Raw genomic sequence first — 72089 nt, 5'->3', positions numbered from 1 at the left:
TCCACTTGTCTCTAGTTACCCTTTCCTGCAGGATTGTAATTCCCTCATCTTTAGACAACAAAATTGAAATTTGGAACCCTGTGTTCCTACAACAGATTGCTTGAAACTAGACTTGAAACTAGAACTTACTGCTGTCTCCAACGTTCTTCTGAGTTTCCCTTTACATGGGTGAGATCTTAGTCCAGAATCCTGACTTTTTAAAAGGCCTAGAAAAGGCATCCCCATGTCTCCTCAGAGGACGGGAAGCAGCTGCAGAGGAAGAAGGCAAGAACGTGTTTAAAGTCTATCATCCCGTCGCCTCAAAGTTCCCAGACGGGCCACATTCCATTGCTTTCCAGCATTTATTTTACATTCCTGCATTTGACCCTCCGTTGAAATCAGTCTGTGTCCTGCTCAGTCACTCCACATTGTTCTTCAGATTTTTCCCTTTCCCCAAGGGACTCCATTTTTTTAAAACTCATTTTTCTTTTTAACCCCTTTAAAATCATTTTTGTCAAAATTTTTTTCATTTATTTACTTTATATTACACCTTTCCCTCCCTCATCTCCTCCCATATATGCTGTGGGCAGGAAAAGTGGTGGGTTGACAGTTTTGTCGGATGAGCTAGAAACCGAGGACAATAGAAACTCCCAGGAATCTAAGAGGGTAACCCTAGTAAGATACCTAGCAATGGAGGATAGGGAAACTGAAACACCCCCCTCTTATAACCAGGCAAGACTTTCCATGGAGAGATGGAACCCCAGCCCAGGACTCCATTTTATAAGCGACATTTGAATCATTATAAGTACAGACACAGGTTGACTCTGCATGTTGTGGATATAAACAATACTGTCTGTTCAGCACCATCCAAGAGGTACAGACCAATAAATAAATTATCCCTAAAACTACAAATGTATACCACCCCATCAACTTAAACAGAGCGACTGGGGCCATATGAACACACAAGCACACTAAAATCATATTAGGGAAAGCAGGTCCAAGAGCTTATCAAACACACCAAACCAAGGAAAAGATGAAGCCCACCTCGCTTGGAAGCCATAAGGAAGAGGACACCCAGCATTGTGATGGAGAAAGACTGCTGCTCTGTCACCTGACCATCCAGTGTGTATATCAAGGGACTCAATGGCAAAAACACTCAGGACAGTCAGCCTTACTGAAGCTCTGCTTCATCTGCACTGCCGATTCTGGGTCCTCAAATGACTGTGTGTCAATCCCTTCATCTGTCTGGACCTGATTATGCACTTAAATTTATGCCCTCCACAGTCTCCCACCTCATATCTGTTTCTGCTGCTACTCTATGGATGTTAGAGCTTTGCTCAAATCTACGATCCTTGACATCTCCAATGACTCTCCAGTAGGACTAGTTATCTAATCTCCCAGAGACTCTTGGCATATATATCAGCCCTTCTAGTTCTGCCCCCAGTGAGGCCTTTTTGTATGTCGTGAACTCAATAAATATGTCTGTCTCCATGTCTGACACAGTGTGCTCCTGACACCCTCCCAGCCTCGGGTTCCTAGTCCAGTCACTTTTCTCCTGAAGTTGCATTTTTCTCTTCTCTGGTTAATCAGAACTACCGTTAAGCTACTCATTCTAAAGGTCCATTTCCCATGGCACATCCATGTCACAGAAACTCTTAGTCTTAATCCTTTCTTTCTTCAAATTCTCAAGTTCTTTGTTGGTTACCACAGGATGTTGCAGGATATAGGCCAGGCATGTTTCAGACATGTTCCACAGCCCTATTCTTCTGATGCTTACTAATGACAGCCTGGAAAACACTCTCTACGAGGTTCAGGATCTTCTATTACAAGGTAGAGAGCAGAGTCTCTATTTCATTAATACCTACCTTGCAGAGCTGTTAAAAGTCGCTGTATCATTCTTCAGTCAGTGGTAACATATAAACAGACAATGATGTATTATTTCAAATTATTAAAAAAAATGCTCATGGGCCTATGACTTTTTAATTTATTCTTTGATGATCTTGTGACCATGAGCAATCCAGTCTATTCTAGTAATGACAAAGCTAGAGTCCACTTTAATAAAGAAAACAATATCCAGTCCCATAGGAAGTACCATTATTTTCCTTACTGTCTATATGGAAGACCAAGGTCAAATGAGGTAGGGTCATGGCTGGCTTGTTGAATAGTCTCGCTCTGCTTCTTTCTGTACTGCAGACACCTGAGTTCAGGTCTCCCCAGTGTCTTGCCTCTCTGATAATTGTGTCTGTTCTCTAGAGCCGCAGGCACACTCTGACCCTTTAGTGTGTTGATTGTGTTGGTTTGGAAGCTTCTCTCTTGAAGACCAAGGCCGTGCATCTGCTCTTGCCCAAGCATTCTCTGGTTGCCTCCATTCTAAGCGTCTGGCAATCTTCCATGGCTTCATGTATCATAGCTCCCTTTTGGAAAAGATCCACTCTTAAGATCATGCCAGATAAACTGATTTATGGCAGAGCATGGAGTTTTAGGTTCATATTTTGCCTCCAGGAGCCAATGTAAGAAATAGAAATCCCATTTAAGCGCTTTTCTTTCTATCGTTTGACTCTGGGTTTCTCAGACTGAACTGGATCTGGCATTTCCTATCTGGCAGTGGTTCTCAAACTTCCTAATGCTTCCTAACCTCTTAACATACCTCCTCATGTTGTGGTGATCTTCCACCATAGTTTTTTGGTTACTACTTCATTGCTGTAATTTTGCTAATGTTATGGATGTAACATATCATTATATAAATGTCTAATGTGCAAGATATCTGATATGTGATCCCCGTGAAGGGGGTCACAACCTACAGGTTAAGAACCTCTGCTTTAATATTTAATACACAGAAATAAAAAAAACTCATCATGGTACCCATTGGCTTGAGCTGGGGGTACAGCAAGGTGAGGAGATGCCAGATAAGTCGTATCCAAATCCCATGCAAAGAAGTCTCTCTACTCAGCAGCATCATCCTATTCCTCAAGCCGGGGCCCATGGGCATGCGAGCAGAAGCATTCTCTTGTCTCTTAGCAAGTCACACATGGCTAGTACCGTATCTCAGTTATCTTCTGAAACATTGTGTCAGAGAACTAAGTTTTCCTTAGGCATTGATACATTGTTCTTTAGCTCACGAATTCATTTTTAAAACCTTGCAACAGATAATGGGCCCCAGGAGCATCTAAAGGATGACCATATGTCATCATGGACCAAGGAACCAACCTTCCTTCCTTCCTTCCTTCCTTCCTTCCTTCCTTCCTTCCTTCCTTCCTTCCTTCCTTCCTTTCTTTCTTTNTTTTTTTTTTTTTTGCTGGGACCAAACACTTCCTTAACTTTTTCTCACAACCAAGTTCCCTGTCTTTTCTCTCCCAGGATTCTTCATTTTTCTATGAACACAAAAATTAAGACAACCAGACAGCTTTGAACGCCTACAACTTCACAGAAACTAGTTTGATTCCAGTTATACACACATACATGGATGTATGTTGCTCCCTACTTGGGTCACAGGAAGTTCTTTTCACCATGGGTGCTGATTAATGCAGTCTTCATAGCTACTCAATGTGCTGAGTGTACGTAACCATGAGGACTGGGCTGCAGATGAGTATCCACAGCAACCTTGCTCATCTAAGGTCAAGAGAACATTGTAGAAGAGGAGTCAGAAAGAATGGAAGGGCTGGCAGCTGAAGAATGGGTAGAGCCATGAAATTCTGTCTTCTGGAAATGGCTTGGCTCTGATGCACAGCATAGCAGCTTTGGCCCCTGTCATAGGGCCTAACGAATCCAGTCAGAAATCCAGCTTTGGCAGGGAGGGCCTCCTAAGACTTCCTTTGGGGAAGTGGCTATTGTTAGTTGATGTATGCAGAGGGAGGGTCACTGTCCTTTGAGGACATGGCCCCTAGTTAAGTTATCCATACCCCTAGTAGAAGGTCCCACTGTACATGTGGACAGCACCAGTTATACTCAGGGGAAATTATTACCTTCAGCAATGCCACTCTTCTTCTTGTTCTTTGCTTAGAATTTCTAACTTCCCCATGGCTAGCCATAAGCAGTTGCTTTAGATCACCTACATTTTGTCTGTTCATTTTATTTGAGACAGGGTCTTACTAGGCAATCCAGACTGACTTTGAACTTGCCCTTGTTTTACCTCAGGCCCATATACCCTAGGTCTGTGATCTTAGACAAGTATTTAACTTAAATTATGGAGATCACAGTTTTTTTCTTCCATCTCCTTGAAGATTACCTAGACAAAGGTGGTCTACCTACCTGAGACCATTCTTCAGAGTCCATGCTTTGAGAAAGCAGTTTACATGAATGAGATAATGGAATCCCACCAGGGAAGCCTCAGCTGCATCATGCCCAGTTTCCCAGAAGCTCTGTGGTAAAGAGATGGCCACTCTCAGGGGATGGGGCATTAGCATCTCATATATCCTTCAAAAGATGAGACCAGAATTGAATCCCATGGAGCTCAGAAACCCAGTTGTCCCTGTGGCTAAAGAATCACAACATCTTAAGTCTGAAGTAAGGAGGTGTCAGCCAAGGCTCTTGTCTCCCTACTGAAATAAAGAAAATATTAAGGAATTAAGCACAAAATGATATAAAAACCATTATCTTCCATGGGCCATTAGGGATAAAAGCCTGACTGACATTCCCTTGGTTTCACCATAAAAATGAGGACAAATAAAATTCCATAGAGATTCCACCTTTACTCATCACGAGGTCCTACGTGAACTACTAGAATAAAATAGTATATTTTTCTGCAAGAAAATAACTTAAGACCCCAAAGAAATGACTGCCTATGGAGACCCAGAAGAAATCCACCTGTACAGAGCTCACACGGAGATGCTCGCCCTCAGTCACGATCCCCATACATGTCCTTCTGTAGCTCGGGAGCACAAACACGGAAGGCTCATTCATTTATAGGTTTACATAAACAAGGCTGACAGAGAAAAAGACGGGCTGCTGATAGTTTTCCACTTCATCTTGTGGACACTTCACTCTGGAAATTATCACCCAGGCCCAGGTCTTTGGGATTGCCATAACAAAACTGTTTTACAAGGAATGCAGATCAGCTGGTACCGTGTGAGTTCCTTTAGACACTTCAGATGCACACCGCACTAGAAAAGGAATACTTCACCAAGAGCCTCCGACAATCCCAAATATGTAGCCGCTTGCAGCAGTTTCTACCCTCCACATGCCAAATGTAGAGGGAGGGAGTTCAGACCTACTTAGACTGCAATGCACCTCCTCCAGTGAAGTACAGTGGTGATCAGAAATCACACGGCATAACTGTCCATCACCATTCAACTCGGGTTCTGCCAAAATATAGCACATCTTAGCCACATTTGATAACATATTTACTTCCTACTTTATTTCCCAAATCCACGAACTAGTCTTCATTACAGATACGACCCTGCCATTTTCCTGTAAGAAGCTGTAGTGTTTCAAGCATTCTACATATTTTAAGACAATATAATCATCATGTTCACTTTAAAAAAAAAAAAAAGTGTGATAGGGAGTTCTAAGGCATGGGCTTAATTTTGAACCGTGGGGGATCCAGCGGCTTTGTCGTATTACGTCATTTCATCTGCCTTTGGGTCACACGTAGAACTTCAAGAATCTTTAGATTTCTCCTGTCTTGTTCGATAAGCAACACCATGAGACAAAAGCAGGGTCCCCAAAGCAGGCCCCCTCTTCTGGTTTCCTTTCATGATGCTGTGCGGGTCCTGGAGACTCTATTCTTTCACAGCAAGACCGTGGGTGGGCAGGGCTTTAAATGTCCTTATAGAAACTTTGCTGTTTGAAATGTTTTATGAGCCATTCCTTTTAGTCCTTCTGAGGTATTAACAAAAGAAGTTAATAACTCAACCTGGGATTCATCCTTTCCAGAGCTGTACTTTAAAAGTAATTCTAATGAGAAAAAAGGTATAGATGACACAGTTTTAAAGAAGATGCTTTCAGGTCCTATTTAGAGTAGTTTTGTTCATTTGAGTTTTTTTTTTTTAAGTTCATTTCTTGATCTTTATATTTCATTGAGAAAAAGAAAAGACAAGAAAAAGGGGAAAAGGCCCACTTTTCCTCTTTAAAAAAAAAATTGCTTCATTTGAGATTATCATTAATCCATTTTCTTCTTTCATTTTGTCTCTTCAAATGTTCCTATGTAACACTCCCTGTTCTCTTTCAAATTCATGGCTTGCCTTCCATTAATTAGTATTACATGAGTATATGCGCGCATGTATGAACACACACACACACACACACACACACACACATACACACACCTTTAAATACAACCATGTTGGTCTGTATAATGTTATTTGCATGCTTTGTTTTCAGGGGTGACCATTTGGTATCAGATAACCAATTGATGCTCTCTCCCCTGGAGAAGAAGATATCTCCTGTTCTCAGCATGTCTTAGTTGCCTGTACTTCTTGGTGCAGGCTTGAGGTCTTGTGGTCAGTCCCTGTCCACTTTGGCATGCCTGTGGTTGATGTACTTGATCAGGACAGTCATTTTGGTGAGACTTTATTGGTCTAGCTTCTGACATTATTAGGAGACACAGTCTTAGAGCAAACTCCCTGATCCTCTGGCCCTTAAAATCGTTCTGCCTCCTCTTTCAGAAATGTCCCCTAAACCTTTTAAGTGGATCTTGTTTTGTAGATGTATCAGTTAGGGTTGGGCTCCGCAACTCTGTTACTTTGATTGGTTTTGGATTTCTGCCATGGTCTCCATCTGCTGCAAAGCGAAGTTTCCTTGACAAAGGGTAAGCAATACACTTATATCAGACGATTTGGAGCAGGGGTCTTCTTTCTCAAATGAGAACGAACATCTGATGTTTGTCTTTCTGGGTTACCCCAATTAGTTTCTTTTCTAGCTGCTATGTTATCTACTTCACCCGACTTTGTACATTTCTTTGCTGCATTCATTATCACAGATGTTTATGAGGGAGGACTCCATGCTGTCACCAGAGGAGCCAGTCCTTACCTTCCTCTACCTTACAATGTCTTCCTCACTTTTCCATGAGCCTTCACTGAACCCGCCTTGAAGCCTTTCAGATTCCCACTAACTCTACATGAGGACTTTTGGTTTCCGCTAATGCCACCCCAAAGCTAATGCCACCCCAAAGCTAATGCCACCCCAAAGCTGATGCCAGTGCTTTTGGTTACAGCAGCATCTCACGTACAGGTACAAAATCCAACAAGAACATAAACTATCTCCAAGTGAGTACACTAAACAGTAACTAATGTTCATGTACCTACAATTTTGCCAATGTTTAGCAGGAACTAGTCTTATATTAATGCGATACTACCTCCCCCAAGTGGGATTGGACTTAACTGGAAGCTGGAAAGAACATTTAGTATAACTGGCTCCCAGAATCAGCAATTTGGTGCAGTCTACTGCACAGGAATATATCTAGAGCCAGAGGCCATAAGCTTCTGTTTTCCATGGCTCATTCTCCCAAGGCTCATCTTTCTCTTCCAGAACATTAGGTGAGATGCAGAGAACATGCATCCAATGAGAATAACATGAAATCACACGATATTATCTTGTCATAATTGAGACAGTAGCAGGCTCTTACCTCCACTTTTCCTGTCCCTCTGCAGCTATAGATACACAAACAGTTGCGGAGGGAAGACTTAAATTCCTTTAAAAATATATAGACTTATGTGAACTCACAAGTGTAGGTGCCTATAAAGGCAGAAGATGGCATCAGATCCCCTGGAACTAGAGTTACACTTGGTTGTGACCCATCCAGTGTGCATGGTAGAAAGTGACGCTGGGTCCTCTGGAAGGGTAGTGAGTGCTCTTAACCACTGAGCCATCTCTCCAACCCCAAACTCCAGGTCTGGATGAAAGAATAACTAAGTTTCAGAAGAGAAAATGAGTGTACTGTTGGACTCAAATGCAGAAAACACAGTTTGCTATAGAAAGAGAAAAAAGAACTGGATAAGGACATCGATTTTAGAGATATATTCCTTATTCCCGATGATCAAATTATAGAAAAAAAAATCTAAAACTCTGTATTATTTCATGTTCCTATGTGACTAAATATATGTCTAAATGCCGATATAACTATAATCTTTGTTTCTTACATATTTTTGCCAAAAACAAAACCATACTAAATTCAAGATTATAATAAATTCATGTACCTATTTCTACTCAAAGAGAAGCCAAGTTCATGTACCTCTTTCTACTCAAGGAGAACTTTATTTTCATAATAAAAGTAATCATCAAGCTGTAGGCTTTGTATGGATAAAGTTCTTTTTTGATTTTTCATTTCTAAAGTCATATATACATAAATATCATATATATTACAGCCTGCTATGTGATATTTCAAATGATGTGTATATTATTTAGTCAAGTTAAATGTAAATTTCCTATTGTTTACTTTGTTAAAATATTTAAAATTATTTTTATCATTTCTTTTTAAATATGCAGTGCATCGCCTAGTCACTCCAGTGTGTGCACTGTCTCACACTGCTATACTTGTAACTCAGGTCTCATCTGTGACCTGCTCCTTTTCCCTGAGCCTCCTGTCAGACATCTCACCTCCTCCCGCCTCTTTCCCTTTCCCAGCCTATAGTAGATACCAGTCTCAATTTCTACAGGACCAACATTTTTTTTTCTTTTTAAATTCCACATGACTTACTTATGCAAAAACTTCTGGTAGTCATTCTCACAACTCAAGATAAACAACCAGAAACTACTTAACTTTTTTGGCAATAAATATGAAATCTCAGATATGCAACTTTAAAACCCCACAGACAGGCCGTGAAGAACTTACTGTGTATAGGAGGTTTATCTAGTATTGTGCCAGGATATTTTGAAGATGCCTTAATGTTTCTTGTTTAAACAAGAAACAGGAAGTTGGCAGTTGGCACCACCTCTCAAAAGTGCTCTCTTTTTATTATAGGTAAGAGATATCATGTCAAGGTCATGAAATATAGATATCCACACTTCCTGATTCTGTCTCTTAAACAAGTCACAGTTAAATGTCACTCCGTTACTAATCTCTTGGCTGGAACTGCCCATTTCCTTCTACCAAAGATACTGCCTAGTCTAAAGTGTTTTCACAAATGACAGTCTAAAGTATTTCCAATATCTAGCAATTGAATATTTACACCATTCCAGATTTGATGCCTTTCAGAATTACATCAAGTTGAAAGTAAGTCAGCTACCACACATTAGAATCTAACGTTCTGAACATTTCACAAAGCAATTACAGTTTAGTTTGAATATATTTTGTTTGCGATATATATATGCTATAATAGTAAATCAATGCATTTAATTTAGAGTTCAGAGTAAGCTTTATATAAAATGGGGTTGGAGAGATGGCTTGGTTGGGAAAGCATTTGCTGCCAGGCATGGAGACCTACGTTTGATTCTCAACATCAATGTGGAGCCCTATGCATACAATCCTGGAGCTGGGGAGACAGGTATGTCCCTAGAATTCAGTAGCCAGCCAGGTTAGCTGAGACTGCAAGCTCCAGCTTCAGTGAGAAATATGGCCCCCAAAACAAGGTGGGCAATGACATAAGGAGACACTCAGTGACACACCTGTGGTCTCTAATGCACACACACATATGGACATACACACACACACACATATGCACACCACAAACAATAATTGTCTTAATTTGTTTCATTTGCAAGGACTATCTTCTTTAGAGGCTGAGCCTTACACTGTAGACCTGGCTAGCCTGGAACTTAACTATGTATTCCTTTACAGGTTCACCTTGAACTTGTGACACACTTCCTGCCTTAGCTTATCATGTGCTGAAATAACAGGCATGAGCCACCTCACTTAAATGAGGCTTTGAAAGTTTTCTCTAGTTTATATTTCATAAAAATATTTTTCTAAATATAAAATAATAAAGCCAGGTAGTGATGGCACATCACTTTAGTCCTAGCATTCAGGAGACAGAGGCAGAGAATCTCTAAGTTCGAGGCCAGCCTGGTTACAGAGAGAGTTCCAGGACAGCCAGGGATATACAGAGAGACCCTGTCTTAAAACAAAACAAAACAAAACAAAGCAAAAAAAACTATAAAACAAGTATCAGTGATACACTGATGTCTATCCTCTTCCAGCCGCAGTGGGCACCCTCAGCCTTGTGCCACAGCCTTACAGGTACAGACTCACACACAGAGATAACATTTTTAAAAATTAAAGAAATTTTATTATTGGTTCTTTTGATTCCTTTTTTTTAATCGAACAAGGAAGGATGGTTAAATAAGTATAACTGTGATGAGATTTTAGATGAGAAAATAATAAAAATATGAATGCTAAATATTCATCATTTGAATACTTTTCTGTTCTTAAATAAGGCAGGAAGCAAAGAACTCATGCCTGACACTGCATCCATTCTAAGGTTCAGCCCAGGAGGATCTGACTCCATTGATTTGAATGCGGATGTACAGCAGAGAACAGTAGAGGTACCTGCATGGATGGTTCATACCCATGGCTAACACATCCAAGGAGACGGAGCCAAGAGCAGAAGCGAGCAGGATTTCCCCAAGGATTTATAAAAGCAAGCTGGACAGTGAACAGCGCAGCTTTGCCACCAAGGTAGGCACTGATAGCAAGGGAAGGGCTGTCTTCCTCACGTCATGCCAGAATGTTATCTGCTGAGAAGCCGGTGGGGAAACAGGTTTGCCTTCATGTGGGAAAATGCAATGTTCCTCATTATTAATGCCATCTCAATTTGTCCTCACATGCGAGCTCTGAATAAATATTACTTCCATTTGAATGCCTATGTTTTATATATATTAATAAGTAATAATGGTATAATCTCTGGCCAAATATAAATCTAGATTTTGCAACTGAGGTTTAAATAATGACCCTAATTATTCTAACTGTGCCCACACATGCTGTTATATGCATGTGAGTCTAACTTAGAATCTGCTTTATAATACTTAAAGGTGTTTTTGTCTTTTTAAAAAATAATTATCTTTGGGCTGTAGAGATAATAGGAAGACTCATGAATCATGAATTCATGGACTTACTAAGCAATTACCTCACGAACAGTGTTTAGTGTGGATGGCCTTGTTTTTAATCACTTAATCGCTTCCTAAAAAGGAATGGTACAGCATGTACTTCAATCTGAGGAGCTGCCTGTTGTTGGTATATCAGTCAGTGAACAAACCTTCAAAAATAATCTCAGGCTTTCTTCTGTGCCTTCTTTGGGAAGTCTCTTGGCACAGCATCCTTGAGCTGTGAACAATGTGCATCTTTGAGAACATCACTCTCATCAGGCACATGGGAATTTAAAATCGCTTTCGGTGTTCTGGATAACATTTACTAATGTTCCTTATAACCTCATATGCTCTAGGTCTCCATTTTTAATTTAACAACTGTACCCAAAACAAAAGATGTGGGTGGACTTTTCTGACCGCAGTAGATGACACTCAAATTCTGACCGCAGAAACGGACACTGCTAAGCATACCTTACATTAAAAAAATGCATGCTTTTATCGGCCCCCTTCACTACTCAGTCTATATAGCATGGTGGCTTGAACATGGTAACTTCCCGATAAATCCAGGAGAGAGAAGGAATACCAGTGATGAGATTCCCTTTATCTATATGCTAAGTGATTGGTCTGTTGGCTCAGCCTAGTATGCCAGTTGTTAGACCAATGGTCTTGATATCAAACTTGAAATTCTTATTCTGTTAGAAATAACCAAAAATTGGCTTAAAACCTGAATAGTTAAGATTGTCAATGCTTGCATTAGTTCCTATTCATTTGGAATATCTGTCTTATATGTTTAACATCACCATCATAATCAACTTGCTAAACTGTTGAATAATTTGACTACCAATATTTTTCTTCAATTTTTTTATTCACTTACCAATCACAGCCCCCCTCCTTCTCCTTGCAACCTTACCCCTACAAATCCCTCCCCCCACCAATGTCTCCTCCCCTCCTCCTCCCTTGGGTACCACCCTACCTTGGGACATCCAGTCCCAGCAGGGCTAGGCACATCCTTTCCCACTGAGGGCCAACAAGGCAGTTCAGGTAGTGGGAAGGGGATCCAATGGCAGGGAAGAGACTGAGACAGAGAGAGACAGAGGCAGAGACTGAGACAGAGAGACAGAGACAAAGACAGAGACAGCCTCTGTTCCACTTGTCAGGGGAACCACATGAACACCAAGCTGCACATTTGCTACAAATGTGTAAGAGGTCTAGGTCCAGCTCCTGCCTGCTCCCTGATTGGTGGTCCAGTACTTGTGAGCCCCCCGTGGTCCCAGGTTAGTTGACTCAGGGTCCTTGACCCCTCTAGCTTGTTCAATTCTATCCCCCTCACTTTCACAAAACTCCTTGAGCTCCATCTGACATTTTGCTGTATGTCTCTGCATCTGCCTCCATCCACTGCAAGATGAAGCCGCTCAGGAGACAGTTATGCTAGGTTCCTGTCTGCAAGCATAGCAGAGTATCATTAATAATATCATGGGTTGGCTTTCTCCCATGGAATGGGTCTCAAGTTGAGCCAGCCAATGTTTGGCTCTTCACTCATTCTCTGCTTCATCTTTTTCCCTGCACATCTTGTAGGTAAGACAAAATTTAGGTTGAAGATTTTGTGGGTGGATTGATGCCCCATCCCTCCTCTAGAAGTCCTGCCTAGCTATAGGAGGTGGCCACTTCAGCCTCTATATCCCCCTGTGGAGGGAATCTCAGCTAGGGTCCCACCCATAGACTTTGCATATCCTCCCCCAGCCCAGGCCTCCAACTGGTCCCAGAGATGCTCTCCACCTATTTCCATTCTTACTCCGGCCCCTCCCATCTCCCCCACCCCATTTTACCTCAAGACCCAGCTATACCACTCCTGGGCATATACCCAAACAATGTCCCTTAGGGACACTGGACCCCAGCCAGAAACTGGAAACAACCTAGATTTTCCTCAACTGAAGAATGGATAAAGAAAATATGATACATCTGCTGGATGGAATACTATTTAACTATTAAAAACAAAGATATCATCCATTTTGCAGGCAAATGGATGGAACTTGAGACTATCATCCTGAGTGAGGTAACTCAAAGTCAGAAAGACAGGTATGGTATGTACTCACTTATATGTGGACATTAGCCATAAAGTGCAGAATAACCATGAAGAGTAATTCACAGACCCAAAGAAACTGGGTTAAAAAGGAGGTCCCAAGGGAGGATGTGTGAATCTTACCCAGAAAGGGAAACAAAATAGTCATCAGAGGTAGATGGAGAGGTGGGGTTGGGTGAAGAGAGGGTCTGGAGGGGGAGAACAGAGATAACAACCGTATTTTAATATCTGTTCTTTTTCATTTGTCTTTTGAGGCACAGTCACTTATAAGCCCTGGCTGGCTTCAAATTCCTGACACTCCTGCATCTGCTTGTCTAATAACAAGATTACAGGCATGCATGTGATACCTGGCTTCTTATCTGTTCTTCACAGTTTAACTGTACACTTTTTTGTAGAAGTTCAAACTGGCCTAACATGGGATCATAGCCCTGGATCTTTCTGAGCCCCAGAGTGATATACTGCTGTATCCTCTTGGTGGTGGAGACCGACTTTCCTAAAGCCCTGCCAAAGCCTCTCCAGGGAGGGAAAGCCCAACAAGCCTTTCAGACGTCACTGGTCAGTCCTCAAATGTAATCCAAATTCTTCATGTTACAGCTCAAAAAAACAATTGAACATTTTAGGCAAAATAAATACTTTATTGTTTTAATGGGAGTTTTGTTTTGTTTTGTTTTGTTTTAGAGAGCAACCTTTGTGTGATAGTTCAAATATTTATAAACTTTTTAGATACTCTTTCAAAGAATGCTAACCATTCCATTATTCCAAGCACTTCTGACTAAAAATTTTCACACAAAGTAACACAATAGGAGTTGAAAATTACAAATACTAAAAGACTAGTTTCTAATAACATTTGGTTGTTACTTTATACATTTATTTGACATATGTAATACCAGATAGGAAACCGTTTCTTTTTTTCTTTTAGAAAAACCATGAGTTTTCAATGGTTAAAACTGAATTAAAATCATTTAAGCATGAAAAAACAAATCTAAATCTCATTTGGAAAAACAAAAACCAGCTTATTCATGTCTATTCTATCCATTCAAGTCACAGGCCCCATTATCTTGACAATACTACCTAGTCTAAAAGACAGAAGAAACACCTTAAAGTAAGACATGTGGACAACGCAGAAAGTACATAGTGCTTATCACAAGGCACATAGCTATAATGAAATTATAGCGCAGAGAGTACATAGTGTCTACCATAAGGCTCATAGCTATAATAAAATTACAATTGTTGGAGTAAAGCAACAAGGCTTACAGTGTAAGAACATGAAGTAGCTGTAGGTAACCTCATGAGATCTACCCTACTGCTTCTCAGTAGCCTCCTCAAGAATTAAGAGCAATTTTTACAACAGAACCATTAGTCTCCTTGGAAGTGACCCCAATGAAGAGCAGTGGAGGGAAAAATCATCAGTTGCTTCAAGCTCTCAAAAGATGATCTGTTATTGCACAGTAAATACCTCATAGAGGTCAGTGTTGTAGAAGCTAGCCTGAAGAAATATGTTATTTATAAGTTGGTTATGTCTGGAATTCTTCAAGTTTTACAATTAACTCTACATAGGACATCAACTGGGAAAATATTGACATACAAATAAATACTAGGCTTTCAAATGGCCAGTCTGATAGTTCTGAAATGAGTCAGCAAAGTGCCCAAGTTTCTATGTATGTTTTTTTTAATTTTTATGCATAGAACCATAACCTGTACAGAAATGCACACTGTCCGTTGTGTACAGTAGCCCAGCTCAGTAGAAAATATCTTCCATAGGACAAACAACACCTCCACCAGCATAAATCACTGACAACGTCTGTTAGTTAATGGGATCCATCTAAATCCTAAAAGGAAGGAAAAATGAATATTAAACATTCTTCAAATACTATTTTGAAAGTTCTTTAAAATAAATGTGAAATTTATTCAAATAAGTCCATATATATGGCATAGATGTTTCTACATCTATCTATCTATCTATCTATCTATCTATCTATCTATCTATCTATCTATCATCTGTCCATCCACTTAACATATATATAAAGTTTTCTGGCTGTTATACATTTTTGAAAGTTAATAATTTTACCCTAGGTTTTGAAAAGAAATTGTATGATTTGCTAGGACATAATGTTTATAAAATATTTTCTTACTTTCCACAGCTGAAATTATATATCACATTCAGCTCTGAAAAGTATTATACACATTATTATTCCTTGGTGTGTTCACTAAACATTGCTATTAATATATATATATATATATATATATATATATATTATAAAATACAGTTATAGCTATTATTGTAGTAAGTCACATAAAACAATCTTTAATAAATTATGATTAGAAATGGATCTACAGGATATCTGTTCAAATGACAAACATAATATGGTAAGGCATTACCATTTTTTGACTAATTCTCAAATTCTTTCCCACACATTGTACATTTGAAATACAATGTAATTAATATTAAAGTAAGATTCTGGTCTACAGTCCAACTCCAGGATTTATTTACTATAATGACTTTCTATGTAGAACACACTGCAGGCAATTCTGTTTTTAAATTGAATTGTTTATACATATGGGTTGCATATGGTTTTCATACTGTAGGACAACTATGACATATATTTTAAAGATTAAGATTTAGCTAGTTATAACAACTTCACTAAGAAAACAAAGAATTATGAGTCAAGTGTCAATGTGTACTATCTCCAGCTCCATGAAGACATTAATCAACATTACCGAATATGTCCCACTCAGTGGCCGTCCTGCTTAGGAGCAGGTGCTTTACTTGAAGACACTGCTGCCAAAAGTCCACTTACAATTTCTCGTCTAATTTCCCCAACAATAGACTCTTTAATCTGTAATGGAAAAAGAAAAATATGCATTGAACAATATGACCAAGCTATTTTTTCCTGTTTTCAGATAAAATACATACCACTTAATTGTTGCAGTCAGCTAAATCACAGAAGGCCACAGTGTTCATGTGACAAGCACAAAAGAAGAACCTGGAGGGAAGCCCNCCCCCCCCCCCCGTGTCACATCAGAGTCCTGTGTAGCACAACCCAGCCAAAGGCATTATGAAAAATCACTTTACATCTTTTTTTTTTTTTTAATTATTTTGTTTTTTTGAGACTGGGGTTTCTCTGTGTAGCCCTGGCTGTTCTGGACCTTGCTCTGTAGACCAGGCTGGCCTCGAACTCACAAAGACCAGGCTGCCTCTGCCTCCTGAGTGCTGGGATTAAAGGCATGTGCCACCACTGCCTGGCTAACAGAATCACAATTCTTTGGGGAAAATATGATAGAGCTTCTCATAGGTTACTCCACACAACAGCCTGCAGGACTAAATGTGAGGTTGGCAATGCTGCTTTTTATGGAAGCCAGGAAGTCAGCAGGACTGGTGTTCTTAATGCTAAGAAAACCTGTAAGTGGCAAAGTGAGACTCAGGCAGAGATTCTCTGCCTGCTTCTACCAACTAAAAACAGAATATCTATGGAAGTTTAACCTACACACATTTTCAGTGGACAGAAGAAAATCTCATTTAGCGATACTTAAATTTTAAAGAGGACAGCAAAGACCAACAAAGTCAACTATCCTGGACCCTTGTGGGCTCCCACAGACTGAATCACCAACCAAAGTGCAAGCACAGGCTGTACCTAGGCCCCCTGCACCTATGTAGTAGATGAGCAGCTTGATCTTTATAAGAACCCCCCCCCCCAAACAACTGGAGCAGGGGCTGTCCCTGAGCCTGCTGCCTGCCTGCTGCCTGCCTGCTGCCTGCCTGTGAGCCTTGTCTGACCTCAGTGGGAGAGGATGTACCTAGTCCTGCAGCAACTTGATGTGGGGGGTGGATGGGATGGGGTGTTGAAAAAAATGTAAAATAGAGAAAAAGAATAAAACAAACAAACACAAAGCAAATAGACATGAGGCAATGATCATGTCCAGATGTCTAAATGCTACATAAATACTATATGCCTTCTTCCTCTCTTGCTTTCTAATGATATAGCTTCACCTCCAAATAGCTCTTTGTAAAGGCTAAACGTGCATTTCCTGGAGTAAATTGATAATGCATTCCCAAATTAGCACTGTGCTACTCTCAACCAGCTCTTAAAAATTCTACATTTCCACAGTTTCCTGTCAGCCTCCTCTACTTCCTAAAGCGTTCCTAAATACATCCTGAAAACACCTCGATTGGAGTTTTTCTCAAAATGGCTGTGCTATGGAAAAATGGTACATACCACAGAGAGTTCTATATGATTCTTCATAGAAGCAGAATAGGGCTGGAGAGATGGCTCCAAGGCAAAAGGCTAGGCTCACAACTAAAAAGGCAATAGAAACAAAACTGCCCTTTGCTATCGATCATCATCTGCCCTGATGCACATGTAAACAAATCTCAGATCTGAAGTTTATCTTCTACCACCATTCATGAACATTAAATAACAAAGGGCTTCAGATGTATTGTACTTTAGATCCATTTTAAGTAGGTATGAAATATGAAAATCAGAGTATTGTAGCCACAATACATAAGGCAAATTCAGTATATAGAAAAAGAGCCATTGAAATTCTGTATTATACAAGATGTTAAGCAGTCTCTAATAAGACAACTTTATTACATCTCTTTTGTGCTTATCGTTCAATTAAAAATGAATGCTAACCATTATGGTAACACAGATATTGCTAGTATAGAGTATAATAGAGTATCTAAGAGCCTGGTATGTGTAGTCCCAGGCATTTGGGAGGCTGAGACAGAAGGATTATTTGAGTCCTAGAACTTGAAACCATCTTGAACAAAACCCTGTCTCAATAAAAAAGATAAGAAACAAATGAACATGAATCTCTACTGTCAAGTATAGTTTACTATAGATGATCACATGCTAACACCTCAAAAATAAAAGAAAGCTGGGGGTGCAGGTATATGCCTTTAATCCTAGAACTTGGGCAGCAGAAGAAAATGGATCTCTGAGTTTGAGGCCAGCCTAGTCTACAGATAGAGTTCTAGGACAGACAGGCTACATACTGAGACCCTGTCTCAAACACCAAAACCCAATCTAACCAACCAACCAACCAACCAACCAACCAAAAACAGCAGCAGTAAGAACAAGAACAAAAAAAAAAAAAGAAAAAGAAAAAGAAAAAGAGAAAGAAAATGAAAGTAGCTACATTGAAACTAGCACTGAAAATAGCACAATGCCTGTAATAAACCATTTCACAACAGAATTGTGAACAAATAAATTAGTTCTAAAGTTCCCCATGCTTTAGAGAAGACATGGGGGTCAGAGTAAGAAAATTCTAGACTGGCTAGTAAAAGGACTTCTTTGAGCACAATTTCCAAAGGTTGTGTAGACAGACTACTAGACACTTTAAAAAAGACTGTTTATTGCAACACACAATGACTTGCTGATATAACATATGAAGCTGCATCAACAAAGTGCCTAGAGCCCCAAAGCCAGGACCCTTAGATGGTCTCTAAAACATTCCAAAGGAATACACGAGAAGCTGTGTTTTTACCAAAACACATGTTTAAACATGTCAGATCTACTGACAGTTGTAAACCAAGCCTAGAAGCTAAAATAAACAAAGAAAACTTTTATGGAAAGCATGCCAATCTATGCTATTTATTCTTGACTGAATTTCCTCTGAAAATGGCACATTTTCACGTATCCTATAAACCATCTATTTATTCCTACACATATGTACATTCTAAAGTATCTGTAAATGGTTTTCGGCCATGATCACACATATCACAAATGACTCAGACAAATTCTAATACAGTACTGTTCCCAACTGGGATGTGGACACAATCTGGAAGGAGAAGACGCATGCGTCCTTGGTTTGACAAAAGTTTAAGTTGAGACTGTGTATGGTCTGAAAGGACTCTGTGTGGATGTTCTCCTTCCAAGGGGGAGTCGGCTGATGACTCTTTACACCACCCAGGGCACAGTGATGGAAACAGAGGCCTGACAGATGGCATTGTTTTCATGCACCCAGGAGTGGAGTAAGGAAAAAAAAAAAAAGGTCTCTGAGAGTGCCTGCCAAACATACTTAATCCTCACCTGCAGAGCTGTTCTATCCAAGATCAGATCTTGCCTTCCTGAATGCTGGCTTTGTTAATGGGGTTAAGGGCCACAAATTTACTGGGAAGATAGAATCAAATTTTATTTTCTTGGTAACAAATACAATAAGCTTAGCAACTTGAAATTTAGTACCATGGACATTTAAGGTTAAAAGATTACCAGCTGGAAATAAATGGAGCAAAAAAAAAAAAAAATCAGTATTTGAAATATTTTATAAACAAACTTTTAAACATAAAACCACCTTGCTGAGTTAGGATAACAATATGAACTGGTTTTTGAATTTGAGCTAGCAATAAACCAAGGTATCTATTCAAGTGTGTTCTCAAAATACTTCAGAAAGTTTGATTTGCTATGCACATCAACATCCTTGTGCAGGGTAAGCCCTCCTTTGCAAGGGTAAATGTTATAGCAGATCTCCTTCACACGCTGCCACATTCTGAGCTGAATGGCTTCTCTGAAGGGTTTAGTAACACATTCTGAAAAGTTTGTCAAACATTTGCCTTCCATGCCAATTTAAACGCTGACAAAGTATAACATCTTTCATATTTAATAGGAGATTCCTATAAATGATTAAGTAATTCCCTAGGACCAAGGCAGCAAAATGCAAACGAACGGCTTCTTCTATAGTCTGTGCTCCTGGCCAAAGGATCAATATTCTAGTCTAAGGCAAACACTTTCTTCCTAGGCAATTATTTGCAACATGGATCAGGCCAATAAACTTTTTAAAATGAAAACTCAGGCATGCTTTAAAGGAGTAACTATGCCAAATAAGCAATGGGAAGCCAAGTTTTCAGGAGAACTTCAAAGCAAAGCAAATTAAGAGGAAGGAAAGTATCAGAATTTAGTAGAAGAAAGGGGTTAGCAAACGCAGCTCAGGCTGAGTAATTATTTCATCGAACCCAAGTACAGACAAGTCCTAGGAACAGGTCCCTGCTCATGTTCCTACTCAGGCATACCTGACTGAGGAAACTGAATGCACACTTTTTGAAATGTTAGTCACTCACAATCAACTTACAGAAATAACTCCATTTTCAGAACAAATAACTATAGACTTGAAGTCTTCCACAACTCTGCAGTCAAGTCTGGAGAAGAAATAAAAACCATGCACCCTGCACCTATACTGATTTTGAAAATGGGCATTTGTGTCAACATATCAGAAATCCTGGGTAACAATTTGCATGTAACACAAATGTCACATTTGTTTATTTGAATTCCATCTTCAAGATACATGGGTGGCCACAGAAGCAGCTTTCAGCTGAATCTAGGAACTTAGAACACAAAATATAAGCAACTTAAAAATCTCATAGAGGCAGGGGGAGGGGGAATGGGATAGGGGGCTTCTGAAGGGGATACCTGGAAAGGGGAAAGCATTTAAAATGTAAATAAAGAAAATATCCAATAAAAAAATGCAGTGATATATTGAAAAAGATGTCTAGCAGCAATGTCATTCCTGAGCACAAGGCACTCCTACTCAGCCCTGGCACTGCAGCTGTGTCAGACTCTAGACCATTCTTTCACCCATCTCAGGAACCGACAAGCTCCAGCCCTCCCAAGCCTGATTCCACAAGCACAAGTCAAATGTTCCATTTCTTTATTGTCGTATTATGTTTCCTGACTATGTTAACTATGTATAAACCATGCTACTGCTTTGATTAGTTTTATATTTTTTGTCCTTTTCTGTGTCGGTGAAGTTTGGGATGTCATCCTTCCAATCCTATCCTTCCCCAACAAGTCGTATAGGTTTTAGTGCATGTTTTCCCAGCACAGACACATTCAGGAAGATATTATCATCTGTGTGTTCACAGCAGAGCCCAGTGCTGATTTTAATGTACTTTCCACGCTATTACTATGCAATAAATGATGGCACCATATGTGTAGGCACTAATCTTAGGCCCCAGAGGATCAATGGCCCTTTTGACTATGCCAAGAATTGATTCTAAAAGTGCATCAGAATCACATTTACAATTACATTGGTAATACAGTCTGAAAATGGACAGGCCTAATTTCTCTGGCTTAGTTTGACTTACTTGGCATTAGTTCTAATGCATTAGTTCTTCAATCACTAATAATATTTAGAAATCTGCATTTATGAGATAAGAAATGTTACATGCTCTCTCTCTGTGTGTGTGTGTGTGTGTGTGTGTGTGTGTGTGTGTGTGTGTAAAATGCTTTCATAGACATTAAGAACCCCAAGTATTCAAAATAAAAAGGCCCAAAAACCTGAAAACTTTTTCAGGGCCATTGTGCAAGTTTTCAATTTTTCTTGAATTTTTTGGGTCTTGTTTACCTCACTGTAATTTAAGGATTTCTTAGCTCACAGGTATTTTTCTTCTACCTTTCATACTTTATAAGCTTTCAAAGATTATAAAGCTTTGCGAGTTTCTTTGGTTTTCCTTTTGGTTGGGCAGTGCTGGGTGGGGGGATTCACATTCATGGCTCACACATACTGCTGAGTGTCACCTCTGCTGGGGAGTCACACTCAGGGACCCATGCGTGCTCAGTGCCACCTTAGCTGGATTCACATTCAAGGCCTTACACATTGTCACTAAGATACAGTTCAACGCCTAATGTGACTTTTAAAATATATATGTTATACGTTTTAATTAATAACATAAAATAAAGGGTGTTTATCATCAGGAGCTTTAGGAGTGGCTGGAACGAAAAGTACACTTCCTCTTTGGAGACAAAACAGCAAACTATCCAACTTATATAACCTATAGAGAGAGCATTCAGTGTATATAGCCACAGAGAGCACAGGTCCAAGCCAATAGTCAAGGTATATAACTTATGAGAGAGCAAGTCCAAGCCACTCTGGAGTTTATTCATGGTGCTTTTCTTTTTAAAGGGGATACACCAGTGTATAGAAATGGAACTCAATAGTAAAAAAACATTATAATTTAAGTCTGTAATTGTCCCAGAGGCTCAGATGCTGAAGGTTTGGTCCTCTATATAATGATACTCAGAGGTGCAGCTTTCAAGAAGTCAGTAAATTAGTCCCCAGAAGGGCCAGAGAAACATAGAAGGCAGGGCCAGGCAGAAAGCGGACAGGTCCTTGGGCTCAGGATGGTGGAGGCTCTGTCTTAACCTGACCCTCTGGTCCCACCAATCTGTGCCCTGTTCTAGCCCAGCTGTCTCCCATGTTCTCCGTTTCACTATAGGCCCATGAACAACAGAACCAAGTGCTTTCAGGCTGAAACCTCGAGAGCACCAACAGAAACAAACACCCCCCCCCCCTTTTTTGCTCTTCTCAGGCATTTTCTCTCAGTAGTAGAAAGTTCACAGTCATTCTATACATTTTCTCAATTAACTTTGAGCCTGAGTGGTAACTCTCATACATGCTGGTGGCCCCTTGGGGACCCAGAACTCTGGTTAACACTTTAGGTTCTCATGCTCTCCTCATCCAGGGTAAACCCCACTTTACACTGCATTTCAGTCTATGAACAAATCACAATTTCTATGCTTCTTCAGCCATCAAAGGAAAAGAGAACAAATTCCTTACCATTATCAACCTCCTCCTTTACCTCATGCCAATTGGAATTTTATCAAATGACAGCTTCTAATTCTGGAAGAGGTCTAAATTGTAATTCTTTATTTTATGCGTGTGGCAATGAGAGGTCTAAGGGCTTTCCCTCCTTTAAACTTTATGAACACTATTTTGGCTACAGTGGACAAAGTGGTGAGATGTCTGGCAGTCTCAAATCTGCAGAAATGTACAGTCAATGGCTAAAGCTTTCTACAAATTACTGTACACAGTGAAATCAAAGTCTAGCAACGCAGCAGCTCCTGAATAAACTCCACCATGGCACACATCTGCAACTGACACAGGCTCAGCCTGGACCCACCTCTCGGATGACTTGCTGCAATTCATCTTGCTCCACATTCCGGTGCATTTCCTCAGCTGCTGGCATCAGTGAGAGATCCTCTGGCTCTTCCTCCATGTGAGATGTAAGTCCCACTACCTGGGAGGCTTCCTCAGCTCCTCCAGCTTCCTCAGAACTCTCAAGATCTGGAGGTGTTTGCACAGAGCCTGTTCTAGAGGGGGCAGTTGGTGTCAGGGCCACAGAGGCTCGGAATATCTTCTTTCTTGCCACTAAGCGGGCTCTGGGTTTGCTCCCAGATAGCCCTCTAGATCGTCTATTGGTGTGGGAGGGGCTGGAGCAGACAGAAGATGACTCTGATGTTGCTTGAGAGAAAACGGACTCTGAGCTCTCTCCAGGAGGAATTTCATATGCCATGTCTCCAAGGCCCAAGCCCAGCTCAGACTTCAGGTATGATTGCTCTCGCATTAGCTCTGTGACCTGGAAGCCAAAACATTATTCTTCTCTCTCACTATTACCACTGGCAATTAAGAAGGTTACATTCCCAGCTATCCTACTGTCCCAAATCACAAGGAATTTTAAAGGCATAATTATATTTCATTAACTTATTAACTGATCAGTTTTATTCACACACAAAATTAAATTCATAGTAATCTCAAGCCATACCTTGGAAATCTCAGATAGACAGTGAAGTGAAATTATACTAGTGAACATAGAGATGGCTGGATTATCTCATGGAAGGGAAATTAGTGAAAACTAAAACAGCTACTCAGGATGCCTTGCCAATGAGTCTAAAATGCAATGACTACTACTCATTTTGTAGGCCCTGTAAGGAGACAGCATCTGACAGGAAAGGCCTCCTTGGAGTAGAGATGAGATGTTTCCATGATGCACTATGTTCTTGTGGTTATAAAGACAAATCACCACTACATTGAAGCTAGCTTTCTAGAGGTCCAAACTGGCACTGCACTTCAAGTGGCAAACTCACTTCCAATTCATGTAACTTCTTCAAAGTCTGCACTTCAGCCAGCCATGAGCTATTACAACACCCCTTCCCTGGGGACTTGACGGAGAGGCTTACCGGCTCCATGACGTTCAGCGGAGATGGGCATGATAAGTTATCCACGCTCCTGCTGCCACACATCCCCTGAAAGGTAAGCACAGCACAGGCTCACACACAGACACATTTCCTCAAACTGAAAGTGCTCCTAATAAAGACTTGACTACATATTCCTTTGAAATACATCTTTATGTCACAAACACTGTCGTCAGTTACTGTGTAGTCCTAGGAGAGGCTAAGGTTCAATCTTCAGCATCAAAACAAAACAACAAAAACGAACCCCTCCCCCAAACCCAAGTCAGGGAAAAGAAGTAAATAGAAAACAAAGGAAAACTTCAAAGGGGTCAGTTATTTACTTAAACAAAGGGCACTGGGAGATAAAAGGAATAATTTTTTCTTTGGAGTTACAAGCAGGGACACAAGTTTAAAGTAGTCATCTTTTAGTTCACTAAAATTTTTCCTTCAAAAATGAAACTTTTGTGTTGATTTTTGTTTTTTGATTACTGAAAATTATCATTAAAATTTTCAATGTATTTCTAAATGTACTAAATGTGAAATTTATCACACTGTACATAAAACTAATGTGCATAAAAGTTACTTGAACAGTATTCATGATCCTAAAGCATTAAAACAAATGGGTAGAATGAGGTACCCGGTCCTAAGTCCCACATTATGAATAACCCTAGTGCAGACTCTGGACCCCAACAGCATACCGGAAGCGCAGAGGAGCGGAAAGGGGACGGCACCCGCACTGCACGGAGTTGCTCATCCAGGCCCAGCAAGCGCTCCTCCAGCTGCATCTCCAGGTCCTGCAGTTCCATTCGGACAGAGTTCCGCAAACCCTGCAGCTGATCAACTTCATACCTGTCAGATTGGGACAAGCATAACTTTGGAAAAGTAGTAGCTGAATGATTTCTAGTCACCACACTCTTGAAAAGTATGAATTAAGGAAAGGTACTGCAATCTTGTAAGTTCAGACAGCAACCCTGAAGTACTGACTGGGTACTTGGCCCCTGCACGCTCACCTCTCTGAAAAGCAGACTACTCCATGTGGAGTCAGTGAGCTTCGCATGCCTGTTTCTTACCTGCACTGCTTCACTACACACAGTTCTGAGTGTGGACAGAGCTGGGCTCTGAAGAAGCTATGCTTAAGGCCTGCTTCTCTGAAGAAAAGGCTCTGATTGAACTAACCTGTCCTCCTCTGTCATATGAGGGTACACCACGGTTTGCTGCCGCAGCATGGCCAGCTCCAAGTCCATCATCTGCGTTCTGAACAGATTCAGGCTCCGCCTCACGACTTGAAGCTCCTGAAAGGTATTCTGAAATGCAATGTATCCATCAGGATTACACTTCTAAGTCACACACAGTATTGCAATTCAAAGATTTAAGGGGGAACTTACTTCATAAAGAGGTAGAACAGACGACTTCTGAGTACTGTATGGAGCAGCAGCAAGATCAGGACCTCTCGTCATAGGATACTTCAAACAGATAAAACAGGATTAAAACCCAGGTCAAAGTGACTACTGCCAAGTTCTCTAAGGTGTTAAAGTTAATGTAAGGCATGCATTATCATTTCTTTTTAAGCTAAGTCAAACCCACAATGATGTATATTATAATCAACAACAAAAGAAATTGGTTTCTACTGCTGATTATTGATTCTATGTCCAAATTACTGTTTGGGAGAAGATGTAAAGGAAAACATATCCATATATGTGTGTGTGTATCTGTGTATGTGTATGTCTGTGTGTGTGTGTGTGTGTGTGTGTCCATGTACAAGGAAGTGTGTGTTTACAGTACTTCCTTCTTGCCTTGAAAAGGTAAGTAGAGAAGCCAAACTGAGACCCTGAGATCTGTCAGCAAAAGCAAGGGGAGACTGCATCACACTGCAGTGGCTGGAGAAAGCAGCAAGTGGCCCCATCCACACTCAGTGAGACACACTCTATTGTTATAGGCAGGGAAGACAAAAGCCCACAAAGCCCTCATCTCAGTGTAAATGTATGTATGAGTGTGTATGTATATGTGCGTGTTGGTGAATGAGCATATGTTGTGAGCTGAGTGAGTGTGTAAGTGTGAGTATGCATTTGTGTGTGAATGTGAATGAGTGTACACATATGAGAGTGTGAACGTGAGTGTGTGTGTGTGTGTGTGTGTGTTTGGAGAGAGGGGGGCTGTATCATGAGGCTGTATCATGAAAGCAAACAAAATTTCAGTAGGTAAATATGCCTATAGTGGCAACACCTGACCTGAGCTTTAGATACTTATCGGAACTTTGCAGTTCATGAAACAAAAGGCAAGGACAGAGCCCCCCATTTGGAAAACTGCAACAACAACAGCAACAACAACAACCAGCCAACCAACAACCAACCAACCATGGGATACGTGCAGACCTCCCAAAGTTCACGGATCCTGAGAACCCTGAATGCCCCGCTGCCCAGTAGCCCTGGGGCACACCGAAGCAGAGACCGTAGAGTTATCTGTCTACTGGGGTGAGGTGGGAAGTGGGGAGATTTACCAACTGAGTTACTGATAGGATATTCATGGTCAACAAACCACAGCTGGAATAGCTGGCCTGGAAAGGCACACTGTAGATGCACAGATCACACTATAGATGTACAGACAGAGACGGCTGTGAAATCCCCCAGCCTCAAGGAAGTATAATCACAGCCAGAACTATGCTTGATAAGGAGAAATGGGGATGCTCGGGGCAGGAGGACAAAGAGGTATTTGAAAGGTCTATCTTTTCATAACTGAAAATTTGATTTTTTTTTTTTTTAACCTAAGTGGCTTCTTGCCCACTGTTTCACTCTCACAGGTGGCATGCATTCGGAGTTCACACTTTACCTGATTCCCTTTGGAGTGGTTCCAGCTTTGAGCCCATGGAAAGAGACTAACCCTGTGCCAGGAAGCCAGCATCAGAGGTGAGCAGGAAAGCTTAGTCAGAGGGCTGCAAAGCCCAGGAGAGCAGGGAGCCACCGCAGTCAGCGAGAAGTCTTAGAAAGTTAGGGGAGATCTGCACCTCCAAATGGCAGAGAAAAGGACAAAAAGGATTGAGAAGGAAGATGCTTTTAACAGGACCCTCTAAGGTTCAGACAGAGAGAATGAAGGGAAGGCCGAGAGGAGGCAGCCATGGAACAATGCCACCTCTACAGAGAGGAGATTCTCAGGTGAACTTGGTTCAGGATGAGTGACAGCCTTCCCCTACAAAACCGAGAGAGACACAGCTAGGAGAGCATACAGGAAAAGAAGGTGAGGAGATTGTCCATCCTAACTTGCTGAGGAACTAGGTGGAATTCAGAAAAATAAAACAGATCTTTTTCTCTTACCTGTGAAAGATTCTGTAGTGAGCTTCTAATATCATGCAGCACTCTCCGCAACTGCATCTCTATGGCGGAAGGAGGATTCACAGAGCATGCCCTGTACGGGTGGGCAGCATGTCTATGTGAATAGGGACACCCAAAAGGAGAGAAGGCACTACATGAGGCACCTGATATGTTGGGGACACTGTGGGCACTCAGAGTCCTCATGTGTTCACACAGGGGCCTGTCCTGCCACTCAGAGTGGACAGAGTGAAGGGAGCAGGTGGACTGGGATATTGGAGCGAACTGTGGGCAGGGGGCAAGCCTTCCATGGTGGCATTCCTCCAGTCGTGTCCCCTCACTCTGAGGGGCTTCTTCTTTCTTCACAGAGGGTGGCGGGATGAAGATGGTAGATTTAACCAAAGACTGACCATCATGTTCAGTTACTTGCTTTTCCAGTTCTTGTTCCTCTTCGGGTGTGTACTTGTAGGTGAAGGACGGTGGGCTGCACCTGGTCTCTTTTCCTGGAGACAACCGCACATTGACAGAGGACACCACCCTCACTGGGCTCAGTAAAGTGGTGGGCAAAGACTGAGACCTTCTCAGAGGATAGCCAGCTTTTGCGAGCAAGTACCTTTGTTTCAACAGATCCTTTGATTTTATTAGGCTACGCCCTACTCTCTGCCCAGACGTACTGCAAACCTTCATTTGAGCTCTCTGCAGGGCAGTGTTCACTCTGTCCACAGAAGAGGGAAACCCAGTTTTCTTTTCAGAGCTCATACTGCTGCCCTGAGCTTCAAAGGAAGCCAAGGGTCTGAGAATATGGTGTGTGGTGTACTGGGCAAATTCACATTCACTGCCTTTCTCTAGGTCACTCTCGCCACTCTCTTCCCTCGGGAGCTCTCCAGTGGCTGCCAGAGGTGGCTGCTCCTGTGCTTCTGTGACCTGAGGACCAGGCTCACATGGGCCCTGCATGGACTCACTGTTCCCAGCATTCTCTGCGGTCACACACTGAGGGAAATCTTGGTTATCTGGTTTCCTTTTCTCAGCAACTATTTCCACCTTTGTTCTTCCTTTCTGCAGAGAGGCCAGGGACTCCTCCTCTGACTCATTAAAGTAAGGCTGGTCTTGTGCTATAGGAGTCATGTGGTCCTCACCAAGGGATGTGACAGTGGTTTCACTGTCACAGCTGTCAGCACTGCTCCCCATGGCTTGCAGGGACTCCTGAACCTGTGAAGGAAAGCATTTGAGAGGCTGAGGATGAAGTCAGAGTCCCCATTGACAAGACCACAGATGGAATTTGTAGCTGTTCTGGTTTTTACCACCCTGCCCCCCACTTACTTATCAAGATTATCTCAGATAGATTTTTCTTACATTTACTTTCCAACACATGAAACCGATTCTCAGAGTTGGACAGAGATGCCTTCCTGTTCTTCCCCAGCACACACACTTTCCCTAGTCCTCACCATCTTCTCTTCACTCTGAGAAGAATTGTGTCTCCTTTCCACAGCTAACCTGGATCACCTTGCTCCAGGACCAGGGGTCTCTCAACAGTTTCATCCCAGATTCTTCTGGATCAAACTCTTCTTACACTATGGCCCCTTCCCTAATTTGACCAACGTATCTCCCATGTTGAGACATAGAGACCATTGCAAGCAGTCGAACTTACTTCAAAACCTAGCCAGGGACCTCTCTCTCCTTCCTCATCACTGACCTAGCCAGGGACCTCTCTCCTTCCTCATCATGGACACATGCCTCAGGCTGCCTTTAACTTGCTTATTTCATCACAACTCCATGCACTCTTCTCATTGCCCAATTTTTTTGTGTACTGCATTATTCTTTATTTTAAATGCATGTAATATACATACCCTGTCAAGTAACATATATTGGCTCATTCTATCTTAAGTATTCTCAGACCACTTATATAAACTTACAAGCAAGCAAAATCATCTAAAATAAATCTTACTTTTTAATAAAATATTAAGTATCATATACCTTATTGAATAATATAAATGGGAAACAACATTGTATAAGTACGAGAGAGATAGATGGCCACTCTATCTCTCTGAACATGGTGGAATGCAAAACCTCAGAACACAAAGCACAAAACACTGGACACATAGTATATGCAAAATACCGCCCATTCACTCCCAGAAACACACTGGCTTACATGCACTATTACTGTATGAGAGATACTGCATGAGAGGTACAACCAAACACTGAAATCCAAAGATGTCTGTGGAACAGATACCACAACTGCAGCACTATAAAGCTGCAACTTTTAGATCAGGGAATTCCAGCCTTTATCAATACATTTTACATTACCTTCATATTACTATCATGTTTCCATTTTAACTTGAATAATTCTCCTCAGTGTTTTCTTTAATAGTTTTTAATTTATTCTCTTGAGGATGTCCTGAACATCATACAATGAATTATGATCACAACTATATCCCATTTCTCCACTCTAACTCCCTCCTGATCCCCACATCATGTCTCCTTCCCAACTTCAGATCTTAATTTTTTCTTGGTAACACACTGAGTACCAATCTTATCCATATGTACATGAGTTTAGGGTTACCCACTGGAACATGGCAACCTACTAGTGGCTAGAACCCCCAAACAAAATGAGCCAACTACCAAAGGCTTTCCTAGGGCAGACTCTTGTGAGCCCCTCCTCCCATGTGATTCTTCCTGTGTCTCCTTGGCTATATTTCTTGCCTGTTTAGCCATGCTTCTAGAAAACTCTTTAACCTTTTTTGTTTTCCATATTTCAGTTTTCAGATTGTATTAATGACATTCTGAACCCCTTTCTTGTGCATTCTGTGACTCTATGTACCTACCAACCACCAGCTCAAGAGTGAGAAAGCACCTGATTTCTGGGTTACCTAGAACATCTTAATTTTCATAAAAGTTCACAGAACTAGCAGGAATGTGAGTTTTAAAATAAATAAAATCTATTATAAAATACTAGAGTATAATAACTATAAGCAAATAAGAAAAACATCAGACCAAGGAGTTTAAAACCAAAGTAATTTAGTCACTAGTAATAAAAAAACTAAGATTTATTTATTTTTAATACCCAGAGATCATGAATAAGTGAAACCTGAAATTTATAGTCAAATACATAGCCAAGATCTACATTTCAGACATTTTATTCCTATTCCTATTTGATAGCTAAGCTTACAATATGACACATGGACAGACCGACTGCCTTAAAGTGAGGGTAATGACTGTACTGACTACTGGAAACGGGAAGCTGTACCTGGAGGTGGTTGAGGGAGATGCAGTCTGTGGAGTCCTCAGCAAAGCCGCTGCTATCGGAATGCTGGCTTGCAGTTCTCAACAGATGGTCTGTCAGGAGAAACATACTATTAAACAAAACCAGTGCAGAGGCCTGCAATAGCAGTGACATCAGCACAGGTACGGTCCCCAATAGAGCAGCACAAATTACTTATGAAAAATTGCAGCTTCAAAGCACAGCAATAACTCAAGTTCAAATAAAAGCTGAATCAGGTTTTCTATCAGAAACTCTCAGCATTCATTCATTTGCTTAGTAAGCTCTAATGGCAAAGTATTTGATAATTCTGATTACCACAGATGTAAATTAGATGAAATAAAAATAAACAATTTACAAATTATGTCAATCTATAAAAATGGTTAAGAAGTGAAATTAGAAGTTAATATGCACAATTCGGTAAAACATTCTGTATTTGAAAGAATGAAAGTAAGGGCTATAAACTAAATCACTGCAAATAGGAGGGTATTCAAAGATCTCTAGTGTCTCTTATGATGCAAGTATCTGTGTTAGGAAATAATTTTTCATAACAATTAAAGAGAAGTCAAAGATTCAATTAACATATGACACTGTGTGGGAAGCGGGTGTGGCCGTGGCTGCGGCCTTGTGAGCCAAGACGGCACCCTGGTTCACTGCCAAGCCCCGTGATTCCCTGCTTGATTACCAAAAACCTGATTATGCGCACCTGAGTGATTACACGCTGCCCGCCTGACATATAGCGTCATACAGCATGATATTGAGTCACTGGCCTATCAACACCCACCCTGTCTGTGTGCATGGCTCACGTGTAGCGCGTGCTGAATGCTGATTGGATGAGGAGTGATGAGAGATGAGTGCAGAGGGTGGAAGGGGATAAATTGGGTGATCCCAGAATAAAGTGGGAGAAGCTGAGAAGCAGAGAGGAGAGAAGCTGTAGAGAGCTGGGGTGAGCTGCAGCGGGAAGCTGTGGAAGCTGCTCAAACCCTGCCTTGGCGTAAGTGTGGTCTTTGCCCCACCTCTGCGGAACGGAGGTCGGGGGTGTGCGGCAACACTGCTAATTTAGCAAAGACATGTTTATCATTATGTCTCAAAGTTCTAATTTCTAAATATATATACATAAATGTTCTTTTATGAATGACACTAGATATATAAATAAATATATGTTCTTTTACATACTGCAAGCAAGATGGCATTCTATCTACATTATGCTTACCACAAGAGGGGACTTTATATCTTGTACATTTACAAGGCTATGTGAAATTCTTGCAGAGTTTCAAAAGCAACAGGCTAAATACACTGTTTACCAAATAATCTAAACCAGATAATATGACTAAATAAAATCCAAAACTAAACTTCACTTGGGTTTAAAAACATCTTGCTGGAGTTTGAAGGTTCAAGAAATAGTGATTATATCCCAATTAAAAACTGAGAAAAAACTTCAACAGTGTTATGATATTAATACAGCTGTATAATGAGTTAAAGAGGTGTTCTATCTCCTTACCAAACCTAGAGATGTTGGAATCCTGATGGAACTGGACTGTAAAAGACTGTCCCCAGCAGTCTAACTGGGCATTACATTCCTTCAGAATGAACTAGCCGTCTAGCCAGAGCAGCTGCCACTGTCTCTCTCTGTGCTGTGTTTGCATGGTTCTGTTTTGTTTTGATTATAACTAGACTGTGAGCCCATGAAGACAGGAACTTTCCTTATTCTTAACGTTCTAGTATGGAGAACAACATGGCAATGTTTGCTTAATGACTCAGTGGTAACTCTCAACAATTAAACAGTTATAGAAATGATCGAGAAATTGAAGGGCCTACTGGTAGGGAAAAGGGAACTTCTCCGAGGTACAAAGAAGCCAGACTCAGTTTCTTCAAAGATCTGCTGACTGTGCAGCAGCATAAGGTCTGGGCAGGTTCCCCTCAAAGCTGAGTACCATGTGTTCCACAGTCTGATTGGCAGTGCAGACTGAGCAGGCTTCCAAGTGGGCATGGGGAACTGAGCAGCACCAAGAGCCTAAGTTCCTTCTCTGCTTCATGGTGCCAAGCAGTGACCTCTCTGCAGACTGGGGTCCCAGTTCTCCACTGCACAGCACTGCTTCAGGGGAAGGTAGCAACACATTCCCACAGGAAGTGCCATGATCATCTACAAACTCAGAGAGACTGGCAAGTGCAGCTTGAGTTTGAAGCCAGCCTGAACTAAAGAGAAAGGCTTTGGCAAAATATAAGAGAACATTCTAAAAGTATAACTATCACAATCTAAGGTCTTTAGGCAGATTTTTCTGTCCCATGAAATGCATAGTTCTCTTGGGCTAAAGAGATGACTCAGCAGTTAAGTTTTTGCACATGACCTGGGGTTCAATTCCCAGCACCCATATGGAGGTTCACACACAACTGTTAACTCTGGTTCCAGGGGATACAACACCTCCCTCTGGCCTCTGTGGCATCAGGCATACCCATAGTGCACAGACATATGTGCAAGCAACACAAGGAACAAAGCAAAAGTGTCAGTAAAGTACTTACTGATAAATAAATTTTATAAAATGAAACCACAGGTCTTTACTAGAGAAATTTAAACCTAAGGATTAATGCTCAGTTCTGAAGACATAGAATGTTACCTTAATTTAAAAATTAGATGAAACATTTAAGTATGAACCAAAACAAAATATGGAAACCATCTGTTTAGTATCAAAATCAGGATATTCTCTTCTAGGTTTTCATGAAAAACAGTTGTCTTCTATAAAGAGAGCAGAGTAGGACTCCTAGGAATAGGCGGCTGCCCAGTAAACACTAGGCCAGGACATGAGCTGAGCCTCTGAACGTCTCTCTCTGTGCAAGAACATGTCCCTGCACTGAGACTACAGGAGTGCACTTGCAGAGCCGACTAGGGAAGGCACGCCTTGTTTCTATTCTACTTGTGAAATGACTATGCTGCTAATTCTAACTATGAAGTTATGGCCAGTCTGTGATGTACCACGTTACCACAATTCCAGAGGCTACCTTCCAAAATGGACCAAATGTCACTGTTTCCTGTAACCCTTTATCACAAATGCACATGCAAGACTCTCTTTCTGTCACTTTATAAAAGAATTCTTGGCAAATATGTAGATGGTTTTATTTGTGGCCTCATAAACAAGAGACTGAAGACTGGTAGCCAGGAGAAACGCCAATCTGAACATCATCTGAATATATCTCCTGCACTGCTCACGGCTTCCCTAGAACAACTGGACGGAAACTGCCTATACTTTATCATCCTTTGACACGTATGAGTTAGGTGCTTTGCTCAATACTGCCTCTGCCTATTCCCTGTACACCTCAGAAGCAGATCTATTTATTTGTGTACTTAAGAAAGAAAGAATATCCAATGAGAAACTTCTCTTTGTGTATGACCAGAGCTGAAGTGACTGGGAGCCCTGTTCTTTAATGCCACACTGCAATGACAGGAAAGTCACATGCAAACTGTTTCTCAGGAAGGCTAACATGTAATTTTCTATTCTAAGAACATACATATAAATTTTTGTTAAAAAAAAAAAAAACCAAAACAACAACAGGTGGTTTGGTATGTATGAAGTTTTAAAAATAAACAGTCCTACCTTCAGTGGTCATTTAACTTCTTCCTCTCTCTTTCTCTAAATATCAAATGCTTTGTAAATTTAAAACCAGACAGCATTTTCTAGTGGATCCAAAGGTTCTGTGGTCAATAATTAATGATTCAAGAAAAGAGCAGAATCTGCACCCACTCACCTTTGATCCACACCTCTCTATTTAACTTGGTTTAACTATTGCCATCAAGTTTTTGCCAGAGTTATACTACATGTATCATACTTATATATATACAAGATATATTTGTATAAAAATCTCAGAAACAGAACATAAGAGAGTGTGCAATCATAACAATGTAAAAGTAGTCTGTTTCAGTACATGTACAGATTTAAAAGCTAGAGCACCCAGCAATTTTTGTTGTTGTTGTTGTTGTTGTTTTTTTCGAGACAGGGTTTCTCTGTATAGCCCTGGCTGTCCTGGAACTCACTTTGTAGACCAGGCTGGCCTCGAACTCAGAAATCCAACTGCCTCTGCCTCCCAAGTGCTGGGATTAAAGGCATGCGCCACCACGCCCGGAAGCAATTTTTAATGAGAGTTATTACAGGATAAACAATCTAGAATAAGTTTGTAAGCATAAAAGTCTCCCTCATAAAAACTCCACAAAAATTACATGCTGAGATGAGAGCTCGTTCATCCCCCACCCCGTCCCTACACCCTCATCTTCTCACACTTACTGCTGCTCCACACACGGAGAGACACTCCTCTCCTCAGCCAACAACACAGAGCAACTGTAGGAAAGAGTGGTCAGTGGTCCACTTACCTCTTTTTGACTTGGCAAGACTTAGCTGGCAAGTGGCTGGCACATGAGGTGCCTCTCCCTCTGTGCTCTGGACCTAAAGGAGAACCATATGTAGTTAAAATTAAGAGAATTTATGGCAAAGAAGAGTGTCTCTAGATGGTTACTCATTAAACAAGTCAGTCTAGCTGAAGTGCTCCAAACATAATGTAGGCACTTTATCTCCAAATTGGCAGCATGTCCCACAAGTTCGTTTTCCAACATACTTCCCCACAGACATGCAGCACTCAACCTAGGTAACTGGCAGAGAAAAATAGCATGTAAAGTAGTTGCACATATACAAACATATACAAAACTCCACATGGAAAGGCTTTGTTTCTCAAAAGTTGCTATATGTAAAAGATGACCCACACCAGGAGCTTGCCCCAAATGTTAAACATTAAAGTAGTTCCAATATGAGGGAAAACGTTAATCTGTGCATTATAGGAGACGATGGATGACTGAGCTCTATTTGAGGCAAACACAAATTTGGTGTCTATGTAAGTAGGACACCATGTTCCCACTGTTAAGTTTTCTAAAGTCCTCCCTTTTGAGGTGTCAATTGTTAATCATGTATAAGAATGTTCTGTCCTGATAAAAATGTTATTTCAAGACATAGTGGAATTTTAAGTGGGAAGGAAATCTTAATACAACTAAAATCGTAAAGAGTCTTACCCATAAAAGTCGCTCTAAAAATTCTATTTAATGGAAGTATCAAACCTAGAAAAGTTGCCTCTTTTCTACCTGTACAACTGTATCCTTATTTAGAAAATTTTGATTCTAATGCCATCTTAATCCTGTAGAGACACTACCTAGCTGTTCTAGTATGACTAACTTGTATCAAGAGTAAACATTTGAGGAGGTATTTGTTCATTTCTACCACTTTACCACATAAATGGAAACAAAATGGTATAAACATGAACAAATCAATCAACAAATAACAAACAAACTTGATTTGACCCCTGGTATACTTGAAGCTATGAATTAATTTTAAAAAAAAAAAGGAAATATCCCATAGGAATGACTAGAAGGTCACCATACACTACCACTACACACACACACACACACACACACACAAACACACACACACAAACACACACACGAGAGAGAGAGAGAGACAGAGAGAGAGACAGAGAGAGAGAGACAGAGAGAGACAGAGAGAGACACAGAGAGAAAGAGACAGAGAGAGATGGAGAGATAGAGAAAGAGATAGAGAGAGAGACAGTGACAGACAGAGTGAGTGACAGAGAAACAGAGACATACAGAGACAGAGACAGGAAAAGAGAAAGCACACATACACATGTACCACCACCACAGAAATTAATGGCAGTGGTCCCCTGTTCAGGAGTTTCTGATTTGTGATGACTTTTGTATATAGTCCCATGACCCTATCGTTGTGATCTGAAGAAACTGAAGGTAGTGACCATTTCACACTACCCCGAGTCTGACACAAAGTCAGCTTTACTTTTATTTGCTGCTACTTAGAAATTATATTATTCAAAGCAGCAGATACAAGTCTAACCGGAAAACCATTGTTTTAAGTGCAAGGGAACAGAATACATTTTCTTTTTATATTCAACAAAAGGCCTATTATTAGCTGCTACTCTGGCCCAGCCTAATACAGTTTTCTAAAAAACAATCATTAGCTAGATTGAAAGAGTATAGAAGAAATCCAGATAACTATTTACATCTTAGGAATCTCAGCTAGACACAACAAATTACGATTTCCCACTTTATAGATGCAGGATTATAAAATATTCTATTTCCTTAGAGATAAATTAACTACAAAGTAGTGTGGATTTAAAGAACATGCTACCTTCTCTAGCTATCTATCCTTCATGATGTTATTCTAGGGAAAAAATATTTCTCCTCTTACTACAAAGCCCTTCATCACTGCAGGAGTCTCTGCCAGTGGAGAGGGTCATGTTTACTTACACAACTGTCATTGTCAGGAAGACTATTCTCAGCAAAATCTTACTGTGTTAAGACCATGGCGTGAGTGATGACTTAGTCTTATTGGTCACGACTATGCAAAAGTCAGATTTTAGTGTAAAACTCTGAAGACAATACAGAATAAAGATCTACACAGCAAGCATTCCTAGTACTGTATGGTAAGCTGGCCATGTACTCTCTAGGTAGCCTTTGATTGAAGTTTTACAAATATAATCAAACAAAACTGAAGCCAGTAACAAGTAATAGGTTTTTAATCATACAATTCTTTAAACTTTAGGTAAGTTCAAAACTCCCCATAATAAAAGGAAATCAAAGAAAGTACATATTAAGCCAAAACAACAGAGTTGCTTTCTGAATTCATGTCTGGCTAGCAGGGCTTTGGTTTCTTGATGGCAGTACCTTTGGATGCACCTTGCATCCTGCCCTTCCACTCAGGACCAAAGCAACACTAGCCACTCTGTCATTTTAAACATACTAAATACAAAATAATGCTGAAATAAAATTTAAATTAGAGTCTTAGAAATTACAATTCTGTGTGGTATCACAAAAAAAAAAAAGAGAGAGAGAAAGGAAGGAAGGATGGAAGGAAGGGAGAAAAGAAAGAAAGCCAAGACTGTTCTGTCCTAAGTTGTACGGGGCTGTGACAAGCACTTCAGCTCCTGTCCACTGATGTCACTAATCTTCCTCACCTCTGTCCCATGGCACATGTATGGCGCAGGTCAAAGGCGCCGGACCTGAGTTCAAGTCTTACTAGCCAGTCGCTGGCTTCTAAAACTACCTTGTGACTTATCTGGTTTTGCAATTATAAAATAAGGGTGGGAAGTCTTCTACCACAAGTCCTTAAGTCAACCAAAAGTAACTGCAAAAGTAACAGAGGAGCAGCAATGACCCAGGACAGTGACCTCTGAGCAGCCTTCCTTCACAGACACCCTCCATCTCCTGAAGCGCTAACACTAGAGCAAATATGGCCTCCCTCAGAGAGATGAAAACCACTGCTGGGAAGTAATATCTTAGTGTCAGGACGGTGTGGGGGAGGGGAGGTGTAATGTCTTAGTGACAGGAAGGTGTAAGGGGAGGGGAAAATTTTTCAAACAACCTTTGTATTATTAGTCTATTATTCTGTAATTACTTCTAAGTTACCTTAAAGAAAGGAAAACTAAGTTTTAAAATAAACAATGCATAAAGTTTGTTTCCACTGTTATGTAATTTTTAAAAAGACTCAAGAAATTATAGATTAAAAAAAAAATCAAAACAAAACAGCCAGAAACAACCCAGAGACTATCTGGGATTTGGGATATCAGGACAGATAACAAATATCAGAATTCATATTTAAATTCTTATCTTCAGAAACTACAGCTACGAATAGGCATGGTTGCACATGCCTGTAATCCCAATATTTGGGAGGCTGAAGGAGGAGAATCAACTCTGGCAGCATAGCAAGATCCTGTCTAAAGAAACAAAATTCACAGATTTGGAAGGCCAAAGGAAGAATGCCACTGTTCCTCAAATACCCTACCGATTTGGGATTATTCGAACTCAGATAAATAAATGAGTAAACCCTAAATCTTAGAAGCTAAAAGTAATAAGGTGTATAAGTACAAAGGAAGACTTACAAACAGTTATTCTAGGAGCTCCAGCAGGATTATGTATGCACCTCGTAACAGTTACTTTTACATACTTCATCGGCACAGTGAGAGGAGCCTCCGCACAGGGCGAAGGCTCCTCCACTGCTACAGACACATCCCCAAAGCAGGATCACCTTAACTGGGACCCCTTCTGACTGCTGATGTCTAACTCCACAGACTTACCATGCTGTATTCAACAAGCCAACAAAAACAAATGTGTGTGTGTGTGTGTGTGTGTGTGTGTGTGTGAGAGAGAGAGAGAGAGAGAGAGAGAGAGAGAGAGAGAGAGAGAGAGAGATCTGAGCCACTAAGAAATAAAATCCTCTCCCACATCCCAACCAAAAAAATGAGAAAGGGTTTAGAATTTCTGAATATTCTGGATACTCTAAAACATTTTTTAGAAGGCAAGTTGACTTTCAACTAAAACAGTCTACACACTTTTTTCCTGTTTTTCATTTCTTAATTAAAGAAAGGCATTCTGCTGCTTCTAGCCTGTCTCACTCAGTCTTGTCCTTTGTGAAGCTCTCTTCCCACTTAAAGGGCATCCCCCTAGGTCCTGGCCACCTCAGGCTTCCCTCCTGTCTCACCTGATGAGGCAGCCTCACCCACAGAGTCAGACTGCAACCTTCTTCTGCAGCTGAGGGAGGCCTCTCGCTGGGAGCTGGCTCTGAGAGAGAGAGAGAGCTCTAACTTGTATCCACTTGCTGCTCACACAGGAACAAATGTTCTCCTCAATGATCAGATCCCAACCAAAGGAGTGTCAGAGAGAAGTGCACAAGCTACTCTAAATGGGATGTAAGCTGGCCTTGGGAAGACTGTTTTCTTTGTCTGCTAGTACAATTCATATCATGTCTAAGAGGAAATGAAAATAACACATTTCCCTGCTTTATCCATTGTTCTAGAAGTTTCTCTAAAGTTTCCAAAGGAAATAAAAAAACACAATTCTAGGAGGTTTTTAATAAATATTTTAAATAGATATGAAAAAAGCAAGGATTCATTATCCTTAAAGTTCCTCTATTTACAATAGAAAAAGTTGAAAATAAATTTGTTGACGTATTTGAGAAATTATCTTAATAGGTACACCAGGCTACGAGCCTATGTAGCTTCAGCTTAACTCAAACTCATGGTCACTGCACCTCAAGCCTTTGGATGCTAGTTACTACCAACATACAACACCATTCCTAGTGACCACACACACACACACACACACACACACACACAGTATCTAACATTCCTTAACTATTCATGTTCACTCATTCCTTCACTTCACAAAAGGGTTCCCGTTATTTTGTCATTAATGTTTTTCTCCAGCAGAGGGCGCAAGCGAAAAGGTGAGTGCCACCAAACTGCACCCACCATTTGACAAGCCTTACACTTCTGCTTAGAATTTGAGTTCTTTTAAAAATCTAGAAATTACAAAAAGGACGCTGTCAATCTACTGCTATCCAAACTGAGTCACCAGCATGAAATTTCCAGCTACTGCATACTGTATAGATTTGCATAGCACGGTGCAGGGCTGAACTTATACTCAGTCCTTAGGACCAGCTGGGCCAGAACAACACTCAACAGAAATCAGCAGAACAGAGCCAGGGTTTGCAGGCAGGCCTCAGAACCTTCTCCCACACCCCCGCTGCTCAGGCAGAAATCACTTTAGTAATTTAGGAAGAAGTAGCCTACAAGAACATGGACAATATTCTACAGAGCTTCTTCTATTCTCCTTCACTTTACTCTTTAGCCATAATTCACATATAAAAAATGCAGAAGCCACCAAAAACATAAATAACTATCAGCAACTGAAACTTTGAAATAAATAAAAAGTCATCACTAATGTGACTAATACAAAATTCAGCGAAGAGAAGATTAGGGCACCATTATTTACTCTCCAAGCTGAGAGAGAAAATATGATTCTGAAGCTAACATGAACTATTACCAAAGCAAATCTTCCATATTTTCAATAAGAAAAATTACATATTACATTATGCATAGCCACAACACAGATACCTCAGTTTCTTCCTGTATAATAGAAGACAGCATTTTTGAGCTTTTCTCCTTAGGCCAAACACAGTCCCACCCACAGTATAGTGCCTTGGTCTATACAGCTAAATCTTGTATATCAGCCAGACCCTGTGCCTATGAGTTCTGGATGAACCTCCCGAGTATTTTTACAGTCTTGATTTTATGTTAATTTTATGCTAATTCTAGATTTTATGTTAATTAGCAGGAGTATCGGGTAAAATAAAGTTGCCAAATGTTTAATCTGGACTTATAAAGCCCCACCCAGCACCCTTCCGGAACTCCCCTTTCCTCTCAGGCACGCACATCACCAGTATCAATCCATAAGTTGCCATCACCCTCACCCTGGTTACTGGGACCCCTGAAGACTGAACTGCAAACCTGTTTGATCTAGCATTTTCTCTGCTATGCAATGAAATGATTTGGATGTGCATATACACTCTCAAGGCTCTCTGATATCAAAGCCTTAGGCTTGAGAAAAAAAAAAGTGGTTGCAGATAAGATGTCACTGGATAGATGCCAGCTGAGCCTGAGGGGCGGCGTCACAGCACGCAGTTCTCAACTAGCTCTTGGTTCGGAAGCAGAAGCAGGAGTGTCAACAGGAGAATGAGTTTACTTCCACAGTTATGAATGGTGGCGACCTCCCTTTCTATAAACACTTCCGGAGCTTTTCCCCCTGGCTATTTACTCACAAAGGAACCTCAGGAAATTTTTTGCCTACCTCTTCCATCTCGAAGGAGTCTTTCTGCTGCGTTCTTATGTTCCGTATGGATGGGATTGTCAGGGGTGCACAAGGCTCTTTCTCGCTCGAGGACGCCTGGGCACTTTTCAGCTCACTGTTGCTCTCCAGCTCGCAGTGGCTGGACATGCTGCCATCATGACCAAAGCCGGGATCTGTAACAGCAGACTTCCGGAGCGGGTCCTTCTCCTGACTGTTACTATCTGCTTCATCAGAAAGTCTGTCCGCATCAACGCTGTCTGCGATGGTTGACGAACTACCTGAGACTTCTTCTGTAACCGTAGCCAGCACTGAGGACGACTCCTTCTTCTTCACAACTTTCTGAAGCTTGGGATCGCTCTTGCCCCGGCTGCCCTCCTCAGACAGTGAGCCGCTTAGACTCCCTCCCTTCTCAGCGGCAGGGGACGAGCTCCCTTCCCCTTTCTCTGTCTTGTCCACACATAAGTTTAGTTTTGATAGTGTTTTCATCAGACGGTTTGCAGTGTTGCTCCGAGTTAGAGGAGGGGGGGAGTCTGCCACCTCCTTGGTGGAGGTCACTGAAGACATACTTCCAATCCTCTGCAGGGGCGTTCCAGACACTTGGGAATATAGAGAAGAAAATGCATTGGCCACAGTAGTGAGGACTTCAATTTGGCGAAATCGGCCTACAAAAGGAAAAAAGAAATTATATGCTTATGTTACATATGTCTTGTAAACAAATTCCATGCTTATGTTCTATGTACATAGAGTAAACAACTCGGTGCTTATGTTATAGGTACATACAGTAAACACATGCTGTTTAGAATTCTAGTATTGAATTTAGATCCCAAATATTATGAAATCACAATTTTCCCTAAGTGAACATGTAAACCAGTGCACCCAGAGGGTAGGGAGAAAGAGGGATTTTACTGTAAAGATTAGAATTTATACTTTAAAACAATTAGAAATAAGCATAAAAACTGATGATAGTACTGAAGATAACAGAACCAGCTATTGATCTCCAGTTAGAAATTATTTACTGTTTGGTCATGGGCACCATTAAGATTCTTGCAAATGCCCTCCTAAGAAAATACACATTCACATTGGAGTATATTTTACACCGAACTGGAGAGTACAGTTAAAGCACACATAAGGTTGATCCATGAACAACCTGGGAGGAATCCTGTTTCTAGACACCATTTAACAGAGAGAAAACAAGTAGAGGCCTACGTGAAAAGACTCAACTGGCCAAGGTATTTTAGATTTACAGAAAAGCACCTGAAATGGACTGATCTCATTTAAAATTAACAAAGCCCCTGCCCCTACTTCTTTCTTTCTTGAACAAATTCAATTTGGAGATAAACAACACGTTCTTCACATAAATTATGATGAGTTAATGAGGAGGGGAAGAGAATAGCCTCTATAGATAGATAGATAGACAGATAGATAGATATAGATATTATAACTAGAATAATTAATTCAAAATGAGTATAAGACCAGTCTATTATTAACCTTATTTTTAAAATGTCAGATGTGAAAACAAAGATCATCTGGCCTAGTTGCTCAACGTTTCAAACACCACACTAACATCAGAGCCCTTACTTGTCAGAGCATAGTTTGGGTTCTCTACTTCCATCCGTTGCATCTGTGCACTCAGAAATACTTTAATGTCTATGCCTCTGGCAAAGGATGATGAATTAAAAAATCTGGAAGGAATTTTAGAAGCAATATCTGGTTCATCTCGTCCAAATCCAAGATTATATAGAATTTCTTCAGGATCTTCCTCATAAAGCTCCAGCAGTTCTGAAACACTACAACAAAGGAAGAAGACATAGAGATGTCAAGTGTGCTCGGAGGCCACACTGCATGTCAATCAGTCCACAGCCCCGTTTTCACTCCCCTTGGCTCAGGTCTTCACATCATAATATCTCTCTGTATCTTCTGATACTACCCATGCATGAGATACATAATCCTTAGAAAGGATACAAAGGCACATTTTTCTCATGATACTAGTGTTGGAAAATCAGAAACAAAAGTCAGAAGGCCTAATCCCTAAGAACACAAAACAGATCCTCGAAGGGACTGCTCACCTTAGGTTTTTGGTCATTTTTAAAGGATTCTCCGGGAAAGCAATTCAGACCAAGCATGATAAAGAAAGAATAGATTACAGGGAGAACATCATAGGGAGCTGATAGATTACAGGGAAAATATCATAGGGAGTTGATACGGCTTGGGTACCAAGGACCCAGCTGTGAAACATGATCTTTGCTGACACTTTGTTTTTCTTATAGGAGGCAACTATCTTAGCATAAGCAAGGAAAGAGACAAGCTGGGGCCAGAAACCCAAGGAGGAGCTTCCCTCCAGCTCCTCTCTCCCCATAGCCATGAAGGAAGTAGGAGGAGTAAAGTGAGGAGGATGTGGGTTACACAGAGAGAAACTTGTCCCTGATTCCACTGGGAATTCAACATTAACCTACCCTCTCACTGCAGTGATAATCCAAGCTTTTGGCGGGGGCTTCAAGGGGGAATAAGAAAGAAGAAAGATGGACCGTGTCTAGAAGATGGCTAAAGCTGCTTTAGAGAAAGAGCTGTGATGCAATAATTTGTATAGCAATTTAAAACTGGTCCACAGGCCCACAGACTGACAGAGTTGATTTAATTTACATTTTAAAGGTCATTGGTTTAACACATTGAAAACAAATTTAGCCTTAAATATCAAGCTGCTAATAGTGGCTGTGTATGCTGCTTTCTATGTCAGAGTTCCTCAAGGCACCCTGGAGTTTGTTTCGGTTCCTTACAAGTAGAAGTTACCCCACTATGGCATAACTTTAACCGATCCTTAGGAGATTCTAACTGGTGTGAACAGTTAGTGCTTTTTATTTGGTTCGTTACAGGTGTCTTACTGGTTTTTGCATAAGAAGCTCCTGTCAGTTATGATGGTCTAGGAAATACGTGGGGCCCTTTGAGCCACACTCTCAGCATCAAATCAAAGACCAGAAGGTGACAGGTTCAATACCACATGGTTACAGTTTTACCAGGACTGACCTTGACACAGTACCACTGCTTTTCCCAGACCCAGTGGAATTCATACTTCTCCCTTTCTGATGAAACTGAAGTCTTCTCTCCTTGGCCAAGATATTGTTGCTATAAATATAATAAGATACTTTAAAACTCGATTTTCTATGATCCCTTTTTACTTTAAGAAAGGAGCTGACCCAAACAGGTACATACCAGTTTTCAACTTGAGCATCAGGTTCATGTAGATGATTGGCTACAAGTAATAAACAAACAGACAGACAGATGGACGAACAAACAGACAGAGAGCACAGCTGTTAGAAGGAAATGGCACAATTATGGAGAAGACAGGTTATCTACATCATCATGGTTGGCTTGTGGGGCAATAACTGCGCCAGCAACTTTTGGAGGTGGCGTTGACTTTCTGGCAATGCAAAACTACTTCTAGCTGAGTGTTTAAAAATTAAGAAAAAAAAATCTATAAATAATCATTAAATTTCTGGAACCCGGCTGATGCGTAATGAGGGAAATGAGCAGCATATAGTGGTGTATGTAGTGCTATTAAATTTCAAAGCTGTCAATCAGGAACATCTTAAAAGTAAACGGGACTGGGTGCCATTAAGGAGAACCACAGTATTCACATAATTCTTCTGTGATTTTAAAGTTAGTATTAGCCTTTTGTGCGTAATGTGAAATGCTCTCCACCTTTCAATGTAACGTTTTCTTTAAAAACTTCCTCTCAGCTTTAACCTAGATTAACAAGGTCAAAGCAAACAGAAGCCAAGGTTTAGAGTTAATTTCATCATAATTGTAGAAAAACAAAACAAGTAAGAGTAACAATCAAAATGTCTACTTCAGCAGTTGATTTTTTTTTTCATTTCTGATGTGCAAGGCTGTGAGAAATTTTTTTGTCTTTATACTTCCTACCAATAATATCATTTGATACCATGAAACCTCCCAGACAGACATCAAAAGCGTCAAATGCATTGCTTACAGGGATGCTGATGTACAGCTCCATAAAGGACCGACAAGATTTTTAAGAGAATTGACTTGAAAGGAGGAAGTTAAAGTTTTCAATTATTCTTTGAAAAACATATTGACAGAGATAATGAAAATATGTATTCTATACTTTCTGATGCTAGACTGTTCTAAATAAGTAACTCATCTTACAAATGGAAATGCAGATCTAAAGAATCAAGGACACTAAACTCAGTGAATAAATTCATTACATCATAAAATAAAACAAAACCTAAGGGCTCAGTCATGGTGGCGGACACCTGCAACCCCAGCACCAAGGCAGCAAAAACCAAAGAACGGTAAATCTGAGGTCAGCCTGAAGTTACACAGGGAACTCAAGGCTACTTGGCTACACAGTACAGACCTGTCTCAAAACAAAGTAAACTACCTTGTATAATAACAACAAAATCGCTATAAAAGAGAAACCTAGCTTTATGGACTGGGAAGCTTTATTGGCACCTACAAAGAATTTAACGACATACTTTTACAGTTCTAAAGCAACTTGAAAGAGGCACCAGCATAAGGATCTGACTTCTAACTCTATGTGGGCTTTGTACTTTAATCTTTAACTGTCAGGAGTTAAAAGAGGGGAAATATAAGGAGAAAGACAAACCACAGCTCTAAGTGTGACATGAGTCTATGTCCCTAAACCAAAACTAAGCTTCAACTTAGTTTTTTCCTGCGTAAATATTTAAGCTCCCTTCTGTCTTTGGGACAGTTTTCCTCTCATTTATATCACCATAGTTTTGTCATAAACAATTCCTCTGCACATTTAAGTTAGGCAAGATGGTATTTCAGAGACGTCCAGACAGGAATCCTACAGGGTAAGGCAGTGAATGTGACCCACTGTCAAGGCCTTTAAATACAACTCCAAGATCCTTCGATTTGACAGTTCTTCCTTCATTTCTTAAGGTAACTAAAACTCCATAAAGATATAGTTCCTCAACAAACATACCTTCAGCTCCCAGTGACAGGTCATCTTCAAAGCTTCCTCCATTTCTCAGAAGCACACCTAAAACAGAGGGTGGAAATTCAGAAATCACCCCCCTTGCTGTGCTGTTTCCCACTAATCCCACTACCTTATGACATCATTAATTAAATAAGTCTACTAAGATATTTCACAAAACCTAGGAAAATATCTCAAACCTGACTACGCTAAAAAATTTATTTATATTATGTCATTTCAAAGAGCAAACAAGCTTTTTCTCCGTTGTAAGGAAACTTGGTTTGTGGCCAGGTAAATTTTCCAGAATTTGGGGGTTATACTTTATATTCCCTTATGCCTCTGAAGACATTTGATTAGACAAACTACTTCATCAAAGAGTTCCGTAGAAAACTAGATCCCAAAGCAGCCAGTCCTTACACCTTCATGGTATGTCAGGACCTTGAGCTATATTTTCCTCACACTGTGAATGCTCCTCCTTCACCTTGTCATCATCTGTGCATTCTTGTTGGACCTGGAACGTGAGAATTCTGTCTTGCACAGATGCAAAAATCCCAGGTGTGGCAATTTCAGTTAGCACAAGCAAAGAAATGCTACACTAAAGTTAACCTAGCTCACTCACCATATATTTTCTTTATATTTACACATCACAGTCTGTATTTAATCCGTCTTTATAATATCTAACTGGGCAATAAGAACATAAGAATGGCATTGTGAGGAGCTTTGGGAAACAAAGTTACTGAAAGTTACTTACTATTCTTTTATGGCTTATGACAATATTTTCCCCTTTGGGCTTCTAGCTCACAATGGCAAATTATATAAACATGATCCTCACTAGTGCGATTCACACAACACTTTCAGCTAGAAGACAAAGGAAGGTTCTCACTTCTGAAAGAAGGCAAGGCTCTCTTACCCTTCGGCGTACCGCTGCTTTGTTCATCCAGCGAGGCTCCCAAAGGGGTGCTGCAATCACAGAAACCCGGGAGCCTGAGTCTTCTGAACAGCCATCTGCAGAACTGTCCCTGGGTAGCCTCACTAGAGAGCTACAGCTACGGACGCATCCTAATCAACTCAGCACTCCTCCCCAGACACCAGGAGTGTGAGCGGCTTACTTAAGTACCATCCTTCTAACCAAGCAGGTACCTGTTGCCAGGTCAGTTTACCAGCAAGAACTTAATCACAGCTCTGCTCTGCAGCAATTAAGAGCTGGAATGGACATAGCATATGAAATGAATTGTTATTTTCTTTGCAAAAATGGGGGGGGGGGNGAGAGGGGGGAGAGAGAGAGGGAGAGAGGAGAGAGAGAGAGAGAGAGAGAGAGAGAGAGAGAGAGAGCGAGCTAAAGAAACATTTCGCTGCTCAATCCCTTCTACCAAAACAAGCCAAAAAGAACAACAACAAAAATACAAAGCCAGGATTAGAAGAAAGCACCTTCTCAGTGGTAAGTAACTTCACTTAGTAAAACAAAACATTACAGGCATCAGGAAGTAAGCTCAAGTTTTTAACTCTTGCCTGTCAATGGAGCTGGCAGCTCAGAGCACCACCTAGGCATCCTCTCCACCTCCACAGAGGCCTTTCCTCACAAACACAGGGAGCATCACTGTAACCTTTTAAACTCTAACAAGCACACATTCCCCTCCCTTAACTTTGCAAAGTCCTCAGCTCCCCTTGGAATGGGAGTCAAGGATCAGCCAACGCTGACCTTTTTCTCCCTCAAGTTTGTAGTTCAAACAGAAATGTCTCCCGTGTTGTTTTCAACACACAAAGATATCTTCACTTTTCTCAGCTTTGTGACTTGAATTACAGAAATATTCTTTTATTCTTAAGGTTCTGGTCTGTGATACAGACTTCAGTTTCTTAGTAACAGTTCATATTTCCTAACATTAGAAGTGGGGTACAATCAGCTTCAAAGACATGCTGCTCAATGCCAATTACAAACGCAAGCAAATCCCTAAGGTGGTTCTGTGAAATTCAGTGCTTTTGAGAATTGAGTTGTAGAAGAATCACCAGCAAGTACCATATGTGCACTGACAGAACTTCAATTTTAGGGTTTTGCAAACTTTTCACATTTGTATCATTAAAAGTCTTTTTTTTCCCTCCTGGTAGTTCTTTCCTTAGTTGGGCCCAAACACAGTCTGTGTCCACATGTCTGCCCATGTTGTTCTTCACTAACAGAAAATGGCAGGTAGGCAGAACGTAACTGGCCTCCTTCAAAAGCAGTTCTCTACTTCTGGACACCTCCCTCCATATCCCACCAGAATCTCCACTGCTTCTTAGACATTGTGTCAAGTCACTTGGTTAGTAAATAAATATAGTGATCAGAATAAAGACTCCACTGGAAAAGAAAAAACATGACATCTTTACCCAGAATATGGATAATAATGAGGAAACAGTATTGCAGAATTTACCAAGGGAGGAAAATGCCTTTCAGATCATCTGCATACAATGTACAAATGATGTTAATGATCATCTCAGGTACACACAAAAACTGCTTGTACAATGAACAGGAGTAAGTATAAGAACAAGAAAGAAATCTTCGAGAGGTTTCCTTAGATAATTATATAATCTGTGCTCATTAAGTTTAGCAATGATACTTCTGGAATTTTCTGGACCAATCCTGAGTCCTGGTCAGTGTTCGCATTACACTACTTCAGTTATCTAAAAACTGTTTTTATTTTCCATCTCCTTGATATGATTTCTTCTACAATCTCAATTCCTATATATCATTTTGTAATGTGATTTTTCTCTTGTTCTTACATGTGAAAAAAAAAATCCTTTGGCTATTCCCTTGAGATAAAAACACGAGAAATTTTAAGACCTGTTTTAAGTGTAAGCCAGTAACATATTAAGGAGTGAATTTTAAATGAGACCAAGATGTAAACTCTAAAGCCCTGAATAAACGCAAGGACAGACCACTCTCTTCACTCCTGGACGTGGACACTTCTGAGAGGCTGCTTTAAGTTCTCTCCTAAAAAGGTTTGAAGATGTACATTTAAAATCTCAGCCTTCTAATCAAATACTGTTCTGCCGGTGAGCCCCTGGCACACAGTATAGTATTGTTCTTCGTAAAAGCCATATTCTTGTAATTTGGAAATCAAGGGGTTAAACGAGGCTGGTGGTTAACCTAAAGATGTCTTGAAGCAATGTATTTGCCTCTGTGCATCTTTAAAAGGGATGTCTATATATCCCATAATATTTCAGACAAGTCTATGACCCCTGGGTAAAATTCTGCAGTTAACAATGAGTATGGCTCCAGACTGAGACAGAGACAGCTTATTGGTCTTTACAGGGGAAAAAAAAAATAATCCCATATGTGAGTCACTTTCAAAAAAAAAAAAAAAAAAAAAACAACCAAATAATCCCTAGGATAAACATAATTTGAGAAAACAATAATATGCCCAGAAGCAAATGCCAACAAAGTTTAAAAGCTATAGTTTTTACACAAGTTTTTCAAAGAGGAAATAAACTGGGAAAAAATAGTAAAACACACTTTACTTTAGTCAAATTTACATGTAATACAACCCATCTCTTCTGTATTTTTATCAAACATTTTTGTGCAGGTTGCCAAAAGTACGTAACTAAACAGACTCATAAAGCATGAATGCCTTCAAAGCTCCATTTCCTTCTGTGAATTCCAATGCCATCTGACAAACCCCTGTCCAAGGACTTAAACTCCAAGGAACAAGTTGGCTAGTTTTAATAGGTCCCCAGAGAGACTTAAGGCACACAACACAAATTAAACCCCAGTTAGTGTAGTTAAGTAAATTAAACTCGTCTATAACACGTTTGAAAGGAAAAATGACTCCGTGCCAGATATGCAGATGCCAAAATAAAGAAAAATAAAACGTCCTGTGAAACATCAAAATTCTTTCAAGAGAAACCACGACCAGCCAAAGTAGCATCACTGTGACCTGTTTTAGTTTCTGATCTGCTGCTGACATCATGCCCGGACTGCTGAAGTCGTAACTGTAAAGTCAACTTGGTCACCAAATAATCAGCGGCCACAGCACTTCCAGTTCTAATCGCTTCTAGAAGGAAGCTATCGGCCGGCTCACTTTCCGGTTCCTAGCTTACAGCGGCCACGGGACCCAGAGACGAAGTCGAACCCCTCGCTTCTCCCCAGGCAACCCCCGCTTTACTTACCGGCAGTCTTTGAGCCATATTGCGATCTTCTCGTTGGGCACGTTTCCTGTGGGAGTAGAGCGAAGGGACGGACAGCTCGTTAGGGACCCCAAACATAAGTACTCAGAGGCTGTGCCCTCCTGACACTCCCTTGCAGGAGAATCTGCCCGGGGCAACCCACAGCCTCGAGAGCCTTCCCGGCGCCCGACCCAGGGGAGCCAGCCGGCAGCCAGGTGCACATGCTGGCGCTGAAGCGCGGGTCACGCGCGCATTTAAAGTTCGGGGGCGTCCGGTCCCCGCGCCCGGTGGCACGGAGCACGCCACCTCCCCGATCACACGTCCCTGTCCCGCGCACCGACCTCGCCCCGCGGGTGCCGGCAGCTTCGCGCCTGGGAGGTCCTCCTCGTCGTCCTCGTCCTCGTCCTGCGTCGTCGTCTCTGTGGACAGATCCTCGGTCTCCGACGCCTGCCAGGAGCTGCGGCACTTGGCCCAGGCCTTCCTCCTGCGACTCGCCACTTGCCACTCCAGTTCCTCCTCCGCCTCCGCCGACAGGGGTCGGTTCATGGCCGCGCCGGGGGCTCCGCGGGCCCAGCCCGAGCCTGCGCGGGACACAGCGGCGGCTGCGGGGACCCCCGCCGCTGCTGTCAGCGCCCAGCCGGGCAGGGGGCCCGGGGGAGCCAGAGCGGGCGCCGCAGGAGGAGGGGACAGGGAGGGGGGAGGGAAGGAAGGGAGGGAGGGGCGGAGGGCCGGCGCTTCACGTGAACCCGGCCTGGCGGGGCGCAGGAGCGCGAGTGGCTCCGGCGAGCCGGGTAGGCGCCCAGCGTCCGCCCGGCCCGGTCCCGCCCACTCGAAGACCCCTCCCTGCCTCCTTTCTAGCCACGCCCCCCGCTCATGCACAGTCCGGCCCCTCGCAGCTGTGCGCCCCGCCTACGAAGGAGGCCACGCCCCCTTCCGGTGGCGGTCGTGCCGGGAGGTGAGGACGAGAGTCGGGGCGGGGTTCGGCCTGACCAGCTAGGAGCCGAACCGCCCCTTCGCGGTTGCCTCAGGAAAGAGCCAGATTTGTTTGTTTGTTTGCTTTACAGCCTTTCCTTCTCTCAACTCCTCTCTCGTCCAGAAATAGAGGTAAAGTGCCAAGGCCAAGTCTCATAAAACACCCCCGCGTGCAAACAAGTGACTGGGCTGCTGGGACTTAATCAGTGTGGGATGCTTACAGGGTTGGGCAAGGATGAAAGAGACATGAGAGTGTACTGTCTGCTTGTAAAAGCTTCCCCTGGTGTTGCTCGCACGTTTGAGAAACCTGTGTGTCCTGGTTATGTGAGGCATGAAAATGCAGTGAGAAAAAAATGGATATATCACATTGAAGCTGCAGACAAAAAAAGGGAAGTGAAGAAAGTGACCTGGGAGTGTAGAGAAAGCTAACTGCTTGGATTTGGGAGTTAGAAGAGGCAACCAGAAGCAGGTAATGCCAAGCTTCTGAAACAAGTTTTAAATTCCACCTTCCTCCCTCCCCTTTATCATACTTGTATCTCCTATGAGGAAAAAAAGATTAAAATTCTGTCCAGATTGAGACAAAGTGTTACATATGAAACAATGAATGTTCTAAACCATCTACACACAATATAGAAAGCTTCCAACATTTTATTGTGCATGGCTGAACTCTGCAAGCAAAGTTAGAATAGTTTTTTGCTTTGGTCTTTTCTTGACTAAAAAAAAAAAAACTTTTACATAAATAATATTTTAAGGAAGAAATTTTCCATTTGAAATATATTTACAGTTCATAAAATCCAAGTTAAGTGTGCATTCATAACTGAAGGAAATAGTTTTTGGAACTCAGAATGTAAAGTGTCCTTGAGATGAGATGGTACCTAGTTTCTTGTGCAGGCCCTTGCGCATAATCTATTTCCCTTTAAAGTAGCACAGGCACCTTCCTGTCTTTGATCCTTACTTCTTGGTAAGTACTTCATGGTCCATATGTTTGATAGTTCCCAATACATCATTAACTATTAATAGAAACAACACCTCCTGATGGTTTATCAATATCCTCAAGATCAAATCCAAACTCCAAGCTGGCTTCCCAGAGCCATTCCAGCATTATCATGGCCCTCCTGCACTTACAGTGAACTGTAAGGGGAGCTACAAGGATGGTACCAGCCCCCCAGTGGCTTGACCTTTCACTGGTAAGGGATCATTTAGTTCTTAATATGTCTTAGACTTTCAGGAGTTCTATATTAAGGGTGAAACTACCTCTTTCATATCCTTCCAGTGCAGCTGCCTGTGGAAAAATGAGACAGATGAAAAGAAGGTGCCTAGAGAATTGTTGGTGTGGTTGGTCAAACGCTGTAGAGGACACTGGCTCCAGTGGTTTTATCCAGGGCCCTGTTGGATTCTGTCCCATCCCTCTGCTGTCTCCAGCTTCCACTCTGCCGCATCCATGTGCTGTGGCTGGTTCTCTGTCCTTGCTTTTTAATTCATTCCTGTTCTGTCTACTACCTGCATGAACCAGCTGATCCGGAATGTCTTTACTCAGTGGCTCCCCCAGTTCCCCAGTCACGATCACATCCTGTTTATACAGTTCCTTGATATACAACAGAATATATACACTGTTCATTGGGGGGGATGAATTATGCAGCAAGTAATATGACTAGATTCAGACAATATGTTTAGTTTACCAGCCACTTTGTAAACATGAGAGATTATGGACCATATTTTAATATCTTTCATGTATCCACAATACAATGCTGAGTACTAAGTACTCTTGAGGCAATATATCTGTTGCTATTGTTCTTCTTTAAATGAAACAAACTTGGGTTTTGTCTGCTTTGTGTTTTTTCTCCAGTGCTTTTTTTTTAAATTAGTTTTGCTTGTACTTTTAGAGAACAAAGAATTCTGGGAAAAGGCAATAATGAAGTATGGCTTATAATTTACAGGTCATTCAATCACAGCCAAAGAAAAAGGGGAGTAAGCCCAATAAAGTATCATTAGAATAGAGTATAGCAATTATAAGCTCTGCATTAAGAATATTGTCTCATTTGTTGATGCTTATGAAGAAGGGAAATACAGTTATATTAATTATGGATATTTTAACCTGACAAGGTAGAGTGGAAAGAGTAAGGCCTTTGATATCAGATTAAAGTTGAATGTTTTCCTTCTATTTTTACACAAAGCTCATCTCTCTGAATATCGCTTTCTTCCTATGTGAAATTGCAGTCATAACTACCTTCCCAAGTTAGTGCAAGGGTTTTAAAAGCTGAAGTAGGTATTCACTAGGGCGACTGCAGTTATTATGTTGAAAGACAGAAAAATAAGTTAATTTCATATGGAAAAATATTATAATACTAATGAATAGCTTCTTCTATTTCCATTTTTATGTAAATTGTTCCTTAAAAGTATAATAGATTCAGGGAAGAACAGAAAACATACTGCGATTAAATAACAAAGTTTTAGGTGGAAAAGCTTCAATAGTAAGTGATATATAATATAAAATTTCTAACTTTAGCATAGGCCTCAAAATTAGAAAATAAGATATATTTTGAGTACAGTTAAATTGAGGCCTTTTGGTTCTAACTAGAACAGTTAACAGTTTAACTAAAACTGTTTCAGTTATATTTATGTAATCAAATTTGTATTAAAAGTCTGATCTGAATAGCAGAATTATAATTATATCAAATAATTTTTACACATTTTTTGGGATAATACCACATATTGAATTACTGTATTCTCCACTCAGGTATATAACTCAAACCTGCTTTGTTTGACTTTCCAGACTAGTAAAAATTTAGTAGTGATTGGATTGCCTTTCCTTATTGGAAACACTAGTATAGCAGAGCCACTTGCCATGTCTATTTTCTGTATCTCATCAAGTCCATATCAGAGGGAAAGGGCTGAATACTAGAAGAAAACTGCCTTAGAGATGATTTACTCAACAGTCCTGAACTTAACCCACTACAGACTTTCTGAAGTTAGGGCATTGGAGGCTTGCCGCTTTTCCCACTGTTCTGGGGTCACATTTGTTGAATAACACTACTCTTACCCTCTCCACAGTGAGTTCGTAGCCAGCTGTTTTGTTTGTGTTTGTTTGTTTTTTCACTGACTCTGTTCACTCTTGTTTCTGAGCAACAGGTAAGAATGTCCATCCATTCTTCATCCACAATGGAGAAGCAAGATTACATAACAGAATAAACAAGCTTCTTCCTTTGACCTGTTTTGTGAATTCGTAAACTGCTCAACGGAGGCTTTGGAATATTCCTACTGGATATATGGGACAGCTACATGGAAAGGCTAAAATATTTGTAATCCATCTGTGAAGTCTAGATCCTCAAGTATAGATTTATCTCTTCTCTTTCTCCTCCGTGTTGCCTGAAAATGTTGCTCTTAAAGATCTCGGACATTTTTAATCATATAAGGTTTTACATAGGTATATGGGATCTGTATCCAATGCCTAATCCATGACAGTATTTACTGATAGGAGTTTTTCTGCAGTATATGACAAAACAGGATAATGTCCTAAGTTCCCAGGTATTAACACAATCCTGTAATGTGATTAATTTTTTGAACCACATTTTCTTTCTAATCTGATTGTTTTCAAACACTTGTATTTTTATATATGATTGAGTGGGATTTTTCACACTAAAACCACTTAGAACTTAAAAATTCACTATATGTAGGTTTACATTTATGTATTCTTATATAAAACTTTTCTGTGCATTTTATGGAGATGAAAAAAAAAGAGGTCTTAGTGTCTCGATATACCTCACATCTATCTAATACTGGTAGATTTTAAAGGCTTTATGAGTACAGTGTTCATCATGTTTGTTTCACATGTGAGCATGCATGAGCATGAACATGTGCACTAAATGTACACACAAACAGATACATACACATATATAAATGTATATTTATATATAATATTTATTATGTATTAGAGAAAATCAGTTCTTTGACATGTGCCTGATCCTGAGAAATATGAACTCTCCTGGCTTCTCCAAGCCCATTTCCTGCGTCTAATCTCCTTTCTGCAGCTACTTCATGTCCACTGTAGAACAAACAAAATCTACATTCAGAACAGGACCCTTCACAAGTTCAATGGAGTTATTTTGGGTGAGTCATTGAAAACACAGTACAAAACCTTTCCTCACTCACCAGAAATGCATTTTAAAAATAAAGCCAAAGTGAACAAGGCTTGGCAAGTTTCAGAGTAAAATGGGGAGAGAGTGGGGCTTTTGCCAGCAACAGACAGGATTTTGGCTATCTCTTAACTTCCAACTCCATCAATTCCTTTTGTCACCACTAACCAAAAAGTGCAAAGTTGAACAGGTAAGACATCAGCATAATGACATATCACTTCAACTAGCACCTTCACGGCAGGTCCCCTGCAGAGCCCACAGTGTCTTGTAGCTCAGAACAGTTTTAAGACTCCTTTTGTGTCTTTCTTTCCTGCAGAGCTCTGGGGCAGATACATTGAGAAATTGCTGTCTTCAGGCTTTTTGACAAATAATTAAAAAGTAATATGTAAGTGTAATATCTCTTCCTTTAAAATAGCTTTTAAGTGAGGTCGCATGAAAGTTAATCCAGCAACAAAGTATTGGACAAAGTAGAACTATGGAGACAGAAAATAAGCTAGTTCCTAAGAAAATTTTAAGTTGAATTTTATGATAAATAAGACTGTGTAATAGTTTTGTGAACCTGAGATACTTAACATAGAGGTATTCAAGATTTATAAATCACTGTGAATTACTTCCTATTAACCATATTACTCACCCAGTATTGTGAAGAAATCTTATTGTCCACAAGGCACTGCAGATCACACGCACAGGTACTCACATCTCATAAGTGAGGAGAAACTCAGAATCTACAAGGAGATATGAACTCTGGTTTGTTATTCTGAGTTACAAATATTTGTGCATGTCAATACGTGGGTATATGCATGTGCATGCAGGTGTCCCAAAAAGCTACAAGCTTTGTGACCCTCCTGAGGCAGATGGTGGAAACAGAACCCTCACACCCTTTACAAGAGCAGCAAGGTCCCTTAGCCACTGAACCATCTCTCCAGCCCTGAGGAGATATGTTTAAAAAATTATGGTAACTAAAAACTCTTGCTACAAAATTTCATAATGTCTAAATCATCAACAGGTTGACCCAAATATTATTGTGAGCTTATTAATGTATACTGTAGAGGATCCTACAGTACGAAGTATCCTGTTTACTCTTTGGTTTTTGGTTTAGTCCCTGGGAGCCTTGGAGGGTCTGGTTAGTTGATATTGTTCCTCCTATGGGGTTGCAAACCAAAGAGCACACATTGGGGGGGGGGGTACCATGCATGGCTCCAGCTGCATATGTAGCAGAGGATTGCCATATCTGGCAACAATTGCAAGGGAGCCCCTTGGTCCTGTGGAGGCTCGATGACCCAGGGTAGGGGAATTCTAGGGTACTGAGGCAGGAGTGGGTGGGCGGGTGGGGGAGCACCCTCATAGAGGCAGCGGGAGGAGCTAGGTGGCTTGTGGAGGGGAAACTGTGGAGAAGGATAACATTCGAAATGTAAATAAATAAAATAAACAATAAAAAAAGAAAAAAATATCCTAGTCACAAAAATCTCATTTCCAAGTTATAGGGAAAGGCAAGAAACACAGATTTACTTATACACATATTATCCTTGGGTCCTGAAAATCACCAGTTTTCACATGTCAGGGTAACAACTGTTAGTGAGGAAATAAAATGTCTATATTTGAAATTTAATCTGCCCATAGAAATACAAGGGCCAAAATAAATAGATAGTGTGTTCTAATTTAAAACGTCATAGTATTCCATTTCCTATATTTGGAGAATTTCTTTTCTTTCACTTCTCTTTTGGGGTAAAGTGGTGGTTTTTAAATAATAAAATAAGAACTTGAATTTCTTTTAAAATGTATCCCTTTTATCAAGGTATGATTTTATGTTGTTTATTTTTATTTAAATGTAATCTACATATAATAAAGTTTCAGACAATAAGAGGACTTAATATATATTACCATTAAGAACTAAGAACACCAACAAAAAGTACTCCTCCATAGTCTGCATCAAAGGAGTAAACATGCAAAGAAAACCCATTGAAATCATATCTTGTCAGGGCATGAAAATTTCCTAAAGCTATGACGTAGCATGCGTGGCCTAGATTACATTAGTACAGACCAAACAGCTTGATGGCCTACTTATTAGGAGATTGTTATTAAGTAAAAGAATCACAGAGAAACTGGTTGATTTGGTTGATTTTAAATATCTCTCTGAGTCTGTGAATTTCCTATCATTTTTATTTAACAAATCATCTTAAGAGTGGTACTTTGGTCTTGCAAACTTTATATGACCCAGCACAAGGGAAGGCCTGGGCCAAGTAGTGGGAGTGGGTGGGTAGGGGAGCAGGGGTGGGGAGGTATAGGGAACTTTCAGGATAGCATTTGAAATGTAAATAAAGAAAATAATAATAATAAAAATAAATTAAAAAAGAAATATAAATGAAGAAAATATCTAATAAAATAATTAAAAAAAAAAAGAGTGTTACTTTAAACCCTTCAAACACACCGTATTACCTATATGTTTGATTATGCTTGTAGAAGTTCTAATAGAGCAATTACTTCATTGGATTCATGGCATTATTAAAAATGAGTAGCTTTAACTGGGCATTTGCTTTGTGACCAGTCATTATATTTAGAGCTATACTGACAGTGTCTCATTTAATTAAACAATTTTTTAAACTTCGTATTGCCCTAGTTTATGGGGTTTTAGAGATTTTCTGAGATATTAGTGCTCCAGACCACACAGTAAGACACTGCTTGAGTGTCCGAATACAACCAAGGCTTCTGCCAGCAAAGCTCACACTCTAACCCACCCTGCACAGCTGCTTCATGGACCCTCAGGCTAGCTATTAAAACTCAGCAGTTGCTCAGGGCACTGAGGGGCCTCTTCACTCCAGCTCCTGGGCAGAGGAACAGGAGAGCTCAAAGCCCATGGACTTCTGGGAAGGCATTTCTCTCCTGTAACTCCTTGGTTTTTCCAGACTGAGTGAGAAAGCTTGCCTAAGGGCAACAGGTGGTCAGTGACAGAAGTAGGTCAAGAGTCCATTCCAGCCTTCAGTGTGCTTGCTCATCTGCCTCTCAGGGATCCTACCGGGAAGTTTTAGGCAACAATTGTACACATCTTAACACTTTAAATTGAACATATTGGGAAACCATACACCTGTCTTAATATAAATATTGCAAGCAAAATGAATATATTTAGGGTCTCAGCAACCTCATATACTGCTTTTGCAGAGACCCTATTTTAATCCCCAGGACCCATATACCAAAGTCTCCAACAGCCTGTAACTTAAGCCCCAGGGGGAGCCAATGTCTGTGGTTTCTGGAGGTACCAGTACACTCATGCAGCTCATACCCCCAGACAAAAATACAGGCATACATATGGTGAAAAATAAAGTAACAAATAAACACTGGCTAGAGAGAGCAGCACTTAGAGACCCTAACTGCTCCTTTAGCAGACCTGGATCTGTCTCCCAGCACCCACATGGTGGCTCACAACCATCTGTAATTCTAGTTCCAGGTAATGTAATGCCTTGTTTTACCTCTGTTGACTCCTTGTACCCACAGTACACATATATGCACATAGGCACACACATGAACATATTAAATAAATAATAAATATTTTTAACATTAGATAAGTTTAAAAGCATTAGTGAGAACATACCAGATGACAAAACCATTCATGCTAAGACTGCAATTGCCATTTAAGGGAGTGTTTCAGAACCCTCTGAAATATTTGTTTATCTATAGTCAGGAGAATTCTGGTTAAGTGCAGGACAGTTTTCCTATTTTCCCTAGGGAAAAAAATTCTTTTTTTTCTTATCAATGTGATACCTCTAGATATTTCATTGTTTTACACTAGACTTATTCAGATGTATTTTCTGTTTTGAAATGGAGTCTCTCTATGTAGCCTGAACCTCATGATGAATCTACTTCTGCCTATCAAATACTGAGATTATTTCTTATTGAATAATCATGTAAAAAAAAATTTCCCATGTGGCACATAGAGTAGGGAAACTGGGTATGATGTTCACTTTGGTCTTATTTATACATGAAACTTATAGTCAGAAACATCTCCTCTATAAAATATTTTATAACCATCAGGAAAAAAAATCAAGACAGTCCAGCAACAGGATACACTTCTGTAGCATGTTGTCATCTTCCCCGGCTCCAGTCTGCCCAAGTTCATGCCCATGTGCTAATAAACTTTGAAGCAGCTGCACCCAAAGTTAACCACAATGGGGAAGCACTGTCTGTTAGAGCTTATGTTGTCATTTTAAGGATTATTAGGCTAGGGCAAGGGGTAGCATGATACACTGGAGGTTCAGAAAGAAGTATGGCAACTCTGACACAGCCCTTTCAGCTGGTGTCTAGTGGAGAGGGTAAATTTACCAACATTTTGCATAGTCGTTTGAAGTACTACAAGCTTCTATTTATTAGTGGCTATATATATATATATATATATATATATATATATATATATATATATATATTAGAGAGAGATGGTCGTTCAATAGCTAAGCAAAATTTCTCCTTCTCGTTCTCTGGGAACAATTGTATTAGACTTGATAACATTCCTATAAGTGATTAGAGCTGCCTTGAGAGCCATCCAGCATAGAAACATATTTATATAACCTATGTACCTATTGATTACAGTACCATATACATTAAGTGTGTAAGATACTTCATGGCTAGTAAGAAAAATCTTCCTTTCATATAAGCCATCTACCTTGAAGGGGTAATTTTTTTTTGATAAAGATAAAGATGGAAAAGGCTTTTATATTATCAAATCTTCAAAATAGGTCATAATATTTTAACATCTAAGTTTCTCACAAGCATGTAATATTAAAACACCTTGGTAAAATTGATATATTTAAATCCCAAACCTTTCATTCTATCTAGGCATAAGTACCCAGGATTAGGGACAGAATCTCTGTAAATCTGAGGATGTTGTTTAACTTGCGCTCAAGTCTTTTGGGAAACCATAATATTCTACACTAGAATCAAAAGGCTAAGACTGTAACATATATGATCTATCTACTTTCTTGTACTCAGAAGTATTATCTAAGGGGAATAGGTTCTTGATAAGAACATAAATGATACGCTATCTGAACCTAAAATCTAGCCCTCCCAGCAAAGCTCAAATGACAGATGTAGGACCTGACAATAAGGACTCACTTTCAGGGCTGAAGCAGTAGCTGAGAAGTTCAGAGCAATGGCTTCTGACCCAGAGGATCCAGCATCCACTTAAAGATGTACACAGGCTTAATTTCTGTTCCAGAGAATCAGATGCCCTCTTCTGATTTCCAGGGGGCATCACACACATCTTGTGGACAGACATACATTCACACACACATACGCACACACAAAACCCACTCATACATACAAAGTAAATCTTTTTAAAAGTTAAATATTTAATATTCAAACATATATTGAAGGGCATGGAAATATTGACTACCCAGATTTGATTATCATACTTTGCCAACAAATACTGTTACATTGTACTCCAAAAACTTGTACAATATAATTAAAATAAAACACTCTAACTGGAAGAGGAACAAGATTCAAAGTTTTCTAAAGGATACAGATTTAGGTACTATTGCAACTATTCAATAACAATATGAAAGCATGATTGTTTCAATATATCAATATTTACCCAGGACTTAAGTGCAATCTAGGAAATAGCCTGGTGCTTTGCTGCTTTGATAATAATCAGTGGTTTTCATAAAGATTTTTTTTTACAGGGCTTCTCTGTGGTTCACACAGTAACACCTGCCAGTATCAGTTCTGCATGTGAACAGAGATATGGAAGTAGAATGCACCATCTCAGAAAGCGAATCTTTCAGAGCTCATTAAGAATGGCATCCTTCATGTTTGGTAAAACTCTACATATGAGGAAACAGACATGAGAAAAAATTACATAAAATCCTGGTAGGGGTAATCAGAAAATTGACTAGCACGAATGGTCTAAACCCTTTTCATAGAGGATTCAGCATTAGCAAACCCATCAGGAATTATAAAGCACTTTTGTGCATCTAAAAAACAAAACAGATTTTTCATCTTAGATTCTCTTTTAAGAGAATTTCCATAGAAACAACAACAACTTCTTCTTCTTCTTCTTCTTCTTCTTCTTCTTCTTCTTCTTCTTCTTCTTCTTCTTCTTCTTCTTCTTCTTCTTCTTCTTCTTCATCATCATCANACTTCTTCTTCTTCTTCTTCTTCTTCTTCTTCTTCTTCTTCTTCTTCTTCTTCTTCTTCTTCTTCTTCTTCTTCTTCTTCTTCTTCTTCATCATCATCATCATCATCATCATCATCATCTTTTAGATTTTGTTGCAAGGACTATTGAAATGACCAGGCTTTCTTTCTTTCTTTCTTTCTTTTTTTCTTTCTTTCTTTCTTTCTTTCTTTCTTTCTTTCTTTATTTATTTATTTATTTATTTTGACCTCACTGGTACTGGAAATCTGATAATTGACAAAGTTTGAGCTGTATTGGCTGCTAGACAAATGGTGCCAAGCATGTGGCTTATGCAAGGCAGATGAGTAGATTGTCACAGTATGCATCTTAAACCTTGCCCTGTTTCATATCACCCTTCTCTCGTTCCACTTTTAGTTATTCTGTGAAATAGCACTTTGGATTTTAGGGGTTTGTATTGTTTTGTTGTTATACAATATAACAAGAAACAACTAACTCAAGTATATTTGAAAAGTATACAAAGTTATATTTCATCATGAAAATACATACTTTATAGAGAAAACAGGAGAGTGAATCAAGAGACTTAAGACATCGTATTGCTAACTCTTCCAAATTGTTTGAGACTGTATTAACAATATAGCAAGGGACAGGGAGAGTACTTGAACTTTGACAGCTATAGCTATTTAAGTAGGAATATCAGGCAAGTATATACATGCACCCAAGTAATATATTTCAGTATGATTATATTAATACATGTGAAGAACAATCATAATTGAGAATGAAATAGTAGGTAAAAGCCCATTTTCAGTCATCATCTTGAATATTTTTGTTATTTCATTTTTTAACTAAAGCACTCTATTGAAAGCTGGTGACTTTAGAATAGAAAGAGTTGGGCAGGCCTCAGGCTCGACAACCAGATAGGGAGTATATTCATTGGTATTTGGAACAGATGATAAACACCTGGGTTGGGACAGTAACGATAGGCTGTACACACAATGCCAGCAGCTTAGAAGAGGGAAAAAAACAGAAAGAATTCACAAGGCTGGTTTTCAATTTTTTAAAAAAATTTATGTATTTGTGTTGTTTAACCAAATAGGAAGTCTTCTACGGAGGGAATATTTCATGTTAATTTGTTTTTGAGGAAGGCAAACCAGGCAGATAAAAATGTAGTATGTACATCACTGGACATACTGAATGGCAAGTGTATTTGTACAGGGCATTGATTGAGATGCGTCTTCAAGCACTCAAAAACACAGTTCAGAACTACAATTGTGGATAAAATTTGGCTTAAATAGTATGTGTGTTTTGACAGTCACCCATCTTCACAGTTCCTGTCAAGAAGTCTTCCTCCTACTTCTTATGGAAGCTGTTATATACCCAGTGAGGCTGAAATTGTATAAGACCTATAAAATGCAAACACCAGTGATCATGTTCAAAGCCCTCTTTATAGCTAGCCTGGTAACTTTTAGAAGGATTCACTGCCTTTTGCTCTTTTCTGTCCTGTTCTTTTGTAACTTTGGTTTTCGTGTTTGTTTCTTTGTTTTGTTTTTCCTTGTATTTTTTAGTCCTTGTAATTAGATCAGTTCACCCCAGATATATTCCTGTGTTCTCAAAAATTTCACCATCAGGTCAACTCTCCCTGGGTGAGGAGAGAGATAACTCTACCACAGTAGCGCTTTAGGTGCCTGAAAAAATGTGGCTCTGATTCAATGAGAGTAGAGGTTAAGCAGAAGGATTGCTTGGTCTGACTCATGTGTTTGACTGACTCTGGCTGTTCTTTATAAATGTGACTAATGTGTTAAAGATAGAAATTGGAGAAACAAAAATAAAAAAAAAAATCGAGTAACAGGGTTGTATCAGAGTGGGAATTTGGACCTGGTGCATAACAAGATGACAAGCTGTATCTTGAAAATAAGGCCAGCAGTGCTTGCTATGGGTTAGACGTGGTGTATAACAGACAGAAGGGGAGTAATAACTATTTTACTTATTGAAAAACTAGAAATTGTGCTCAGAATGAGGCTGTGTAGAGATTATTCCTGATAGGATCATGATAAAGATGGTGGCTGGAATGGTGAAGAATGGAGACTTGATTAGAGTGAAAAATCTGTGAGCTAGTTCCATTGAGAATGAAACAAGAATCAATATGGGTATTTACACTAAAACAATTCACTAACACAACAAAAATGCAGGAAAACCATCATACAAATATATGGCCATAGAAATTAAAAAAAAAAAAGTCTTTGCTCAGCTGGCATTGAAGTAAAGAGCAAGTGCTAAAGTTTGGACTCCCTCTGGTCTTAATTTTAATATTAGCCTCACAATTATCATCAATTAGTCAGTAGACAGGAGGCAGAAACACATCCACACACGGAATGTTTATATATATATGATAGATATATACATGATAAGAATAGATGTAGTGCTTTGAATGAGAATTACCCCCCCAGGCACTCAGATATTGCTCTTGGTTCCCAGTTTTGCCATTGTCTAAGGAAGTTTAGGGAGATATAGCTTCACTAGAGGAAGTATATCACTGGGGACATGTTCTGAGCTGGAGAGTCTTGCGCTGCTTCCAGTTCACTCTCTCTGCTTGGTGCTTGTGACTTAAAATGTGAGCTCTCAGCTTCCTGTTCCTAACACCATGCCTATTGCTTGCTAATATGTTTCCCCACCACAATTGACTCTTGCTCATCTGGACCATAAGCTAACATACGCTCTTCCATTCACAACAACAGAAAATTTGTATACAATAGCCAAAATAGAACACACAGTTGGAATTACATGTATGTTACTACTCTCTACTTGAGAATTAATTTTGGACTGCACATATAGTAAAACTTATATAGTATTTGTTTTTCTGTTCTTATTTCACTCAACATGATGTCCTCCATAGCCATCCATGTTGCTACAAATGAAAGGTTACTTTTCTTTCTATAGCATAGTAGTATCCCACCATGACTGCAAATCACATTTTATCCATTTATCATATCAGCATAGGTTTATTTTGTACATTCCAGTTATGAACATCATTGCAGCAAACAAGAGCACAGATGTCTCTTCAGGGTTCTCATACTGATAATTTCCTTTGGGAATACACTCATGAGATTGTTGGCTCATACAGTAATTCTGTATGATTCACTCCACAAGAGAAGAAAACAAAAGAAGAGGAGGAGGAGGAGGAGGAGGAGGAGGAGGAGGAGGATAAGGGGGGAGGAGGAGGAAGAGGAAGAAGAAATTCAATTTTGTTTCCCATATCACTGGGGCATGGTCAAACTTCCAGTGGCGAGCTCCTTAAAGAAAACTGAGTCCTTCTCCACCTGTACCCCTGCCAGAAGCCATCAACCATGAAGAGCATTCTTATCACAATTTTAAAGAATTTTCTTTAATGGCTTTCTGTCTAGATTATTACTTTGGGGGAGGGTGGGTTGGGAGTAGGGGTTGTCACAGAAACCTTTTTTGTCTCTTTCTCAACAGTGAGTCTGCAGTCACCTATTCCATTAAAGGTGGAAGGAGGTACCTCCATGCCAGTTTCCATAATGACTCTACCAACTTATAGTCTCATCAGTTCAGGTCTTTCATATACTTGCCAATACTAGTTAGTTTTATTTAGTTAAAAGTTATTGTAGTAAATGTAAAATTATATCTCTTTGTTGCTTTAATTTGCATTTCTCTGATGATTACAAGTGTTGGATAGTTTTTCAAATAACTGTTGGTCATTTCTTTAGATAAATGTGCATTCAGGTCTTTTTCTCATTTAAAAAGCAATTTATTTTCTTGCTGTTGTGTTACATTCTTTATATATTTTAAAACTTAACCCCTTATCTATCTGTCTGTCTATCTATCTATCCATCCATCTATCTATCTATCTATCTATCTATCTATCTATCTATCTATCTATCTATCTATCCACACACACACACACACACACATATATATATATGTGTGTGTGTGTGTGTGTGTGTGTGTGTGTGTGTGTGTGTGTGTGTGTGTTATATATAATATACACACACAGTTTGTATTCTCCCTAAAGGCTTGTCTCTTTATCTGGTTGCTGTATAGAACCTTCATAGTTTAATGTAGCCACCTTTGATTATTTTTGCTTTTGTTAGCAGTGCTTTAGGAATCATGTCCAAAACATCAAAACCATTGCCTAGATGAACATTTCAGAGGTTTTCAGAAAGAGACCTCATTGGTCCTGTATACACTCACAATCAGATGACCTACTAAAGTAATAGAGCATAAGACATATGGAGATTAAAAAGAAAGATTTGGAGTTGTGAATTATTCTCAAATCAGAACAGAAAACTAAAGAGAGAAATAAAAAAACTTGTTTATTTGAGCTAGATTATGCTCTAAGCAGCTAACTCAATTCCTTGTGAGTTAGCACATTTACTCATAACCTACCTGTGAGACAAGTCCAATTATCGTATGCTTCTTGCAGCTGAAGCAAAGAAAATACAGAATGGACCTATTATTTTCTCAAGGGCTCCCAGCTACAATAGGAGCCAAAATCAGCTAAGCTCCAAACTTGTTAACATATCTAGTGATGCTTTTGCATTGCAGAGTATCTGAGAGGCCCTCTTGGGAATGAGATAGCTGTATTTGGTAGGTTTCAGACATACAGGTGTTGAACTTAAAGAGCAAAATTTAAGTTCATTAAGATAGACATTTGGACATTGAGCTTGGGTGTGATAGAGACATTGAGATTGGGTGTGATGGAGACACATTGAGATTGGTTGTGACGGAGACTGGCAAAATGAGAAGAGTTGAGGATTTAGTTTTTCAGGTAAACTATTGAGATAGAAGAGGGAAGTCATGAAGTGAGGAAGAAGGCTAGTTGAGGGCCTCAGAGCGATGATACTGTGTGATGTTTTTCTGAGGTTTTAGATTCCTGTGAAGCCAATGGATTTGTCTGATAGCAGTGGGGAAGAGTTCCAGTTGGAGGAGTAGGCACTGAGGTTCAGATGTTGACCCTGTGTTGTAGTTACAGGAGGTGAGGACTTGCTGGGGATGACTAGGTAGTAGTGGGGCATGTCCCTGGCGGTTAACACTTAAGTCCAAAGAAAAAGGCTTACACACCTCAGAAGGTCAAGCAATTGTAAGTCTAGGGTATTGGGTGGGGCATCCTTATAAAATACTGAAGTCATGTATGAATCATGCAGGATGAGACAGGAAGCAGGGTGGAGGAGAGGCCTGCAGAGCCCAGTGTACTGCAGTGTGAGGCTATGAGGAACGAAAGACAGAGGAAGTCTCAAGACCAGGTTAGCAGTGAGCAAAGTCCAGTCCAGCCCTTCTCACAGCTACCTGCCCCTGGGAGTGTGGTAGGAAAGTTGAAGGTTCTATGTCAGGAAGGTGCCTGCACTGGCAGCATTCCTGAAAAGCTTTTGAGAGGCTGAACTTTTGAAATGACTAAAGCATTAAATTACCTCGGAGGTCCAACACATTAGTAAAGTAAATATTAACAAGGATTAGTCTATCAAGCCCATTTAAAACCATTAGTGCTTCAAGCACAAATAAAGCTCTGAAGGTGTGGACAGCTTTTGAGAGTCCGGGAGTGGAAGGAGGAAGGGAACATAGGAAACAGCCCTAGGCAGGAGGAAACAGCTACCAAGCAAGCATAAGCGTGGGGAACTGACTAATGCTGTGTCCTGGCAGTGCTGCAGAGAAAGAGGGAAGAACAAACGAGCTGGGGTCCTTAGTTCCACAAGCTCAACAGAAACTGTTTTAATTGTTCCAAGTCCATAGGATGGGCCTGAGGACAGTTCCCAGCTCTTACAAGATGAGGGGTCTCCAAAGGAAATACTAACATTTACAGATAACAAAAGGACAAAGGGTTCTGCATAAATATGACAGCTGATCAACATTCTGTCCCTGAATCAGAAAACAAGGTCAATTGTACCCTGTAACAGAACAAAGTCCATATTCTTAGAGGAAACTGCATTAGTCAACAAATATCCAGACTTGTCCTGGTAGCATCGATTGTTGGTTACTGACTAAGCCTCTTCTCCTTCTTAGCAACTGAATCATTTTTATACCTTCTGTGTATCGGCATGAAACCTGACACTAAGAGACAAGGCAGCTATCATGTGACCACAAAGGAAGCAAGCTCAGAAGACTATATGCTGAGAAGGTCCCTGGGTTTGAGAAACAGAAATGCGTAGCAGCCAACTAAACTAGAACTTCTGACAGCAGAATTGCATGGCATATCATCAAAAATTATGATAGTTGAAATTCAAATTCCACCAGATGTATATTTAATTTTGTCAGCCTGGGTGTTAAGATTGACAAAACAGGCATTTTCAAAGACCTCCACCTCAATGAAAAACTGCCAGAGCTGCTGACCCAGTCAACTCTGCAGAATACCTCAATTCAAAGTATTTAGATATTGGTAAAGTTTCCTTACTAGTAAGTCAGATTTATTTCTATATTTTCTGCCACTACCTGTCAAATGCATCCTAACTAATAGCATCTCTCACTCCTAGCATGTGGGTAATGTGTATTGTTTAGACCAAGCAGCAACTTAGACATTTTAATTAACATGTTCAAAAGTTCTTTTTCTTTTTCTTTTCTTTTTCTTTTCTTTTCTTTTTTTTTTTTTTTTTTTTGAGACAGGGTTTCTCTGTATAGCCCTGGCTGTCCTGGAACTCACTCTGTAGACCAGGCTGACCTCGGACTCAGAAATCCGCCTGCCTCTGCCTCCCGAGTGCTGGGATTAAAGGCGTGTGCCACCACACCTGGATCAAAAGTCCTTAAACATGAAATACATGTGTGTTTTAAGAATTCATAATTTTATATCTTTGTGTAGCATATCACAAGGATAATTGTGTACCGTTTGTTATACATTAATGTCTTCATTGGCACAGTTTAACTGGTTTGAATTTTCTCTAGGTTCCTAGTTTTAAAAGATTATGCTTCAGAAGCAGATGAGTACATAGAATATATGCTAAGGTGAAGTGTTTTATTTGCTAAAACACCTAAAAATTCTGGTAGACAGCATATTTTATCTGGCATGAAGATTATTTATGTAAAGGGCCCATTTTAAAAGCAGTCATTTGTTTTGAGAATTAATGGGGCTATGCATTTGTAACATCAGCCATCATGGAAGCAGTAATTCTGTGCCTTCTGAATATTTCTGAATTATGACTAAATGTTAAATCATAGTCCTATATCCATGTAAATATGTGTGCCTGGCAGTATCACTAAGAGTGAAGTTGCTTCAAGTCTTACCACGTAATTCTCTGAAGCTCTTTTGGTACCATAGCTATAGTCACTATGTTTCAGTACCATGGCTGTGGCCAGAGAGGTTCAAGAGGAGAATAAAGTGTCTTAACTGAGCTCCCAGGATCAATAGGAAGTAGTTCACACTGGCAAACAGGAATCCTTTCAATTCAACGTATGCATTTGTGACCAAGTATGCACATGCCAGTCAACATGTGTGTATGCTAATGCCCCGCTCCAAAAGCATGTCTCTTCCATAAGAGGCCTGTATTCTCCCCACATGACCACACTGAGGGCATCTTCACAATACCAGAGCAAGTGAAGTCTCTTTGCTAAAGATTTTTACAGGATGGAGATGGAAGGAGAATACTACAAAGTCCACAGCATCTGTCCTTGTGCCTAGTAGCACTCCTTGAAGATAACACCCTCTAACTTGTTATGCTTCTCCTGGCCCTTTTCTCATACTGTCTTGCTTAAATGAAAGTAAACTGTCTTTTCAGGTATGCACATTTAAGAAAAAATGTACTAGTTATAGGAGGCATTCACTAGAATACCACTACTCTCAGACATACCTTTGTCAGCCTTCCTGTGTATAGCCCCCACCAATAAACATATCATAGTAGTCATCCAGATTTTTGTCAGCCTAGACAACTTTTTTGCATTTGCTTTGTGAAAAGAGAATTATATCACAGGCAAAAACCATACCTACCTGCAAGTAAGATACATATGCTTAAGAAAAGAAAAGGGATGAAGGAAAGGCTGGTCTCTGTAAGCACCCACACTCACATGTGTGAACACACACACACACACACACACACACACACACATACGTGCGCACACACGGCAGGGAGTTGAGAGAGTGGGCTTACTATAGGCAGGGTTTCTAGTATATTTACTCATTTTGTTTTTAAAGGAAGTGACAAGACTTGGGAATATAGTTCAGTTGACTGCCTGCCTATCACATACAAAGGTCCAGGTTTGATTCCTAGGACTGCATATACTGGGTAGAGTGGTACACACCTACCGTCATTCTCAGCACTCAGGATGTAGAGGCAGGAGAATAAGTTCAAAGCCATTCTCAAATTTGAGTTAAGTCATCCTATCAAGTCAGAGGCCAGCCTGAGTATATGAGACCCTTCTCAAAATAATAACAAATAAGTAAGTAAACATCATACTAATGAAAAAGTACAAGAATAATAAAAATATGTTATAAAATAAATTGGTTGGATTATTACTGATCTGCCTAAAACTTTTCTTCAACAAATTATGAAAGTAGTAAAAAAAAAGTTCTAGGATATTTTGACATCTTTGTTCTTTTTCCCACTGCCAAATTTTTAAAACAATAACAATCCCTTAAGTGCACCCACCTACCCAGCTGTCCTTGTGCTCTGAGACACATTAGAAAATTTCCTACCAATGCATGCTTATCCATTGTTCATGACTATATGATTTATATTTCTACTACAAAAGTCAGCAATCAGTGTTAGGGGGCAGGGAGAAAAGAAGGCTTTAGCTATACAGAAAACTGCATTCCAAGCTGGGCAGGTGACTCTGTAGCCCTAGTACTTAGGAGGCAGAGGCAGGAGGATGGTGCGTTGTAGGGCAGCCTGAGTTATGAAATGAAACCCTGTGTCAGATCAAACCAAGCCAAACAAAAGCAAAACAAATTCACTCGGTATTTCCTTAGTTTGGAATCTGATTTCTTATTTTTCTCATACTAGCTAGTACACAGTGACATCATTTGTGATTTAGGCACCATAGCCTACTCACCTTCTCTTTCTCCTTCCTTCCCTGTCTCCCTCTCTGCCTCTCTGCCTCTCTCCCTTCCTTCCTCCTCGCTCTCTCTTTCTTTCCATACTCTTTCTTCCCCAGACTTTCAAGTCATGTGGACTAGATGGACACAAGGGGCCTGTGTTATCAAGTGTACATCTTGAGGGTGAGATAAGGTATGCCCTGCTTGGTCATGTCACAGCAGCATCCTGTGCACAGCTCAGTAATTCTTGGGGATCTGGAACCAGCATCAACCCTGCCCTCCTCTCTCTGTGAAGGTCTAAGCTACTTTCTCCAGCCTTCAGAAAAGTGATCTCATTAGAGGCCGAGTATAAACAAACAAAGAAACAAACACATGCTGGTAATACAAACAATACCCAGAACAAATGACAAAATCCATTCTGAAGCTTTCTTATTATATGTGTCTACCACATTTAGATACTTTTTTAGAACTGTATCACATCTGATACAAAGTAGCATTCAGAATTGATTGTCAATTTAAATAGTTGTAATGATTTACCTTGTTTCTGGTTTGTGATTATTCTTAGCAGTAAATTTCACTGTTTAGAATTCTCTTTTGTTTTTTTTTTTTTTTTTAAGTAGACCAAATTTTTGTTCAGCAGTCACCAATTCTAACCCTCCATGGTTAGACCTTCAGTGGAACATATACAGTGCTCCCATATACAGACAACCTGGTATAAAGATTACTCAGATTTCTGCGCTGACAACTCCTCACAGAACTTAACAGAACGTGTGAGGAAATAAGCAGTAATGTCAGACAAATACCACTAAAAAGTACTACGACATCGGGTAACAAATGTGTTCTTGAAATTGGGACATTTTACTCTGGTCATATTTAAAAGCCATTTCCCACAGGGCACTGGTTCATTTATAGATGTGGAAAAAAATGTCAGGCAAAATATCAAAACAGTAAGTTTACTTGACTCAGGACACCTGTTAAATAAACTGCCACTGCTTTTAACCTCAGAGAACTTTAATGTAGCTGCCAACATCTATAATTTTTTTTTTTTTTTAGAATTTCTGGTTTTCCCATCAGATCAACTTGACTCAGCTACCAATAGAAAAAAGTGGCGTGGCTGTCAATTGAGCTTTGTCAAAACAATTGCTGATATGGCTAATCTTTGCACCAAAATTTTTCATTTTTAAGAAACAGATTTATAACATGAAAATGCTAATAGAAAAGCCATTCTCTATCTCACTCACACACATACGTGTGTGTGTGTGTGTGTGTGCATGTGTGTAAACGTGCATGGTTATATGCTTACCTATAAATTTAGAAATATTTGTTGTAAATTATTTCTAGTGAAATAAGCTTAGCAAATAAATATTAGATACACTTTAATCATCTTTGTAAAAATGTGTTTTTTACCATACCTTATTAGTAAAATGCTAAGTAGAAAAAAATGTTAAATACATATTATAATGTCCATGTACACTCTGGTTCATTCTGAAAATAGCTGTGTTGTATTTTGCACAACATGATCATTTGGACCCTTTGAAGTAAACAAATGAAGACCACACTGAAGAACTTCAAACTATAAAACAGTGTTTCTCAACCTGTGGGTC

At 40.1% G+C, this 72089-nt stretch overlaps 1 protein-coding gene across 2 annotated transcripts; it reads right to left on the bottom strand.

Moving 5' to 3' along the window:
* Positions 1–13629: 13629 nt before the first annotated feature.
* On the bottom strand, positions 13630–56052 carry Itprid2 (ITPR interacting domain containing 2). Of its 2 annotated transcripts, XM_029536308.1 has the most exons (19): positions 56034–56052; positions 50636–50896; positions 50298–50343; positions 47068–47117; positions 46167–46223; positions 44411–44450; positions 44225–44323; positions 42782–42990; positions 41204–41865; positions 34877–34949; positions 30505–30593; positions 27267–28469; positions 25344–25421; positions 25135–25262; positions 24657–24807; positions 23965–24030; positions 22908–23363; positions 15734–15852; positions 13630–14844 (listed from the first exon to the last, which is right to left on the bottom strand). In XM_029536308.1, the coding sequence occupies exons 2-18, from the start codon at positions 50838–50840 to the stop codon at positions 15748–15750; spliced, it is 3717 nt and encodes a 1238-aa protein (XP_029392168.1). In that variant the 5' UTR covers positions 50841–50896; positions 56034–56052; the 3' UTR covers positions 13630–14844; positions 15734–15747. The 2 variants fall into 2 exon arrangements, with proteins under 2 accessions (XP_029392168.1, XP_021048856.1); XM_021193197.2 differs by lacking the exon at positions 56034–56052 and having other exon boundaries at positions 50636–51066.
* Between the last annotated feature and the right edge of the window lie 16037 nt (positions 56053–72089).

This window comes from Mus pahari, chromosome 3, assembly GCF_900095145.1.
Source record: "Mus pahari chromosome 3, PAHARI_EIJ_v1.1, whole genome shotgun sequence".
Classification (NCBI taxonomy): Eukaryota; Metazoa; Chordata; class Mammalia; order Rodentia; family Muridae; genus Mus; species Mus pahari.
The sequence above is the reverse complement of the archived record's forward strand: the minus strand, read 5'-3'. Positions and strand labels throughout refer to the sequence as shown.

Excerpts from the sequence above, each read along its gene's own strand:
- Itprid2 (XM_029536308.1), bottom strand. The coding sequence starts at position 50,840 with ATGAACCGACCCCTGTCGGCGGAGGCGGAGGAGGAACTGGAGTGGCAA. Across the intron at positions 24,031-24,656 it reads TCCGCTCCTCTGCGCTTCCG|GGGATGTGTGGCAGCAGGAG; the intron begins GTATGCTGTTGG and ends CTTACCTTTCAG. Across the intron at positions 23,364-23,964 it reads CGCTGAACGTCATGGAGCCG|GTCACAGAGCTAATGCGAGA; the intron begins GTAAGCCTCTCC and ends TTTGGCTTCCAG.